This window comes from Pleurodeles waltl, chromosome 12 (assembly GCF_031143425.1).
Source record: "Pleurodeles waltl isolate 20211129_DDA chromosome 12, aPleWal1.hap1.20221129, whole genome shotgun sequence".
NCBI classification, from domain to species: domain Eukaryota; kingdom Metazoa; phylum Chordata; class Amphibia; order Caudata; family Salamandridae; genus Pleurodeles; species Pleurodeles waltl.
The window spans coordinates 45,443,135-45,515,223 of record NC_090451.1 but is presented as its reverse complement, the minus strand read 5'-3'; the positions used below and the strand labels follow the sequence as shown (position 1 = coordinate 45,515,223).

General features: G+C 45.0%; 1 protein-coding gene across 1 annotated transcript; it reads right to left on the bottom strand.

Moving 5' to 3' along the window:
- Positions 1-37,873: 37,873 nt before the first annotated feature.
- F2RL3 (F2R like thrombin or trypsin receptor 3) lies at positions 37,874-63,337 on the bottom strand. The gene is made up of 2 exons (XM_069217101.1): positions 63,144-63,337; positions 37,874-42,821 (listed from the first exon to the last, which is right to left on the bottom strand). The coding sequence occupies exons 1-2, from the start codon at positions 63,265-63,267 to the stop codon at positions 41,728-41,730; spliced, it is 1,218 nt and encodes a 405-aa protein (XP_069073202.1). The 5' UTR covers positions 63,268-63,337; the 3' UTR covers positions 37,874-41,727.
- Positions 63,338-72,089: the final 8,752 nt, after the last annotated feature.

Below are 72,089 nucleotides of genomic sequence, written 5' to 3'. Positions count from 1 at the left end.
TGGCTTCTGTCTGTAGAGCCGGTGCACGGTTTGTCCTTGAGCCCTGCGATGTTCACGGATGCTGCTGATGCCTCGGGGTTTTGAAGGGTCACGTTGTCCTTTAAAGACTGTGCCATCCGCTTAGCCTGATGGCAGACTCCACCAGAACTCTTTTGTGATGACTCCAGGATGTAAAGATAAGATACATATTAGGTGTTGCTATAGCAGCGATATCCTAGAGGTGAGAGAGCTTTGAGACACCAAGGATTGAATTCATCTGGCTCTAGAGTTTCTAAAAGCTCACCTGCAGTGTTCCGATGTGAGGGGCCTTTCTTTATAGGTGGACCTTCCTTAGACGCTGGGGACTTCCTCTTGCGGACCCTCTTTTGAGCGACCCCTACTACATTCTGGGTCGTTACCATGGGAGTAGCTTGTACCACAGGAAAAAAAAAAAAAAAAAAAGAAGAATAAAATGTCACATTTACAATATAATACTCAGACTATACACGCTCTCTGAGGGTACCTGCTATGCTGTTTTTATGGGGGCCTTTTAGATTTTCACAGCGCTTACACAAGGACTCATTTTATTTACCCGCAAATGCTGCATCCTGAGACAATGTACCTGGACGATCTTGAACCTGGAGGATTTGTTGTAGAGCACCAACCGCCTGCATCATAACCTGTAAAAGCACACAAACACAGAGGAAACCATTAATGGAAAGGAAAAAAAACAAAAAAACACAAGACATCTTTGTTTAGGATGGATGATGACAAGTCTCTGAACTATAAATCTCCAGATACATACACCTTGTTGCAAGGCATCCATTTCCGCTGTGGACAGCATTAGCTCTTGGGGATCCTACGTACAGAAGAGACCAAAAAAATGACTTTTAAACCTTAATGCTTTTTAAGCTATATACATAATTGCAAGTTAGCCATGCAGATAAATATTAGTTCAAACGTTACCACTCCTCACGGCTGTAAGCCTTACTAATTATCAGGGTATAAACACACTTCTAGAGGTATATACACAAATACATATGTCACATTTAAGATTTTTTTTTTTTACATATACAATTAAAAATAAAATCCATTTTAAACATTCTGATGACGCTAGCTGTTAAGTATCCTCGCAAGCCATACGTAGGTTCTGAAAGTACAATACAGAAAAAAAACATTGTTCACATTTCTCAAACACCCTAGCTGTTTGTATATAAAAATATATATATACACATATATATATATATATATATATATATATATATATACACACACATATATACACACACATATATACACACACATACATATTTAAAAAAACTATATATACATACACACATATATATATATATATATATATATATACACACACACACACACACACACACACACGTATATATAGTTACATGGTGGTGCTGATGCACAACATAAGATGTAGGGCTCTTTCAATATCAATAGGACAATATTTATGTGGCTCCAGAACCTTCAAACCCTTATTTACACACATTACCATATACATTATAGTCCTTGTAATACACCACCTCATAATTATAACACACTATAACATACCAAATAATTTGAGAAAAATAAAATAAAAAAAGGAACAGCTAATTTACATATACACACACACATGCATATACACACATACAAATATATATAAATATACATATTGGATTGTCTTCTAGATCCTGTTCCAGGTTTTTACCCTCACGCTCCAAGTTCTCAACCATGTGGGGGGGTGGGGCTACCTTGCTAGGTAGAAGGGTGGAGCCGAATGAGGCATAGCCATTCTTCCTCCCAAGCACATGGAGTTCCTGCTGGTCTCCTCAAGACCATGGATACCAATAGGGCTCCCACGTCTGGGGACCCCATTTGCCCCTCAAAAAGGTATGTAAAGGGGCCCCATTGCGGGACCCCCACTGTTGTGTAGTATTTAACCCACATTCCATAGGGTACAATTAAAAAAAACTATGCATGCCCCTACTGGGGTTTAAGTTATACATTTAGATCCCTATGGGGTAAGCTGAGCCAGGGACCCAACCGATCGCTGTTGAGGTCCCCTGTCCACCATTACAAATGATCTGTTAGGGCCAGTCAGAGTCTCTGACCGGCTCTAACAATTTGTATATGATGGAGGGCGGGGACCCGGCCAACTCTGCTGGAGTCCTCACCCTGGCCCTGACAGACCTCTATGAATGGGAGGCCGCGGGCCCAGGCCACCCTTCTATACATGCCTGTTAGGGCCAAGTCTCCTGCCCTGGCCCTAACAACACTTTTGTAATGGAGGCCGGGGACCCGGGCTGCACGCAGTCCGGGTCCCCGACCCGAACACTTTTGTAATGGAGGCCGGAGACCCAGACGTGTGTGGCTCGGGTCCCTGGCCTTCTTTACAGATAGTTGGGGACCCGGCCCTAACACCACTTTTGTAATGGGCGGCTGAGGACACATGCCATGTGCGGCCCGGGTCCTCTGGGCTCCACTCCATTACAGGTGCACAGTTGCGGCAGCCACCCGGGGACCCTGGACCGCCCACGGGACATACAGCGTTGGATAAACCTTTTTTTAAAACAGCATAGTATTAATATTGTACAGGCCTAACTATATATCTAGGGCTTTCAATATTAAAACATTTAATCATCATGTATATTTTACAATAAATTTAGACCCTTCTATTTTTACCATAACCCCTGTTTTTTGTTTTTACACCTTTAAACCTACTGTACACCTCTACGAATTAAACAACTGTTGCAACACCTTATAAACATCTCTGATAACTCAGAGTAAAAACATTGGCGTTATGCTCTCACTGGGCATAGCTGGAAAAGCGGTGGGGGTAACGTCTAGGTTAAACTACAAAAGAACATGCACATACAACACAGCATTACAGACCTTAAGTAGACAAGGGGTAGCATCAACAGTCTGTGCTCTGCCGTTCATGTTTTCAACCTTGAGGTACTGATGGTAGCTGCTCTCCGTAAGCTTAAAATATGTAGTTCAGAAAAAGGAGAAAAAAAAAAAGTCTGTGAATGTGTTTATTTTTTTTATACCAGCCTCATTGTGTTAATTATGCCTAGGCTTTGTGTTGGGTGGGGTTCAGAAAAAGACATCTGTTTTAGGTTTTCACTGCTTGTCTTCTGGCCATTTCAAAACTTTAATTGCCTGGTCACTTTATACTTTGACGTCTGCTCAACACCACCCTTAAGTCCTTATCCTGGGAATTCTGGAGCAAGCATGTGTTTTAGGTTTACATTTCTAAATCGATTGGCTGGCTCTAACAAAAATCAACATTTGCCCTGCAGCTCTTTTTGGATTAGTCAACAGAGTGTACGTTTGGTCATACATTCCCAATGCTCCATCCCGTGAGGAGGTACCCAAGCAGCCACATGGTCCTAAATGTCTGACATGTCCAGACTTGTACTCTTGGGTGTAAAAACAGGGTGCACATCAGCATGGCCCCCATTTTACACAGCCCATAGACCTAGACAAAAGGGGCCAGGACTCTGGCACATGACTAACACGTGACCCCATGATGTCACTACCCAAGTGACAACTTCTCAAAGTTGTACATGTACATGCCAAGCTAGGGGTGAATGTGCTCTCCCTAAATTCCCATGTATGTGGTGGAACAATTGGTTCTCAAATTGAAAAACAAATATTTTAAAGCTGTGGTGGCACATGCCATCAGAAATTGTACTGGAGGGAGGGAATCTCAGTCTTCAATCTGTAAAATCTCCTCAATAAACTTCAAGGTGGAATCCTAAGGGATATTAGTGTAAAAGGCCTCCACATCCAAATTTATCAGGTCGGTTGTCCCATCCAAATTGATCTGATCAATAAGGTTCAAAATATCTTTGGTGTCTTTTAGGAATCTGGGTGTCCTTTGTACTAAGGGTTTCAGAAAAGGGTAACAATACCTGGACAGAGGCTCTAGTAATGATCCTATCCCCAAGACAACAGGACGTTCTGGGGAGGGGGGGGGGGGGGGCGGTGTAGTCTGTTCTTATGTACATTCAGTAGACAAAGAAAAATCTTGCATTCCATATTTCTACTATCACAAACATCTGCCTCCTTTCGAGTGATCCAACAGAGGCCTCCACCTCCTCTATTCTTTGTAGGGGTGGGCGAAGAATTCTAATCTGCCGGCAGAGTTTGTGGAGTTTTTCCCCCACTCAGCACAGTGTGAAGTTCCGAAAAGCTCCTCAAAGTGATACTGAGCAGAATTTTTTCTCTTGCTCGCCAATGTTAAGTTAGTGAGCGCGAGTGAAAGAAATTGCTAAGTTGACTAGCGCAAGCTAGTTTTCTGAACGCTGGCGGTCACGTTAGGCCGTGATCGCTCCCAATGAGAGAGCTGCTGCTCAGGTAGAAAATCTACTGGAGCAGCAAAAAGACATTAGCACCCTCTAGTGCTCAGCGTGACAATTTGTGCTAATTTTACAGCCCAGGAGAAACTCCAAACATCAGTGCAAACAGCGTGCCTTACCCAAACTCTGCCACTAGCAGAACTCAGAGTATCACAGAGGAGTTTTTTCTGCACTTCACAGAGTTCCACGTAGCAGGACTCCACAAACTCCACACAGGCCTAATTCTTGGTACATGTAGGCGAGGAGTAGGACCATTCTGGATAGGCATGTAGCATGCAGAGTCCTCCAAAAGTCTTAAGCATTCCAGTCTGTATGCACTGTATCCATAATCACTATGGCACCTCCATCTGCTGGTTTTATAGTGATAATAATAATAATGTCATCGGACAAGGGCTTCAAGGCATCCCTCTATCTGGATAGGTTGTTTTGGTTGCATTGTTCTATCATTGAGAACCGCCTGGAGGTGGAAGGATTCCTTAATCCAGCCTCCTCAGTTGGTAAGGGTAATGATTTATCCACAAAGTAGGAGCGTAGTCATATCTTTCTGAAAACATGTGCTAATTTAGTCTATCCTCTTTAGGTCTTGGTACAAAACCCAATCCTTTATTTAGGACTTGGCTCTCTCTCTCAGAAAGGTATCTCAGCCATTTTGATCACTAAGTCGCCTTTGCTGTGGTCTTGCCATGACTCCTCGTTATCATCTGTGGTTGCTCCTTCTCCCATTGTACTTGTTTCCCTCTTCTTGTTTCTTCTTCTTTCCCCTGCCCTCTTCCTAAAAAAAAGGTGGTTATTTTGTAGGGGGCCGCTATTGATAAAAAGGGAAATGTGGTTGCCATATAGGTGGTTGGAGATATGAATAGGGAGCCATAGGATATTGTAGGTTTGGAGGTTGATTCAGTCTTCATCACTGCTCCAGTCATCCGATTCCTAGCTGCTGCTGTAATTCCTGGGTTTTCTCCTTGGTCCACTTGAATCTTCCAAGGATCTGGAGCCAGTTTCATCTGGATAATCTTCATTTTTGTAGAGAAAAACCTTTTCCCTGCTGAACTTCTTGATGTTTTTCTGCAGCTTCGAAATTATCTGTCAAGTGAGTTACTTCTTGTTTTCACTGATTTCTGTGAATATTTCCTCCAAGTGTGTTTAAAAAGCGGTCTTAGGGTATTTTCTGCCACTGTGATCTGGATTGTAATGGTATCTGCTAATCTCTTGGATGTATTTATTATAAGTACAATCCAGTCTCTGGTGCACTTCTAGGCTATTTGTGCCCAACCTCTTCTAAATGCCAGATCATTCAAAAAGATCAGTGGAACATTCATCACCAAAAATCCATACTGGGCCATGTTGGCACCTAGGTATTCAGTGATTTTTTTTAACGACGGAAAATGGTCTTAACTAGTTCTTTTTTTCAGGGAAGATATTTTGTCCCAATCTTTTTTCGGGCTGCCCGGCTGGCTTCTCCAATCTTTTCCAAGAATAGATGGAGTCTACAAGATGGCATTAACGGCATCATCATCAAAAGCTTAGACCTTGAAGGTCCGCCATTCTGTTACCAGGTAAGTATAAAACAGTGCAGTTAATCCAAACAAGAATGGAGGCAGAGAGAATTGTGGCAGTTCAGTGTACAGTCTCCCAAAGCATACATATATAAACTAATCAAGTACACTGTCCAAAGTGTGAGCGGTCTCAAAAAATATTCGAGACTATACAAGTCACCTAAAGCATTTGCTTAGTAGGAGCATGTGCCCTCACTCACCAATTTGGTGGCATGCTTTAACATGGAGCACTGCGTCTCGTTGGGCTGGGGCTTAAATGCCCAACAGGCCCCTCGGGGGCTATTTGCTAGAGATCTTTTGTGAAAAGCTGTGAGCCAACTCCCCCCCACCCCCCCAAAATTGATATTTGATAAATACCTTCAGGTAGGAGTTATAACTAACAGCTACATTTCTATGGTTTTGTACGTTTGAAATGTGAGCCTAACTATAACGTCCCTGTAACCTTCAGTTTAAGTTAATTTAAATATATATATATATATATTTTTTTTTAATTCTACTTCCTAACTAGAATGTCCATGTAGGAAAATGTTACTTACCCAGTAAGCTTCTGTTTGTGGCATGTAATGCTGTAGATTCACATGCTCTGCATGCTCCTGCCATCTAGTGCTGGGTTCGTAGTATTGCAAGAGGTTTATCCTCAAAGAAGCCTTTTCGAGTCACAGGATCGGGTGACTCCTTGAGGATACCGCGCATGGGCATCGACTCCATTGTTAGACTGTTTTCCAACAAGTTGGTGAGAAAGGGAGTGTAGAGGAAGTACAGAGAAAAATGCCCATGCACATGTACCTACATATGTAGAACTAATATAAATATAAAGCAACTGAAATGGCCACAGGCGTCCGGGGAGGAGGGACGGCACATGTGAATCTACAGCACTACAAGCCACAAACAGATGCTTAGTGGGTAACAATTTCTGTTCAATGGCATATGCGGCTGTAAATACACATCCTCTGCCTAGAGTGTAAATCAGTCCCTCCATGAAAGTGGTGGCTAGCCTGTGGGAATTGCAGTTGATTGGAAAAGTGTTCTCAGTACTGCTTGGCCTACATTGGCTTGCTGACGTGCAAATGCATCTACACAATAATGCTTTGTAAATGTATGTCGTGTAGACCATGTAGCTGCTTTACACGTCAGTTATGGGTATGTTTCCAAGGAAAGCAATAGTGGTTCCCTTTTTCCTAGTACGGTGTGCTCTCGAAGTGACACTAAGTTGTTGTTTTGCTTTAGCATAACAAGTCTGAAAACATTTCACTAACCATCTAACTATGCTGCTTTTCGACATTGGATTGCCTTTATGAGAAAGCTATAAAAAGCTGTTTAGTCTTTCTGAACGAGTATGGCGGTGTAACACTAGATCTTCCCACCAACCCTGGGACTGAGCCCACTGACGAGACAGACATTGCTGTAGAGGACGCATGTGGAGTCTGCCATGGGGAACAATGGCAATGCAGGTCATCATCCCTAACAGGCACATTAGGATCCTGACCGTGTATAAACAATTCTCTTGAAACTGGGAGAGGAGAGACTGAAAGTTGTCAACAGGTTCCTGATTAGAGTACACAATCCCTAATTCTAAATTGAGTATAGCTCCTAGATTTGACTGTATCTGGAGAGGTTGAAAGTGGGATTTGAAAAAGTTGGGTGTGAAACCTAGGTTGTGCAGAATGTCCACTGTCATCTGAGTGTGTTGGCATTGTGACAAAGTGCTGGCTTGGATGAGCCAGTCATCTAGATAAGAGAATACGTTTATATTTTATCTTCTGAGGGGTCCTGCGACTACTGCTAATCACTTTGCGAAGACCCTGGGAGCTTTGATGACTGAAAAGAAAGAACCTTGAATTGATAGTGTTTTCCTGCAATCACGAATCTGAGGTATCTGCACTTTACAGGATGAATGGGGATATGGAAGTAGGCATCCTTGAGGTTATGGAAGTAAGCATCCTTGAGAACTACGGCGGTCATAAAGTCGCCCTTTTGTAGAAGTGGGATAATGCCTTGAAGAGTGACCATGTGAAAGTGTTCGGATAGAATACAATGGTTGAAGGGTCTTAGATCCAGGTGAGCCGTCTTTTTTGGGAATGAGGAAGTACAGAGAGCATACGTCTGTTCCTTGATATTGTAATGGAACTGGTTTGGTGGCTCCTTTGAGAAGGGAATGTACCTCTTGTCTGAGAAGGTGCTTCTGTGAGAGCTTGTGAGACCAGGGGGGAATGTTTGGAGGAGTAGTAATGAGCTCCAGTAGCCATGTTGGATAATGGATAGGACCAACTGGTCCACAGCCCATTGTGTACAGAAATCTTGAAGTTGTCCCCCGACGGGTGTGGAGTGAGAGGTGGGTAGGTGTAGATAGTCACTGTTTAGCTGTTGCGGTAGAGGAGCGGGTGTTGGTGATCTTACCTCTACAGAATCCTGGTGAGTGGGAGCTGGAAGGCTGACTGGCCTGAGATGTGGAGGCCTCAGGTTGTTGGTTTGTTACCACCTCGAAATGTGAGACCTATTTGTGAGGGAGATAATAAAGCACCCATGGCCTTTGCAGTATCTGTATTTCTTCAGCTTCTCAAGGATGGAGTCCACTTGAAGGCCAAAAAGATGCCGCTTGTCGAAGGGCATATTTAATACTGCTTGTTGTACCTCAGGTTTAAAACCCGAGCACCTAAGCCAAGCATGCCTCCTTGATAAAAAGAATGTTGATACCACATGCAGCAGTGTCTGCGCCATGTAGGGCACATCTAATGGCATTATTACGAATTGTCTTCCCTTCAGTGACAATATGTTGTCCCCTTTTACAGTGCTCATCTGGGAGATATTGGAGCTCCTCCATTTCACCCTAGTAAGCCCAATCATATCTCGCAAGTAAAGCTTGCAAGTTGGCAATACACCAGTGATTAGCTGCTTGCGCAGCCATTCTTCTACCTGTTGCCTCAATATTTTTACTCTCCTTATCTGGGGGAAGCGTGCCCTGACTATTGGCCCATTTACCTGTGGTAGTAGCCACAACAGAGGCAGTGGGAACCGAGATCTTATACATAGGATCAGAGTATGCAGCCTTGTATTTTTTTTTTTTTTTTTTTAAATCAACTCTAGGGGTGATAATTCTAGAGGAAACTGGTTCCTTGAGTATGTCGTCAGCCTGACGAAGCTCACCAGGGAGCACGGGGAGGAATTCAAGATCCCTATGTGTTGATGTTAGGGTGTCAAAATGAAAGTCTTGTTTAATGTGGTCCCTGTGAAAGCCGACATTGTGGAAAGCAGCTTCTCTAGCAATCACCTATAGTATCCTCTAGTGGTGAAAGCTGTGCGGGGAATAGATCTGGACCCTGAGTGATCATGGAATCAGGGTCATATGTATCCCAAGGACCTAGGTCCTGGTTATGTCACCTAAGTCTCCCTTAGGGTCTAACGGGGAACCTTGAGGTGTTACGTCTGCTGCAGTATGAGAGGTGGGTGAGTGAGGAGGGGGAATGAGGGTGGGGGAGAGGTAGGTGGTGGAGAGTGGAGGAGGAAGAGGAAAAGGCTTGTGAATGGAAGTAGTGGTTTCCTTGATCTTCTTTAGGAGGTGGTAAAGTGTCCAGATCCTCCTGAAATTATATATTTTTTTCTTGAAGGTAACTGGGCATGGGTAAGGGGGGGTGGGAGTGCTAAGCGGAGGGGGGGGGCTGGTAATGCAATGATGACCTCTTGGATGTGGAGGAGGATCAGACAAATGCCCATAATCTCCAAAATGGGTTCAACTGGTGTTGGAGTGGCCAAAGATTGACTAGTGTCTTTGAATTTCAAAGAAGCTGAATTCCTTGTTTTTGGCAGCAAAGTTTTCGATCGGTGCCCTTTTGTCGGTAATGAAGCTGAGGTGGTGGTTGTTCAGTGCCGAAGTGGTTGGTGCAGAGGCTCAAGGTGGAGCGGGATGCTGTCTTGGACCGAAGATGTCAAGGTCAATACCAAAGACGTTGACTTAGTCTTGGCATCTTTTGGTGAAAACAATTTGTAAATCTGAGGTTGCAACGACGTGGTGAAGATTAAGAGCTCGTTCACGGCAAATGCAGAGCTCTAATTGGCTTCAACCAGGAAGTGTGTACAGCCAACTTGGTGGGTGGAACAAGTCCCAGGGGCATTGCTGATTTAATGCTCGGACCCCCTGCAGCCAAGAGAGGCTTTATAGAAGTGCTTTATAGAAGTGTGTGTGCATTGGGGGGGAAAGGGGGTGTGCCCCCCCCCTCCAGCCCCAGGGACCACCACCTCTCCAAGGCTTCACACAAACATGGTGTGGGGGCTGCACAGTACTTGGGCCATAATAAAAAGACTAAAGGGGGTCTGTTTTGGACCCCCCCTCCAAAGCCCTGGGGACCACCACCTATCTGGGGCTCTAACGGAGGGGGCTGTGCCACCCCCTTTGAGGAGCCAATGATGGCCAAAGGGCCGTGGGCAGAGTAGGTATGGCCACACGGTCTGGCTGCAGGCAGCCTTGCGAGAAACCCCTGCTGAGCTCAGGTGAATCCTGCAAGTCAGCTCCGACTAGCAAGTTTAAAGGTGTGCAAAAAAACTTGTTCAACAGCTATGGGCAGGCAATCACAAAGGAGGCAGACCACAGGGCAGTGGGGAGGAGGATCTAGACATGAGGAAAATCAAAAGCAGTTGTGAGAAAGTGCCATTTTACTGTGTAACATGCAGGTCAAATCTGACTTCAGAACCTGCCAGCAACCATTTTAGGCATTAGATTTGACCGCCATTTCGGATTAAATAATAAATTGCTTCCAAAGCAGTTTTCAGGCACAGTTAAAAAAAAAAAAAAAAAAAAAAAAAAAAAAGCACAAACAAAGCCAAATGCTAAAATAAATGTTTGACTTAGCTTGGAAGGCAGGCGGAGTTAGGGGCCCAACCACTGCTGCGCACAGCATGGAAAACAGATTTTTAACTTTTTCTTTTTACTGAATATATAAAAAAAAATTACATTTGGTTAAAAAAAATAAAATCTGGTGGATATTCTTACCTACATGCAGATTCTTCACCTTCTGAATATCCTCAGCATCAGACTGGATCTGGAATATTTCAAAATACCTCAGCTCTGACTGTGGGTGCTAGGTTTATCTTGGCGCTGGAGAACACGCATCGGAGTCAAAGCATCTCCATCTACTCCCAGACATCAGATTCCTATATATATATATATATATATATATATATATATATATATATATTTTTTTTTAAGCAAACAGGGTGAGAATAAGATCTTATCAGCAAGGTGCAGTCCAAAATCTAAACCTGAAACCTTATTAAAAATGACTGCAATAGCAAACCAGCCTTCAAAGGGAGCTGGGTTGGTGAGGAATCTGCAGGGAGAGTATCCACCAGGAAAAATGTTATTGAAGCTAAGTAATTTTTTCTTCCGATAGCTGTGTATCTGCAGGTTCCTTACAGTAGGAAATGACCATCTATTGTGTGATTTCCCTCTAATTTGTGCCCTGTTTTTATGGACTTAAAACTATGTGCATGTTGCATCTGCTAAACAGGTGTAGAGGGCCTGTGCCTCCTGACCATATATAATATGGTTAAACTGGCTTAACCCACACTGCCTTATTTAACTTGCCTACCAGTCCCTAGTATTTGGTGTAGCATATGCACCCAGGGTCTGGCAGCTAAACATCTGAACTGCAACACCAATTGTGGCATCCGAGGAGTGGGTCTGAAAAACATAGCTTCAGGACTATGTTTAGACTGAGTGCAGCAGCATAAAATCTGCTGTCAAAACTTGTTAAAATAATTTTTGAAAAGACAGGAAATCCTGCTTTTAAATATTAGTAAGGCACCCCAAAGTACACCTCACTGTCTGCAAGTTAGGGTGTCTCATATTTAAAAGTACAAAAACAAAAAGGTGAAGGATGTAATGCTTGAATTAACCTCTGCCACTGCAACTGGTCGGGCCGTGTCACAATCCATCTTTTTTTGCCCACCATGCCCCCTCAGTTTGGGCCCAACCATATCAGGGGTGTGGAATTTATTAAAATATCTACTTGTCCAGGGGACAGGTTGCTTCTCAAATCTACTTGTCCTGTAAAAAGATCTACTTGTCCCTTTGGTGCCATGTAGTGTGGCGACAAATTATGGCAGCAATCTCATTATGTAAGAGCTCTGATAAAAGCCTCTCTGATTATGCCAGGGTTACTACCATAGTAGGGCTTGAATACTTGCAGTTTCAATCCCTAATGTAGCAATTTCCTTATTTTGCCACCTTTCTGCAGATCTGCATACTGGGGCTGGAGGAAGCAGTAAGCAATAGTTCCAGGGCTGGAATGCCTTTGAGTCTGCAAACCTACTAACCTGCATGTTTTAAAGATTTTCATCAGCTTCTCTCTAATATTTTCCCATAATAAGAAACGTTGGACATTTACTCCTGACAATGGCAGAATTAGAACAACTTCCAGGGTTGGGAAGAAAGTGGCCGGAAATGAACTTGCAAATGCTCAATAGATTTTCACATTAGCAAATCTACACATGCGTATTTACCCATGCTAAAATACAGTTCACAAATATTTTATAGGGGTGCGACATATACCATGGGTGCACTTTTGGGACTTTCTTTAAGAATTTGGGGCCACATGTAGGTAGGTTCAGAATTGCGACCCGCAAATTGCGAGTCGCAAATCCGAATGTAGGATGGTGTCCCTGACACCATCTGTGATTCGCAAGGGTTTCGCAAATGCCCACCTAGTGAATAATCATGAGGTGGGTCGCAATTTGCGACCCCCTTGCAAATAGCGGCCCTCACAGGGATGGTGGCCTGCTGGAGACAGCAGACCACCATGTCTGTGACTGCTTCCTTAAAGGAAAACGAGATGCATTACAAAAACGAAAAATGAAACGTTTGTTTAATTTTTTCAGAGCAGGCAGTGGTCCACAGGACCACTGCCTGCTCTGAAAAAATGTTTACAGTGACATTCACAGTGGGGAAGGGGTCCCATGGGGACCCCTTCCCTTTTGCTAAAGTGTTAGCACCCATTTCAAATGGGTGCAAACTGCGATTGGTTTGCACCCGCGTTCGCGGTCACAAAACAATCCTACATTGCACTGCGAGTCGCAATTAAGAAGGGAGCACCCCTTCCTAATTGCGAGTCGCAAACCCGTTTTGCAATTCGGTAACCAGGTTACTGAATCGCAAAACTGAGTTTGTGCATCGCAATGTGCTTTTTGCACGTCGCAAACAACGAAAGTCGCTGTTTGCGACATGCAAAAAGCTACCTACATGTGGGTCTTGGTCCCTAATTAGGTCTGGTGTTAACAAAGACATTGTTTTTATTAAACATCTATTTCTCTCTCTTTCGGCTGGCTTTACTGTGATTGATCGCATTCTCCTCTTCCACAAGGAGCATATTGGCACACAAAGTAGTTTTGTTCGGTGTCAGGAACTACAGTAGCAATCAGTGACGTAACGAAACTGGAGGGTGCCCCTTTGCAAAGAACATGGAGGAGCCCCCTCTCCAGACTCACTCAGGGCAGGTGCTGTGCTGAAGGGGCCCCCTGGAGGGCGGCTGCAGGGCCTTTGTTATGCCACTGGTGGCAACGTGTACTTTTAGAGTTCAAAAACGTTTTGGTTTTTTTTTGCCAGTGTTTGTTACAATGTTGAGTGCCTGGTAGCTCCCACAACAATAAAGTGTTACAAAAGCCATGTCAAAACAAGACACGCATTGATGAAACTAAAAGACTTATAAAAATATGTCAGACCAGTTGGCTTTGTCAGTGTTTGTTTATTTTCATGCTTCCCATATTCGTGTTGAAAATGGTTACACTGATTTTCCATTAGAAATATTTTTGGGAAATACTAGCATGCATCAACACATTTTACTAAATGACACTTCATTTGCATCTAATCAGAGAGCATTCTGGGAGCATTATACTTAGTCTCATAGCCTAAACTTTTCAAACATGTGTATACACTTTTTTTTTTTACTGGAACCAACGTCAGTAGTGAAGTGTGACCTTAAAACATTTATTTACAGCACTCACCCTAATAATGAAGGCTTTCAAATAATGAACCATAAATACAAGTTCGAACAGCATTATCTTTTGGAAACACATTACCTCAACTGCAGAGAGTTCCACTCTCTGTAAACAGGCAGCCAAAGGGTTTGTGCTGCAGAGGGTTGGGCCTACTTGTCCCAAGGACAAAGTAAACATAAAAACTTGTTGCCCTTGACCCCATGATAGGAATTCCACATCCCTGCATATGCTGATCTGTCTCGACTCTACTCCTCATAGGAACAGCCCCCCTCCCCCACCCTGTCCCCGTCAAACCTGTCATTCCCTCCCTGAACCAGAGCACAAGCAACCTAGGACCATTTTCACCCTAGTTTGGGCTCTTCAGCCAGGTATAGCTTGGTTCCAGTGGCACAGCACTACCAGGGCCCATGTTTGGGAATACCAGTCACATTTAAAGCATCAAATACAAACACAACAAGGGAAAGGATGGAACGTTTGAATTAATCTCAGTCACTGGCAATAGCTTGGGCCGCATCCCAAGCCCAACATTTTTCACGTACCATGCCTTATCAGTGGGGACCCAGCCATATGGAAATCAGTCTTGACACTGCTCTTCATGGTAACAGTCCAGCCCAAACTGCCAGGCCAGGTCCTCCCTTAACTAGAACACAAGCAGTCTGACTGGTTTCAGCCTAGTTTTTGTATACTTTGATATTTAAAAGTGGCACATGTGTAAAATTAAAATTGGCATGGTCCTTCAGGCTCCACAAGCTATTTTCACTGGAAGAGCTGCAGCTGAGTCCTAGAAAATATCACTGTATAGATAATAAACTTTCTACATTTTGACAACAAACTGATACTCAGTTACTCATATTCTAATATTTACTCAAGGTACAATTTAATGGTAAAGTTTGATTTTATTAACTACCTAGAAAAAGTAATTTTATATTGTTAACTTTACCTGCCTGAACCTCCAGTAGGCTAATTGGCATTAGCCTATTGACCCAGCTGGTTTGCCAGTGCCTGACAGTAATGAAGAGTGAAAACTCTTCATAGAGCAGAGACAATAGCGGAGGTGGGGTAAGGAGGGCAAGGTGAGGCATTCCCTTTGAAAAGTAAATGTAAAATGAGATCCAGTGAAAGGCAAGTCCTCGTCTCCAAGGCCCACAACTGCCAGGCTGCTTTAAATCCTTGAGAAGGAAGTTGCCCCCAAAACCAGTTTAGAGTGGACACGAGGGAGGGGACTGCTCATTTCCCTGGCCACAGGTGGACACAAACTCTGCACAAGGTAGAACTGGTTCCTCTATCTTGAATTTTAGGAGTAAGGTGCACTGTGGGATCGTTTGTGGTAGGGCAAACAGGAACTACTGAAAAAGGGGGTTAGGTAACCCCAGGAACCTTTACACTATTGGTTAGGGAGAAAAACAGAAGTCCCTCCCACTCACAGGCTAGGGCAAGCCATAAATGTGACACCCCAAGGAACCCTCCTCAGAACGCTTTCTGGACCGGCAGAAGAACAGAAGGAGACTAACTCGTGCTTGCTCTACCATGAGAGGAGCTCCAAAGGGCTGGCCATGCCCCTCCTGTACCCAAGATAAAAGAAATGGACTCCAAGGGTCTAACTCAGGTGTTGCTACAGGCACACAACAAGCTGAACAACCAATTTGTCCTGGAAAACCTCTTACCCAGTCACAACTAGACCTGCACTGAACTCTTACAAAGCCTTAGTTGAACCAAACCCTGAAGCCCTAAGAGCCCCTGTGAAGCATGGTAGCCTTAAGTGAAGAGCCTAGTAGAATAGGGCTTACCACTGATTAGCTTTGGGGCTTGGAAAAATTGTAAATTCCAGCCCCCGGAAGACTGGGATAAGTCTGCAAAGGAGATCTGGGTGAGATGAGACAGCACTTGGCTGAAGAAACAAGTTTGTCCTGCATGGAACTTCTCAGTAACAGCAAATCAGTTTCAGCAGGCCCTTGATAAGGTGGTTTCTGACCCGGTGGTACCTCTTTGAACATAGCCTGCCTCCTTGCCCTGCTGCAAAAATGTCAGCCCCATTTTAGACTGGGGCCCTCATTATGAACCTGGCGGTAATCACTGTCGACCACCGTGGTGACGGTGAACAAAAGACAGCCAGTGAAAGCGGACTGCACACCACAGAATAAAGATGCCAAATACCACTAAAATAAAATTGACAACCTCCACTCACCGCCAGGGCAAACAGCGGAAAAGCAGGACACAGCACTCCACCACCACCATTCCTACAAACACCCCCATCCACCAAATGATGCACAAATCAACGCTGCGGTCAGTGGATGCTGACCGACTATTGGCGGTAACGACTGCTGCAGACAGAAATGGGAACCGCCAACAACAGAAGCACACAGTAGCAAATTTGAAAAGCACACACCTGACACATCCATACCACCATAAAACACACATACACAATCCTTTGCAACACCAACAGCACCACAGAAATCAACTACAACATGCATACACAAAAACAATCACACAAGTCACACACAACACACCACCCACAACTCACACCATGGCACCCTCTAAGCACACCTGCATCGCCAACAGGGAGCTGAGAACCATGGTGTATGAAATACTCAGGGTCGAACTGCAGCTATATGGGGCACAGGTGCAGTAGACACTCTTGGTCAAGAAGATGGAGCTATGGCAGAGGATTGTCAACAAGGGATGACATCAAGAAGAGATAGAACGACCTGCGGGGAAGGTGCGTTCCATGGCATCACAACACAACATATAGACGTACAGAAGACGGGCGGTGGTCCCCCACCTCCTTCTCCTGAATACACCGACTGGGAGGGGAGGGTCTTGTCTATCCTGCACCTGGAGGGCCTCACTGGAGTTCCTGGAGGACTGGACTCAGGTAAGTCAACTACACATGGAATGCATGTATCACCCCATCCCTCTGACTACAACCATGCCCCCATTCCCTACCCAGCCCACAACACCTAGACACTCCTGCCCATGTTCCCTGCATGCCCACAACTCTCCCACAGATCACCATCCAGCCCTCTGTGCAGACACCAACCCATGCATGAAATGGCAGGAGCACTACAACACCCAGAATGCAACCCCCCCCACTAAATGCTTCCAAATGAACACCAAGTGACCCTGCATGCTACCACATGGGAATGGAACCACCAATAACCCGTAAGCAGTGCTGCAAGGGATAATTAAGTGCAGGACACCCACATATCTATTCTCTCACACACAGGCACCACCACCCATGCCACCCGGATGGAGACGTCAAGGAGTGCCAGTCCTCCACCCGAAGGCAAAGATCCCAGTCAGTAGAGTGCAGAGGGATGTCTGGATACAGATTAAATCCCTGGCCACAGCCCTGGACAGTCACCTTCCAGAAGCCCCACCTAGGACACCACTGACACCCCTACCACTCATCCACCACCATCAGCTCTGGCCCAACGTCCCCACATTAGTGTCTCCAGGCCACAGACTAGCTGCCCACAAGTACAGAGGCCAGTGTCTCCACCCTCCACCATGTAGTACAATGAAGGGCCCAGTGCAAGTGGGACTGCCAGACGTGTGCAGGGTATACAGGTACGGGGGTGGCCAAAGGAGGGATACTGCTCCCCAGGAGGCCATTGCTGACGTCCTAGAAGGATACCACCATTCCCAGTACAGGATGGGCCAGATCCTGGCCACACTAGAGGAGAATAAGAGAGGCTGCAGGTAGCACACCACAGGCGGCCATGGAGCAATGGAAACAGCTCCATGCTACCATGGCCACCATTGCAGGGGTGCAGCAGTGTCAGTACCACAGCCAGCCTGAGTCCTCCACCCACCTGCCACTAGCCAGGACAATACCCTGCCATCCACATCTGCAACTGCTAGTGGACTGGTGGCACTGACAGAGGAGAGGCAGGACACCAGCACCACTTCCCCTGCAGCCCAGCTTCCCCCTCGCAAACGATCTCAGACGCAGACATCCCTGTGAAACACCAGCCAGGACCAAGACCACCACCAGGAAGCGACTGGCCTGAACTGCCTCCCTTGTGTGCCACTGATCTACCTTGTCGACATGCCACTGCCATTTCACCATCTTCCAATGGGCCCGTGGACTATGCCCCTGTGCTACCAAGAGCTGTGGAAGTGTACCCGAGTATATTGTTCACCATGTGCCCACTTCTTTCCACTGTCTCATCACTCATGGATGTTTTGACTTAATAAATACACTAGTGAACTCAAAAGATCTGTCCTCCATCAATATGAGCAATCAAATGTAAACTTGGATAAATTAGTCTGTTTCCATCATAATGGCGTTTTTATTGCATGAGGGGGGTCTAAGACTGCATTGTTTGAACTATTTTACACTGTACATTCCATTGCTGTAACACACCTTCAATCATGAAGGTTACATATCACTGGTAAGGGACACCACTGCACTTTTCACGTAAGTCGCCCTGAAACAATGCAGAAAACCCATTGGCATCGTACAACAGTACCCGAGAGTCACTGGAAGTATAGCCGGATTAGCTGGGTCCTGGAGTTGATGTCTTCCACCTCCTCTTCCCCATCCTCTGAGGTGGCAGGGGTGGTTGGACATAATCCTCCTCATCCAGTAGTGGGATAGCTTTCCTCAAAGCCAAGTTGTGCAGCATGCAGCAGGCCACCACTAACTGACACCTTGTAAGGGACATAGCACAGGGATCCTCCAGAGAGAAGTCAACAAAATCTTGCCTTCAGGAGTCCTATGGTTCTTTCTATCACCCTACTAGTGCGACCATGTGCCTCATTACAATGGATCTCTGCATCTGTCCTGGGGTTCTTCACAGGTGTCAGGAGCCATTGCATGTGTGGGTAGCCAGAATCCAATGGAAAAGTGGGCGAAAGAGGGTTGAAACACTATCTACTTGCATACAGCGTGCCTGTCAGACATGTAACTGATCCAGTGTCATACACACTCACCTATGAGCCAAGCTCTGCCCCCCTATAGATGTCCCATTATGTGTGGCGCACTGCTGTTTCTCAGGACGAAGGAGTCACGGACTGATCCTGGAAACCTTGCACTGACATGAGAAATTGACTGATCAGCAGTACACACCAATTGGACATTCATGGAGTAAAAGCTTTTACGATTTCTGAACATTTGTTCATTTACTCTGGGGGTATGAGGGTTATGTAGATACCAGCAATGGCACCTATCACATGGGGAATATTAGCAAAAGCACAGGATCCAGATTTGATGGAGGTGAGATCAGCCCTTTGGGGAAACTGGACATAACTTTGTAGGTGCTGCACAAAGGAATTGAGAAAATTAGACTGGATGTAGCTTAACATTGGCCGAGATACACGGGCTGCCATGCCCACTGTCACTTGGAATGAGCCTGTGGACAGAAAATGTAGCACAGATAGTACCTGCACAGTTGTAGGGATGGCATGGAGATTCCTATTAGCTGGCATCAGAACAGGCTCCAGTTGTGCACAGAGTTCCTGGATTGTGGCTCGATTCAGGCGGTAAGTGATGAGGATGTGATGGTCCAAAATGATGGCCAGATCAACCAGGGGGACTGTAAACAGAAGGGGCCCTCCCTCGCCACATGGGTCTGTACCTATGGAGGTGGAAGAGAGACACATTGAGTTGCGACAAGCACTTCAATTACAATACTCCACCATTCATCTTGTACATGCAACACTATTGTCCCTCACACAGATGCAATCTTGGTAATCCTGTCAGGCTAATGTCTGGTGAGGTGTGTATTTCAGAGCACCACAGTGTAGCCACACTTCCCACTACGATTCCATGAGGAGCATCACTGATCATACCCATACTCAACAAAGGGGAGAGGGAAATGGAGCCATGAATTAGGACCCCGGACAGACTATGAAGGTGTGGTCCAGGTCCACTCCTTCTCTTCCCAAGGGCAAGCCCAAACACCCTCTGCCTCCAGAGCCTTCGCCCCCAGACAACCTCTTCCAAACCCGAGTGCCCACCACCCCCTGCTCCTGAACCCAGAGGTGCCTGGCTGTCCCTTCTCAGTGGAGTGCTCCTTTCCATCGTGGGAGTCAAGTGTGGGCTATTTTTGCCATTGCAGGACATGTAAATGGACTGGCCAATGGCCTTTTTTGGACAGTTATGGATCACTTTAGAAATAAATTGTGTTGCCCAGCAGACGTGTTGTTGCTATGTTGTGCAGCGTTTCACTGTGGGGGCTGTGATGTGCACAGGTGTGTGCATTGGTGCAGGTAATTGTAGGCTTGTGTCTGGTAAGTACATTTTGTTAGGGTCTGTATGGCTTGGGGTGATGGGAGGGGTTGGGTGTGCTTTGCGGTGTGGGTGGGTAATTGTGCCCTTTCCTCTTGTGTGCTAGGCTGCGGTACTTACCGTCTTCTTTGTTCACGCTCCTGGAGGAGTGTGGCAAGGAGGACTGGCATTATTTCCAACTCTCACTCCATGTCGACGTGTTCTGTGTGCCTCCGGTGAGTGTTTCCCTTTATAGGTCTTGTTTCCGCCACGCTTTGAGTGGCAGTGGTTCCAGCCCTGGAACTGATGACGGTGTGTGGTGTTCATAATATGGTGGTCGGGTTGGGCCTTTTCCCCTGGGCCGCTGCCTGTTTCTCCTATACTTCATTATCTGGCGGTCTACACCACAGGCCTGTTGGCGGTAGTTACCACCACCGTCAATGGTGCAGTGATTACCACCAGGTTCATAATGTCCACCTAAGTCACAAGGTGGAAATCTTGACCAGGTGAAGGTGCTAAAAGTATCTGACCTACACAATGACAGCCCTGGGCATGAAATCAATCAGGATTTATATAGTGCTGCTAGTCACCTGACAGGGTATCTAGGTGCTCGCAGGTCTCGGAAGGTTGAATCAAACAGCCAGGTTTTGATGGCCCTTCAGCATTCAGAAGTGAGGTGACTGTCCGGAGCTGTGTGGCTTAAATGAAAGGGTATAACCACCTTTGGCAATAAAGCAGCCCTGTTTTTGCGAAACAACCCCTCTGGAAATAAAGTAGTGAAGGGAGGGCTAGACACAGCCCCTGCAACTCAATGTGTTGTACCAAAGTGATGTCTACAAGAACAACTGCCTTGAGAGTAAGCAGTTACAATTGGCAACTCTGCAAGGATTGGATAACTGTGCCCACCGCAAACCCCTCTTGTGGCAACGACAGATCCAAACGCAGGATATCAGAAAAGTGGGCCTGAAGGGGCCCTATTGAGTGGTCTGTACACCACTTAAACCTACTCCATCTACCAGAATACACCGTTTTGGTGGGCAGTCTGGATACATAAAATAATATTCACCACTTCAGGAAGTAGGGGGAAAAAAAGAAGAAAAAAAAAAAAACATTCATGTTACCCCACTCAATCTCTGAGGCTGTGGAGGTTGGTATATGGAACCTGCTAGTGCGACTGAGGTCTACCCAGTGAGGGAGATAGAATGGAGGCACAGGGAGGTGTGGATTCCACACCTTTCTAGGCCAATCCGAGGCTATTGAGATGACTTGGGCCATTTGAGGTGAATCTTCCTCAGAACCCAGGGAGATAAGAGTATGGGAGGGGACCCGTACTGAAATGGAACCGCAAAGTGTCCCCAAATGATCCCTTCAACTGATACTTGAGAGCATAAATCTTCAGGTAGTTAACTTTGTCACAAGTGGAAAAAAGATCCACCAGAGGAGCTCCCCAAAGGCTTAAGATGTACTGGACTACCTCTGGATGAAGCCTTCACTCGTGGTCAACAAGATGAACCTGACAGACTGCCCATGCGAACATTCAGTACTACAGCTAGGTGACTGGCTACCAAAGATCTTGCGCACAAGTCCAGAGCCTCTCAAAAGAGAAGCTGTGATCCCACGCCGCCTACCTGTTGATGTACCACATTGCAGTCTTGTCTGTCATGATTTGGACACTTTGGTCTCAAAGAGACAACGGAAGGCTTTGAGCACCAGCTGAACCACCCTGAGCACCAACCGACTGGTAAGCAACATCTTCTCCTATGAAGAACAAAGCCTCTGATTTCCAGTGCCTCCAGACGGGCTACGCACACTAAAGTGGAAGCATCGGTGATCACTGCAGCCACTGCCGGAAGGGGTTTGAAGGGCTCTCCTATCAGATTGTCTTCCATGCTCCACCACATCACGTCTGGAGCCGTGTCCCTGGAGACAGTGATGTTACATTGAAGATCTCTGCCATGCGTGGACCACTCCTTGCAGAGGTACCACTGGAGGGCCCTCATGTGCCAGTCTGCATGAGTGATTAGCAGAATGCAGGAAGCTACAGACCTAGCAGGCATAAGACCATCACAACACCGACCTATGTTCCATTCTGAAACATTAGAATCACAGCCTGAATGCCCTAACCCCTCTATGGGGAGGGAAAGGCTTGACTTGATGTGGTATCCAGTACTGGCCATATGAACATGATGCGTTAAGAGGGCACCAGGTAAGATTTGAACTTTTTAATGGAAAACCCCAAGTCAAACAGCAGAACCGCTGTGAACACCCCTGTCCTCATTCTTACACTAGCACAAATCCCATTGTCCCTTTGGAGTAAGAGCTCTACCTCCTGCTGAAGGATGTGTAGGTGGTCTGCTGAAAGGAGGGACGACAAGGGGGAACTGGCGGTGGGGCCTGTGGGAAAGGTAGAGCATACCCTTTTTCCACAATCTGCAAGATGCATTGGTCCGAAGTTATGGCCTTCCAAGCTTGTGGAAAGCAGGATACCCGTCCTCCAACAGATGCCTTGTGCTCCAAAAAGTGGGTACTAGGTCTGCTTTCGTGCCCTGGAAGTAGAGGAGGGAGGAAGGGAGAGATAAGGCACAGTCTACACTTGCTGCTGCCCTGTATTGTTTAAACAAGGGGTATTGCTGCTGCCATTGCTGACCTTGCTGTCTGGGACGAATGAAAAAGCCTCATTCCACAAAACGTATGGATTGGCCTGTGTCCTAAAGTAATGAATTTGGTTTTCAGTGTGAAAGGGAATAAGTGAATGTACCCAAAGTAAAAATATACAATTATGGTGGATCACAAAGAGGTAACCCTCCAACAGATGTTACACATAGCAAGTATCATCTGCTATAACTGTATATAAGCCTCTGGTGAATCCACAAAACGTATGGATTGGCCTGTGCCCTAAACTACTGAGTTAGGTATTCATCGTGAGGGGAAAAAGTGAGTATCCAGAAGTAAAAATATACAATTATGGCAGATGATACTTGCCATGTCAACAACTTTATTGAAGGGTTACCTCTCCGTGTGATTGTGACCTCCAAAGAAAACATCAATTCAACAACAGTAGAGGTTTTACACAACATAGCAAGCATAATCCGCCAAACATGTATATTTTTACTTAGGGGTACACTCACTTAGTCCATCTCACACTGAATAATTCAGCAGATTAGGGAACAAAACAAAGGGAATGTGGGCTATGCACGCCAGGTATACAAGGCCACTGAGATAAGCACACTCTACATACAAAAGTGGACTTCACTGAATAGAAAATGCAAAATAAGCAGATGTTTCCCCAAAGGCAGACTGCAAGGCTTGCTCAACCAGGGACTGTGGAACAATAGCAGGTGTGAGTGTAGAGCAGTGGAGTCTTTAGACCTTTACTGCGGGTTTCCTCACCAGTACCATTGTCAATAATACCTTGCTGCTTTTGCCAACAACTTACTCACGATGATTCCATGCTCCACTCTTCTTCAACAGCAAAGCGCCTGGAAACAGCAGGTCACGCATGACAAAGCCGGAGCAGTGTGTCACTGGGTTGGCTCCATATGTCCAGCTTTATGATAGCCCCCCTGTAGAGGCAAAGTTTCCTTGAGATGTTACCATGGACACAATTAACAAAATGACATGCCTATTCTATTGCATGTACAAGCAGCAACTGTCATAGGATAAGCAAAGTGGCAACAGCGAAAAAGACTCTGGTATTCCAGAGTACTCAACAAATGTTCAATATTTAATGGCAAGGTCACAGGTGTCCAACAGTGGACTACAAAGGGTGAGGCTGTGCAGGATTTCCAGGAAATCCCACAAAGGATAAATATGAATCTTTTGCATGGCCTGCGGTTATCCTGAATATCTGGCATGAGTTTTCCTTGTGAAACGATGTTGGGATCCTCTGGCAAAGCTCATCTTATCAATCAGGGAGTTTTAGTGTATTAAGCTGCTGTGTGTCCCAGCAGAAATATCTAACACCATTGATTAGTAAGCCACATACTATTTGATAAAGTACCATATTGTTAAACGAGTCACGTCCATTCCGTTTGCCTTAACTGATGAAATCATCCAGCAATCAGAACGGTTGACATGTAACAGTGGACATAATACCAGAGAATTGTGCAAGCAATGTAAATTGATAAATCCAGCAACACTGAACATTTTTTTTTAAAACCTTGACTGGGTCTGACTAGTATATTATGACCTGAATGAGTTGAATCCAATTCAAACCCCTTCTGAGGTTAAAGGATAAGCAGGATTTAGACAGCAGTTTCAGTGAATAACATTTTTCCATCGAGGCACATAAAGGATTCTCTGGCAAATCTGAATGTCCGTTATGCTACCAAACCACAGGATAGAAAAATTATGGTTCAGATCCTATACTACTTTGGTCCGTTCAAAAACCAACTTTCCCCAGGTGGAAAATGTGGGCTTTGAAAGCCGTAGGTATTGAGGCCACTGAGATAAGCACACCCTACATACAAATGTGGGGTTCACCAGACAGAAAATGTTAAGTAAGCAGAACTTTTAACCAAAAACAGAAGCTGAAACTTAGCCTGCGAAGGCAAAACAGATATGTCTCAACACCAGACTATTATAATGAGATTAGCATGTATAAGAGGGAAGGAAAGGTAGAGCAACTGGTACTAGTGGGGTACTTAGTTCAAAACTCAATTAGCTAATAACGAAATTCTCCAAGTCAGAGGAATAGTTCACAGTATTTGAACTCTAAAGAAGGAGCTCTTCGGCACAGTTGTTTTACAAAAATGGGGGGGGGGGGCGGCGGCGAGAACTAAAAGATAACTGACAAAGAAACAGTATACTCAAATTCAAGAGGTCACGAAGAACTACCATTTCAGGGTCAAGCCAGAACTTGGATCATAGCAGCATATTGAGATAAAGAAGAAGGAAAAAGCTAACCAGTCAAGGTAGGACCATTGATCTTTTTAACACAGTCTATATCACAAAACATAAGCAGGTGCAGAAATCAATCCTAAGAGCTGCAAGAGGAAACACAACTCGAATAGTACAGGAGAATAAAAAACAAACACACCTTTCATGGCTTTTATTTCAGTGGCAGTGTGCACGATCTCTCCACCCTTATGCTATTTGCAAGCAGTGGGACAGGATACCCAAATATAGCAACTTGCACCCGTACCACACAATCACCACTGCATTGTGCAGGTTACCCATGAGAGGGGAGAAAAAAAAAGTGTAGTAAGCACTAAAGTAGGTCCAGCTACTCGTGCAATTGAGCATGAGAACCTGACGATTTTCATTTAAGATTTTAAGTAAATAAATGCAGTGCTACGCTTATCAGTTTTGACTAATGGAAGATCGAGCACATCCTGCGAGATGTGGCATCTTAGATTTACATGTTTCAACAAGTGTAAAATAAACAAAGCACTCTGACCAGCTTGACTGGTGGTAGAGCTGTGGGCATTTAGTTTTTCTAAAGTGGCGGCCACATAATGAAATATGCCTTTAAAATCACTTGAGCTGACTACATCACAGGTAAAACATGAATGCAAGAGATATAGAAAGAAGCAGAGCAAGGTAGCCTCTAATCTTTACAGGAGAAAACTACAGACTTTCTAAAAAAAAAAAGACCAGGTATAAGGCCTATTAAGAGCAAATTAGCGAGAGACTCGAAGAGATACAACAGTAGACAACCCTCGTGAAAAGAATCTTGCACAGGTATGGTTCTGCTAGATAATAGGATAAGTTGGTGCACACATGAAGTACTTGTGTACCGGTTTAAAGGTAAGTTACATTTTAAAGATATTATAATGGGAGTGGGGCTAAGAGGCTAAAAGGATAAAGGGATGTTTTTGGTCACAGATGTTCTGCAAAAAGGGTGGGTAAATGGGAGTGTATGTGATCCAGTACATGGTCAGTCAACCGCGATATTTAACAACACTGTTGATAATGAAGTTTAGATGTTATACCAATAATGCTTGTTTAAAAAAAATAAAAAATACTGCAACTTAAAATCACTGTTGCTCTCCTTTAATGTTCACAGACACTAAGAGTACTGTGACAACTGTATGAGGCATTAGGTGTTCCGTCACAGCTTTTGCACAGGATACATAAAAATATTGCTTTCCAAGTTTCTTCTCTTGCATTTCCCCATCCTTCCGACATGTATATCCCCATTCTATTTAAAGATACAATGAAAAAGTCGTTTAGCAAAGCCAAGTGGCTGACAATTCTCAGGTTTCTTCCTGTCTCAAGTATGCTGAATTCCTGATGCATTAATCTGCAACAGTGTAGTACGAGGACCTCGAAACCGCTGTCTGATACTTTGTAAATAGGGGTTGCTTTAATCTAAGCAGGTGCGGGCCTGGTGAACATCTATGGGCTGGGTATGGGGATGCACTTAGCCCCCAGCTGTGCAGCTACAAGCGTTTGTAGGTACTGATATTCAAAGCATTAACTCACCAATAGTGCCCCAGACGATGAATCTGGTGAGACTGTCTGCAGGTAGCAGCTCACTACAGGAGGGTGTGGTCAATGAACGGTATCAGGATCCTGCTTTACTCTAACCACTATGGTAGGACTAGGGCAGGTAATGCAGTGATCTTCACTTAATCGGAGCATGGACAGTGAAACTGTCGTCAAGCCTGAACCTCGCGATCAAGTCAGCTGAAAAAAACACAAAGAAAGAAGGTATAGAGTTTGTGGTCCTCTGCATTGTCCTGACGAACGTGTCTATAATAGATTCATACAACACCCGTGGCTTCATGAGTTTAAGAATATTCTACAACAAAGTCAACGTGATGAAGTCTGTCTGTTTTAGTTTCAAAGATATTAAAAATGCCCCCACCAGTGCACAGCTATTTCAAGTACAGCAACACTTTAAACTAGCAAAGCATCTGAAATACTCAAGGGTCATGGAGTGTGGGCCAATCTATTAGAGGCACACCTCTGGACAGTCACATTTGACATTCATCTTTCTCCAACCATGGTTGTGCTCGTGAATTTAACACGGTCATTGAGTGACCTATTATCCGTAATCATGATTTGAAAACGTGGGTATCCTGCTGTGAGAATAAAGTTCTCATAAAACTATTCACTCTGTAGTGACCTCAATATCCAGTAGGTGTAGTCACTCTAGGCGAGATGCCTTATATGTAACCACTATTTATGCCATCAATATATGTAAACATATTTGGGTACCTTTTACCTAGTAAGAACGCAACTGAACAATGAACAAGTGATAGCCAAGGCAAAAGATTCAAGGATGAGAGGCGGGCAACATGATAGTGTTTGTTACGTTCTAGGGGTGGTGCTGTCATACGAAAAGGTGAATCTTCAGCATCTTTCTAAACTGCAAGTGGGTTGGAGCATGGGGGTGCAGATCTATGCCCTTAAAGACTAGATAGAAAAACATCTGTTGTGGTATTTCTCCATCTTACAGACTTTGGTCTTCATTATAGCAATTTAATAGATCCTGCTTTGGCACTGTCGGTCTTCGGCAATTAGTTTCTTAGACAAGAGTACAGATTCTGATGGATTTGAGAGTGATGCAGCTGGTCTTGAAGACTCAGCCCGGGGGAGGGCGCAAGTGTAACCTTTTCAGGTTGGGGGTGATCTAATCAGATTTCTTAACATCCTTGATGAGATGTGCCACTGTGTTTAGGATGCATTTGAAGGGTGCCCGGGTGGTGTCAGGTAGGATATTGTGCACAGTGATGCCTCCATCCTGGCGTGAGAATACTGGTGCTTGAACCTGTGCTCTGATATTGGTTTCTGGAAGTCATGGTTTCATATTTCAGGAGGAAGAGATGGTACTCACTTAGCACTTGCATACTTCAAATTTGAGTTCACTGTCCAAACTCACAATACTATCAGTCGCTATCCATCAACCAGTACCTCATCACATGAGGTCTCACTTCGGGAATGTTCTCTGTAGTGCCACTAAAGCATTATATGATCTCACTCTTCCTGGATGTTCTCTGCAGTGCTTCCAAAACCCCTTTGTCTTAATTAAAGAACTCATAGTGCTGTTACTCTGTGCTCAATTAGGGTCACTATCCTAGTTTAGTAAAGACAGTCCCAATTTTTGTCATATTATTTTTATTTGTTCTAGTAGGATAGTGCGGGTAAAATCCTACTATACTCTTATCTGCTGCATGATCATTGATGTATTTCGCTGATGTTGCCTGAAACCCAAGACCACACAACAAATTAAAACAGCAAAACCGCAACTGGAGCACTTCTATAAGTGACTAGAAGAGGAGCTTGTCCTTCTCTATGTCGCTCACTGCCAAGACTCCTTCTTGCCTCAGAAATAGTTTTGCTAAGTTTCAATTTGGGGAATTTCTCATTAACCACCTTTTTTATTTCCATGGCTGTCTCGCTATCTGCGGTTTAGTGGGGTCACTCATGGTGATGCTGGCAACTTAAGGGCGCTCTCCAGAATTTCTCACTTTACCAGTTTGCATTTTTTTTTAAACACACATTTGGTTATATCTAAATTCTAAGGCACTATTGGCCTTATTCCTCGTTAAAGCAATCAGTGTATGAACGTGCCTTTCATACGTACGTGCTCAATACATGCCAACTTTCTCAATCTAGGAAGAGAGATTTGATTTTTTTTAAATCAAACTCGTCGGGGAACGTATTTTTTCCACTGACAGATTGCAGCAGAGGCAATTTTAGGGTAGGAGACGCCTAAAATCAAGACATTTTTACTTTCAAATTAAAAATAAAATAAAAATCAGAAGCATTCCACCTGAATCAGGTCTACTCGCGTCTATGGTACTCGTGTCTCCATCTTCTGTCTCCTGGTTTGAGACTGCAGCAGGTCACAGGAACATATACTTTCCCGAAACAATGGAGGAATGCTTCACAAAATCTTAAAACTAGTAGTGTGTCCGCCTGTTTTTATTTCAATAAAAAAAGGACTGAAACCCTGAGCAGAAGCGCGTAATAAACCCACGTTTGCAGGTTATTCGGTGACATTCGGAGTAAGAAAACCGATTATTGCTTTCTCCTAATAAAACCAGTAATACAGTTGGATCCTTCTTTCCAAATGAGCGGTGGGCTATTACGAGGTCAAACCATTCATGCCGACTGACTCGATTTGGGCAAGCGACTCCTCATTTTTGGAGTCAAAAAGGTCTTAGTTGTGGCTGTGTCAGGCCTGAAAAAGACTGCTTCAACAGAAGTCGACGTTGGCATACACATTCTCCCGTTTATGTTTTGAAAATATCCCACTTTCCCTCTCTAAAATGGTTGGCGCGTATCCCGACCGTCCCCACAAAAAATACCTGAGAAAATAATTTTTTTAAAAAGAGCAGCACACCTGCCGACGCTGTGAGGGAAGGAACTGGCACCTGAGGCAGCCCGCGCGCCAGCAACGGACGCAGAGACAAACAGGACCTCTATTGACTCCCAAACAATTAGCGCACGGCCGCGCGCGCTACGTTTCGGGCCGCGTGCAGCACGCACGGGCTCTTACGCCCTGCTCCTCCATTGGTGATCAGACGCACGATTCTGACTGACAGGGCGGTCTCGCCCCGCCCCCGAGGCTGTTTGAGCCAGTAGCAGGCGCCCTCGCTCTTCTGGGCGGGATCTGGTTTTCCCGCGCTCGCAATGCGCAACGCTTTCGCGCACTTGTAACGGCTGGTCGCAGTCAGGGTTGGTGGTGAGTAAATAGGGTGACTAGGCCTGGATAGTCCAGGGTTTTCACCAGCTGTCCTGGCAGGTTTCGGGAAATTTAACGCATGTCCCGGTTTTTAGAAGGGCGACTGAGAATGGTGGGAGGTGCTTTTTTATGTTTTCCAAAGCCAGAATAGTTAGCAGCTGCTATAAAAAATAAATTTAATTAATGGGCATGATACTCATTTTAAAAATTGCATTTTATTTATGTTCTTGGTGCTGCTGCTCCAATTCTATGCTAAGGATCGCTATCATCCTGCGCGCCCAGTTGATGTAAAATTGTAGTCCTTTTTCTTTTTTTCTGAAATGTACTAGTTTTTTACTTTAACATTTTTGTCACCCTAGTTGTGAGGCAACTTTTTTTGGGTAGTCTGTCAGTCACAGGCAGCCTATCAGCAGAGCAAAACTCTTGCATTTAGTTCCAGTCTGTGGATGGGTGGGTAGAAGGGGTTTCTATTGAAAAGCTGTGAGCGTGGTTCTGGCCAGGTACTAGATTGCTTAGTCAGAAGGGGTGAATTTAGGCATGAAATGACGTAAAGCAGAAGGCCAGAAAGAGGTCTTGTTAAAGGGGACTTTCAGTTAGGAGACCAAAAATAACAGTTCTTGTTATTTCCCCACCACTCACACCATAAAATCAGCAGTAATGAGTTTAGGGTAAAGTAGCTGCTTTTCACAAAATTAGCATTTCAACAAAATGTGTTTTGACCTCTTGGAAGTACCACAAGAGGTACTAGTAAAAGATTTCATGTAAATCCCTTAATATTTTGTACATTTTGTTATTGATTTTATTTACAATATAATAACAAATATGACAGTTCATTCAACTGCTGCATGAATAGTTATGCTTGGAAAACCTTTATGTAGTGCTGTTGCACCAAACATAATATTAGGGTGCATTCAGTTGAGCAAAACAGCTGCAAAGGTAAGGTTGCCACATGGTGGGATTCATACCTATATGGTCCCTGCTAGTACAAAAACTGAAGAAAATCAGCTGGCATTTATTTCCTTATAAATACATTAACAGTAAAGTAAAAAGAAAACACTTCTAAATGTGCTCTGAAGCTGCCTTATTGACCATTCACTGATAAAGTAAACAGAGACAGGAATGGCTAGGTTAAAAGTGCACAGAAACAATTTCATATAAAGTTGTACTTATCCGGTCTGGCTTTTGGAGAATGTTAACATGTGAACAAATGAACAGTATTTCTTTCTTAGAAAAATGGGATCCACATGCATGGGTATGTGTGATGCAATCCTGCAAGTTTAGATAGATTTTTTAAAATTAATCTCTGGGAATTGTTTAGATAACTAACCAATTTGACTTGATATTTTAGTGTAGTTGGTGTTTCAAATGTAAATTTTAATAGTTACCTGTCTTAAGTAAAGCCAATTGTGTCTGTAAAACAATGGCAGGTGATCGCCCCTTAACAAACAAGCCCGGTGGGGCAGCAAAGTGAAAGGTTCCAATAAGCTACATTTGTGAGCTAGAGTGCAGAATTTGTAGGGCCCGGTCAGTCTCTCCATTTACCTCTGTCAAGTCTTGGAGCATCCTCATTCTGAGTCACAAAGGAAAACAAGGTACCAGGAGGAGGCAGAGAGAGGAGTAGGTTTGCTTTTGGTTATTACCCCACAGACAGTAACACAGTTTCTTGATGGAGTTAGATGTATTTTGTTCTGTATATGTACTTCTATAGGAACTATTTATAAAGTAAGCAGGGCTTTTCTAGCATATCTATGATAATGTGCTGTCATTGGGCTCTGTTTCCCAGCTTTTCTTTCTGTGCAAGTTATCTAAGCGTGAGAAGGGTTGAAGAGAGCAGGCGTTCAAATTCAAAGCACCTTTACCCTTAAAAATCATGTCCAGAAATTTGTCAATCAGTGGAAGAGAATGCCAAATGTCCTATAACGTGAGAAGTACTATAGCGCTGGAAAGGTTTCTGCATTTCTGGAGTAATAGACTACTGAATACAAGCCACTCTAGCTATCCGATTACTGCATTCCCTTGAAGCAGCTTCCCAGCAGCTACAACCCTGAGTATACATTGTTCTACCTCACCATCAGTGCTAATGCCTTCTCTTCATATCTTCACTGCTGGCCAAAACTTATTCTGTTATTCCCTGACCATCATTGTAGCCCCATCTCCACTCTGGTACTCAGTACCTTTCTCTATCATGTCACTATCGTGTTATTGTAGACCTCTTCTCATACCTCACCACCACACAATTCAATCACACTCTTCTACAACTCTACACCACACAGTTCAATCACCAACATGATTTATTCTCAGACTGTTCAAATACACTTTTCTGTAAAACCATTTACAAACAAACAGTGGTGTAATAAAACTTGACCCCCCCCCCCCTGCAAAATACATTGAGGGGGCCCTCTCAGGGCCCCCCTAACTAACACCTCCCAGACCCAGTCTGGGTACTGTGCTGAGGGGGCCCTACCCGCATCGCGGGAACTAATGTTACATTACTGCAAACAAAATGTACTGAAACAACATTCTGACATACTGGTCATAGATACCCCATTCTTACAGACTTGAGTCAGACTAAAGCTATCCATATACACATAATAATTGTGCTAGATGTGCTTAATTCGCACTGCACAGTTGCTTTTAAAAATATCCTTCCAGACTGGGCCTCACCACCCTTGTTTCTTTGCTGTTATTTCTTATAACTTTGTAAATTTTTAATTAAAAAAAATAACTGGCAATGTTGTATGCTAAAAATAATCATTTGTGCTGATTGATTCATTGCCTGTTTCTTTGTAAGATGCAATAACAGAGAACACACCAAACTGCCCAACCTCTTTTAGCAAAGGTCATATTACAGATAATGAGTTTTCAACAAAAACATTGATAGGCAAGAAAGGAAGCGGTATTTCTGAACAGTACCCATTTTACATCCTGTTGTGAAACTTTGTGTGAGATAGCATTTTCCATTTACAAATATTTTTTATTAAACTGTCTTGATTAACAGCAAAAAATAACTTAAAGTATTTTCCCTCAGCCTTAACTTTATCAGCAAACATGAAACTGTGTTCTTCCCCAAATCGAGCTTACCCTCCTATTCATTTCCAGGGGCTGTCCCCATAATGCACCTGCCTCAGGTCAGCCTTAAAGTGGATTATGTAAAAACGCTACCTGGCAGAATACTACATGAACTGCATTCTGAATATTCATAACACATCTGGAATACTGATAGCTACATTAAAAAGAAAGATCCCTCCATTTTCACTGTCTTCAAAACACTAATATTGGCTACCTACTCTGCCAAGATTAGGTTCAACTCTTTCTGCCTTGTTTACAAAGGCCTGGCCAATATTTTACAGATGTTCTGTGCAGAAAATTACCTTATGCATACTGCACTCCGCCCAACATCTCCTCTATCTGTTCCTACAACAAGGTTTGTAAAACAAAGAAAGGTTGAACACTTTTCACTGGTTGCTCCAAATCTACGAATCTGGTTTGTATTCGCCTAAGAGTGCTTCTCTTCCTAGTGGTTATTGTAGGAGGCTGGCTCAGTGAAGGTGTACACCTATAGTGTGGCACCGTATAATGAGTCCGGTCAACCTTTAGTGATGGTGTTTTGGTGCCTAGATTACCAAAGCTCTTTAGGGGTAACTGCAGGGAGCAGCTCAGGCTTATCAAGGTGGAGTGTAAAGCACTTACAATACCACAATAGGCAGTTACACAAGAAAGGACCACACTAAGTGTTACAAAAATAGATTATTCTTTATTATAACACTAAAGATTCTATGTCAGGACTGGACACTTCCGATTATGCTTCTTCTTCTTCTGTTTATTAATACATAAACATACATCAGCTAATGAAAAACAAAGTAAAACTACATTTCCCAAACTTCATAATGACAACATATCTTCTGTACCTAAGACGCCCAATTGCTTGCTGTGTGTATATATATATATATATATATATATATAAACCCCTCAGTGCTATGATCGTCCACTTTCTTTGCTGCTCATCTCCACATTTTTATTCAGCAAGAAATAGATCAGCTGTTACTGAAGGGAGAAATCTGTCCCTGCATTCCGACCACTCTGGTTTCTGAAGCAATATCTTTGTAGTAAACAAGAAGGGATGTGGTTCCCGTTTGGTCATCAGCCTGAAGAACTTCAACAACTGGATTCTTTACTTTCGGTTGAAGATGGAAGGGATCCATTTCCTCAAGGATATTCTTCAGGAGGATGACTGGATGGTCCACCTTGATCTGAAAGATGCCTTTCAATCCCGATTTGGCACCCACATCAAAAAGTTTTCCAATTCAGAAGGAAGGACAAATGGTTTAATTTCAAGGTTCTTCCTTTTGGGCTCTCTGCTCCGTGGTATCTTAGCAAGGTCTAGCACCCGGTAATGGAGAACATACAGTCCAAAGGTGTTCGTCTGATTGTTTATCTAGACGACATCCTTATTATGGCCTAGAACCAACAGACTCTACTCTGTCACCTGGACTGGACCATCCAACTCCTGCAGAGTCTAAGCTTCATCATCAACCGAAGGAGTCGGCTCCTTATCCATCCTGTTGCATGGAGTTTCTGGTTTCCAGATCAACTCATCAAACTCCCAATTGTTACTTCCCCCTCAAAAGTTGAAGACAGTCCAAAAGGAGATCAGATCCATCCTTCACAAGACCCAGTTCTCTGTCAGAGCTTTGGACAAGATAGTGAGACTCCTGGCCTCCTTCATCCAGGTGTTCTTTCTGGCCCCTTTCCACTATCAAGCACTCCAGTGATTGAAGAATCAACACCTCCAAAGAGGCCTGAGTTACTCAGACCTCATTTCTCTTACTCCCGAAACCAGGTCTGAATTGCAATGGTGGCTAGACCACATATCTGCCTGGAATGGCAGAGTCATTTTTGGTACCCAACTTGACATTGTGCTTGAATCAGACACCAGTTGATGGGGCTGGGGTGCCAGATCTGCCAACTTTTCCACAGGGTGACAATGGTTGCAAGAGGATGTCCTGTTTTCACATAAACTACCTGGAACTCTTAGCCAGTTCCTTCCCCATTCAGGCTTTGGCTCCACACTCCAAATGCTGCGTCCTGCTGAGTATGGACAACATCTCAGCAGTCTGCTATATAAATAAACTGGGCAAACAAAATCCCAAATTCTAGTGGAAATTGCAAAGACTTTTCTGCAATATTGCCTTCAACACCACATTTCGGTAACGCCAAAATACCTCCCGGGTCAATGCAATGAGAGGTTCCTCAAAGATGCCAACGAGTAGAAACTCCACCACTCAGTCTTCCAAGCCCTTCAGAACCGGTGGGGTAATTGCCACATAGATCTATTTGCCTCACGTATGTCCCACCAGTTACCCCGGTTTTTCTCTTGGAGACCGGATCCATTGGCCACAGATGCATTCCTGCAACATTGGAACGGCCCTCCTCTTTATATATTTCTGCCTTTCCTGATGATCCAGAGGGTCAGAGCTCAAGCCTTTTGACAGAAAGCGGAGCTGATTCTTGTCCTGCCCCAGTGGAGGGCTCAACCTTGGTTTCCCGTCCTATTGGAGATGTCTTACGACACCCAAGTCCAGGTTCCGTCATTTCCAGATCTGCTGACAGACCCAGTGGGGGAGGCTCATCCCCTTCTTCTTCAAGACATTCTTCAGCTTGTGGCGTGGTGCATTTCCAGAAACATTTGTTTGTGGCAGACCTTTCGGACCAAGCTGTTAAATTTATCTCTGCATGCTGGTCAGAAGCTACAGAGTTGCAGTGGGAGCCCTTCCAACTGGATACAGACTTGTTTCAGTTCCAAAAGTAGACCAGCAGCTGTTCCGGAGGCCAGGAGTAGAAGATGTCTTGCATGACGAATCTGAGGAACCATCCTCGGGGAGCCCTTAAGTAACCCTAAAAGGGGGTTGGTCACTATATGCAGTGACCCACCTATAAGAGGGGGTCAGGGATGTCATTTTAACTGGCCTAACCAGTCAGATGCTCCCAGGGGCCTCTGCTTACCTTGTTTCCAAGATGGCAGAATCCACCAACCACCTGGCAGAGCTCTGTGAACCTCCCTAGGGGAGGAGCTGGACAGGGGTGTGGTCACTCCTCTGTCCTTGTGTGGTTTCACAGCAGAGGGGGAACCGGGGGTTTCTGCACTGGTGCAAACCGTTTTATGCAAGGAGGACACTAAATGTGCAGGATGGTGGCGATCAGAGGCCCAGCGACACCCATTGCAAAGGGAGAGGTGTCATATCTTTCTCTTACAGGAAATCCTTTGTTCTTCCTTCCCCTGGTCGAGTTAAGTTCACCAGCAGGAGGGTAGAACAGAGTCTAAGTTCGGCAGCAGCGCAGGCTGGCATGCAGACCCTGCAAGGCTGTACAGGCAGAACTGTGGGATTGTCTTAGGAACCCCCAGAGTACATGGTATCATGCGACTAATTCTGAAATCAGAGTAGTTGCATGATTCCAACATGTTTGATACCAAACATTCCTAGGTTCGGAGAAGCCATTATGTAGTTGGACCCCTTGTGTTGACCATTGTCCACTACATACCTTAAGATGGCTTCCCCGCACTTACAAAGCCCAGGGAATGAAGTCTGTTTGTGGGGGTACCTCTGCTCATGTAGGGGTACCCTCACACTCAATAACATGCACCGTGCCCTTGGGCTGAAGGGTCTACCAGAGGGGTGACTTACAGGGTCCAAGTGCAGTGACCTCGATATAAGGCAAGTCTTCTATTCAAGGTGAAAGGTGCATGCACTATTTCAAGCAGGCTGCAATGGCAGACCTGCAGACACAGTTTGCATGGGCTCCCATGGGTGGTATAATGCCCTGGGTACCTAATTACCATATATTAGGCACTTAAATGGGTGCATCAGTACGCCAGTGGTGGGGTGTAAAAGTTTACCGGCTACCAAATTTAGAGGAGAGAGCACAGACACTGGGGTCCTGATTAGCAGAATCCCAGTGTACTACAGTTTAAACACACTGACACCAGGCAAAAAGTGGGGGTAACTATGCCAAAACGATGCTACTTTCCTACAGCTATCAAAAACCTTGTGAAAGTGTTAAGTTTTTGCAATCTTTAACGCACTGTTTTCAGACTGCCTGCTTGGCCTGTCCCTCTTGGTGTATTGGCTGGTAAGGAACCAAAGTAAGATCCTGGTATTCTCCATATCAAGGGAACACTGATTTTAAAAAGGAGGGCTTAAATTTAAACATTCTAAAGGCACCCGAATAACATGGGCTACAATGGGGAATCCATAGTTGGAAAAAACAGGAATGATATCATTTGAGGACCTAAACTGAACCCAGGATAGTCTTTATTATTTATCCATTCTATGATGTGAACTCATCCAGAAAGACAGAGGACTCTAATGTTTCCCTTGCGGTGCTGTCTGTGTGCTGCTGAAGAAAGCAGTGCCAATACAGCCATCCACTCTCAAGAAAAGGAATCTGTGTGGTGTGAAAAAACCAAGGCCTTAAGAAGCTGTTACACACTGGTTGAATCACACTCTGGTAAGATGCTGTAAATGGAAAACGGTCTGATAACCACTGCAAGACAGAATGTTTCAGCAGGCTACACCGATGTCTAATTGGTATCAACTCAGTTTTCAAAAGATGTAACTTCAACCAACAAGTACTTACCCACTTGTAGGCACCCTGAAGATAGTTCTTGTGGCTAGATTTTGAAACTATGGATCCCATCCACCCTCAGTAAGATATAGGTATCTCTAGGTGTTTATTGTATGAAAAACTAAATTCCTGTAATGTCTTTTGCGAGATGTGTAGTTGTATGAAAAAACAAATATCCCTATGACTGTGTAGACACGTTATTACAAGATTCCATGAGAATCATTAACAATATTCACCTTTAGGAGCATCTCAAATAATTGATATTTTACTTAGAAATAAAATACAGTAAATTCTGTGCTGTTTTTCACTCAGTAAAAATAATGTATCCAATCCAAGATATTGGATGTCCGCCAAAATAGTTGGATGACCCACCCCCCCTATTTAGATGGAACATCCAAATATTAACTCTAAATATGGTAGATGGGACTTATGCTTATTTTAAGCGGAAACCCTGCCAAGTTCTAAATAAGCCCATTAAGTCACTCTAGCAACTAAAACCAGTGAAACTGTGTACTAAAATGAATAGGTTAACAGTTCAGCCTTTATTCAAATAAAATTTTGATTTGAACATCTCACAACATTCTCATGAAGTGAGTATCTCATTCTGAGAACTAGACATTCTGAGGATGCGTGGTACAGTCAGTGGAATGGATTTCTAAACATTCATAGCGAATATGACATATCATCACAGAGAAATATTCTACATGGAATTTCACGATTATCAATGTGTTTTTTTAATGGTAAGCAACTCTGTTTAAATCCCTTCCTACAATTATATTTGCAGACATCCCTTTGCAGAATTAACTTAAACCTGTTACATGTAGTGGAGAGATGACAGGTAAAAGTTTCCTATTTTCTGTGCAGCACAAAATATTGACAAACTGATTAAATATTTCTTGACTCAGTATGGTCCCAGACTCCTTCTGTAGCACTGGAGTATAAACAAACGGCTGTGGTGTTGTTAAACAATACTGCAAATCAACGCTTTGTGGACCGAATTCAAATGATGGATGAGTTTTATGCTGCTTTATTTCATTAGGGTTGTAACAACAGGATGAAGCTAAATTCTTTCCATGTTTGTTGGTATTAACAAGCCAGTAGGGCAAAATTAATAAGCACATATGGACAAATACGATGACAATAAATTTGTCAAGGTTTTGGCAAAGTGTGTGTTGATAAAAAAAATCCTAATTTTATTTGAAGTAGGCTCAGTAATGGCACTGGTTGTTCTTGAAGAGTGCTGATGGCCTTTAAATTTTGTTGTGTGTTTTCATAGCATTGGATCGCACTGAAGAAAATACTTCCTTTAGACAATAAGAACAAAATAAGCAGACAAATAGTATCATCTTCGCTTTTTCAAGACAGCATTTTGGAATCAAATCATGAATGCAAAATGAACACAATGTGAAACCATGTCACTGGACAAAACATGATTTAGCTCTTTCATTTGATGGTGGCTCTGCATCCAGTCGGAATAAAAGCCGGCAATGGTATTTCTTGAGACTGGAACACATGTGCAGGCTCTCAGAACCCTTGTCTATGAAAAGCCCTAGCCCAGTCATTGAGAATGTAACCATGTAACCTACTCTTCAAAACTTAACTGAAAACGGAACTTCTAAGACAAGTTTAGGACTCGGATCTTAATCCAAAAACAGAGCAACGAGGAACATCAGAATGCAGGTCACTTGTCTTTCCACTAGCTAAACCCCACAACTCCACCCAGGATCATTGATTTCCCTCCGCTCAATTTACAGTTTTTTTCTGGAGTTAAGCATCTAGCTGAATCTTAATTCTCATGCATAGCATTGCATTATCAATCCTTTATTTGATTCGCTGCTTGATGGTTTTAGGTAGTCAAAGACTCCATGATTGGCACAATATGAAAATGAAAATAAATAAAAGATGACCCATTATCCTGTTTATGATCACCTACGCTTCTTGGTTGGTGATCAGCCTGACAAAAGACTGGGAACAATTGTTCTTATATCAGTAAAGGGAAACAGAGCGCACCTGTTCATTATGCTGCTGAGTGTGCTGTAAAAAGTAACTAAGTTCCACACTATTCGGCTGCTTTTGTTGACATATCTACCTACAAAATGAAAAAAATATTTTTTGAGGAAGAAAATCAACCCTAGTTATTATGCTTCCTTCATTTTGTGAATGCTGATTTAAAGTCTCCACCTGGGTCTACCAGCAGTCTGTATTTCTGAGGACTAGAAAATAAACTTTTAGAGTCCTGGACTAGATGGATACCTTGTATTTTAAATGTCATCTCCTACCTCTGTTTTTCTGTCTGTGGGTGATAAAGGCTTTTGTGGGGTACTGCATTGATTTTCGCCATCAAAAGCTGCCTATTGCATTAGGAGATGGTTGGGCACCTGATCATAGTTAGCGTCGACTATGAGCACCTTTAATTGGAAATGGCTGCAGGCAAGTAAGCAATGCATTGTCTTTGTAAGGTCTCTGACACCTTGTGCTTCTATAAAATTTCGTAAGTTGTGTTCTGTGTGGCTCACTATCTTGGTTACTTTCTGCTCTAATACCTTTTGCTAGATAGGACTGGTCTACAGATGACTATTTGGACCATGGTCCTGAGAGAAGCCCCTAAGATGTAGTGATTGAAGCCAAACACCTCATTCTCCAATCCAAGCAAAATGATAAGTGACTGGCAGGGCATTGAAACAACTCAGCCAGGCTAGTACGTAGGAATGATAGTTATATTCATATTTAACACATACGCCAGGTGCAGTTCTCAAAGATAGGTTGCAATTTTCCTTCCATTTTAGACAAGTAACCTGTTCTGTATGTGAGCATTTTGAGTGCCATCAGTTTTACATATAAGCATTATAGAAGCAAGCAACTGACATGACAAAGATCATAAGAACCTTGCAGTATCCAAAAACGATTGCAGACACAAACATGCCTCGCAGATTTCTCGATAGATACTCACATGGTTCCAAGAGAACCTTGAATATCCCACGTAAATCTTAGAAACCCTCATAAAGCCCCCCAGGTGGTCACACAGCCCACAGCATGTTCTCCTGTATATCTCTTCCACATTGTGGCTACTGCCTCCTATACTGGTTTATCAAGTCAAACTTTGTGTTGGTTATCATGACGGTGGGCTCACGCCTCTATAGTTTACTCACCAAGGGGCTTCAATATCCCTTACCACCCTTCAGCCCCTTTGCAATCCCATCTCTGACGTTGTCCTTGCTTTTGTTTGTGTATTCCAGGATAATTAACTACTGATTCCCAGTCCACAGTGCTGGGCACCAAGAAGGTACTGTGATGCAAGGTGAGCATGGCACCTTTGGAAAGATTTGGAAGTTGGTTTATGAGGCTGCATGTCAGGGTTTTTGTGCAGTATATAAGTCTGTTGAGAAAAGCTTTTGCTTCCCTATGCTGCTATTCTGTAGGTCCAGGTCTTTGTAACTTTTTTGTGACCTCATTAGATAAATGTATTGGTCTGTGTAAGTGAAATCTTTGTGTACATGTGGGTTCCTATGTTCATAACAAATCAGTGTTGACCGCTTGGGTGGGGTTAGGGGATGCTGAAATGTGTATATGCATGTGTTTGTAAGTGTTATTGTTTTGCTCGGTACATAAGCATATTACTACACCTTTTTCATCTGTGCTGAAACCGGGCCTTTAAAATTGGCATAAATGCAGAATAACACAAAACTGTGATGTTTCCCGTTTGCTTTCTGGATATTATGTTTATAATAATGGCCTGTTATAATAATGATAGCATGATTTTAGCTGCTACTTTTAACTCACTCAGTGTAGTAACCCAAAGTTCAGAGTCCATATTTTTCATGTTTACATCTACTCCTTGTCTGTGATATTATCCCCCTCTCAGGTGTCCCCTCTCATCGGGTGCAAGAGGCACAATGCACACAAAGCGATAAATATATTTGTCTGAACACAGTGTGCAATGCATAGGCCGCCTGATTGACAGTGGTGAGAAGAGAACGCCTCATGTAACCTGGTGCCATGATTCCTGCACCAGGATTGTTTTGTATTTATTCTGTCCAAAGACCAACCTCCTCTGTTATGCAACTCACAAAAATGATAAACACTGGCATGTCTTTCATCTACTTTTCCCACTTAGCTTTATTTCTTCATTAGCCTGAACTCCGTTCTTTTGGTAAGGCCTGTTCTGTCCATGTATTCGAGAACTTGTCCAACGTTTATCTGTATTTGTATTGTAAGTCTTTTTGTGTCCCATTCAATGCCCCTATGAGTAGGGAGAGAGTTGTATTCAAAAGACGTGAGTATAATAATGATCGCATGATTCAGCAGCTTCAAAAAGATGGAGGGAAGGGACATCGACAATCAGAAATAAACCTTTCAGATTGTTATCCCTCTTAAATCTCACACCAGAGAGTGGGTGATGGTGGTGGTTGTTGAGCTGCAGACAGGAAGGTTTTTCTTTGATGTCTGAGTGGTTGTGATTGTCTTCTTGCTGCTTCTCAGGATCTTCTGCCTTACCTTCTGACGGAATTCCTCTGACACGTAATAATAAATGAACGGATCAATACAGCTGTTAACAGTGCTTAAAGCCAGGCAGACCATATAGATAAAGTATAAATCTCCAAAACGACTCAGGCAACGTTCGGAGTAGTGAATCAGGAGAACTATGTTACTAGGTGTGAATAAGATCACAGTGATTACCAGGCTCAAAACAGTGAGTTTGATGGCATATGAGTACTTTTCTCCATTACTGATCAGCACCTTGACCACAGATGCATAGCAGAAAAGTATGATAAGCAATGGCACCAGAAACCCCAGTGTGATCAAGCAAACAAAATGGTAAAAGAAGTACCCAGAGAGGTCGCTCCTAGGCAAAACATCATGGCACATAGTGAGGTCAGACTGGTCCAGGTCGTAAGACTGCTGGAAAACGGTCAATGGCAATGTAAAAGCCAAGGAAATTAGCCAAATGGCCACGCACATACAAGTGGCAAAGGTTCGACTGCGGAACGACCTGGAAAAGAATGGATGGACAACAGCAATGTACCTGTCAATGCTGATGCTCATTAGCAGTAGGACAGAGCAATACATATTCCCATAAAAGAACAGGGTGACAATTCGGCACATAGCTTCACCAAACAACCAGTGGTTACCCAGAAAGTAGTATGAGATTTTGAAGGGCAACATCACAATCAGAAGCAGGTCAGCTGCTGCCAGGTTCATTAGAAAGATGGTGGAGGGCATCTTCTTCACCTTCAAGGCTAGAATCCAGAACCCCAGCCCATTGGAAGGCAAGCCAACCATGAACACCAGGGTGTAGAGAGTAGGGACCACAGTAACAATGACTGAGCTGTTGAGGTGAGATCTGGTGGACTTGCTGATGGAGAGAAAAGTCTTATTTCCACGTATAACTTCCTGTCCTGGTATCGATCGAGGGATGCAAATGGTGACTTCAGGTCTACCTGTGTCATTTTCAAAGCTATCGCCTGAATAATCTGTAGGGAAACAGAAATGTGCAAGATATGAATTTTTCATGCTGTATATTTCTCACAAAATGAACGATCACAGCAGTTAAAAGACAATTGTCTGCTTCATTTGGTGCAACTAAGTAGTACAGCTGTTTTACATATCTGCGGCAATCCTTTACTGATTTTTGTTATCCATTTGAACCATCTTGACATACTTGGCAATTTCAGTTTGGTGACTCGTTTTTTAATGTCAAAGGCAGCCCACTCAAATTACATCTATACTTATTTTTCACTTAAAGACCTCTGTTATTTGAGAAGTACAGTTATTTACACAGAAAGTATCCACATTGAATTTCAGTGCCGTGTTGCATTCCTTCTAAACAAAGCCCATCTGTTGTATATGCTTTTAAAGAATTTTGATTGAGTAAATCTGCGAAACGATGTTAATATATATTTTAGAATCAAAGTTGATTTGAGAGGGATGATGAAAGTGAAAGGTTAAAGGACAGTTGGAAAAGAGATCTTCACATGGGCTGTACTGTGTGAACTTTGATCTGTGAATATAGTTGTTATCTTGAATTGTCTGAATAGAGTCACTTCAACTCCCAGCAAAAAGTTATAGTTCTACTCAATTTGAAATGAGGTATTTGTCAGTCTGTGGCACTCAGTTTCATTGCAATTGGTTGTCCAGTAGCTTTGTGGCAACTTTGGTGGGGGACTGTTGTGTGGTCTTGTATGGGTAGCTGAATAACAATATGGAGAGCCACTATATAATAATGAGGCTTTCATTGATACTGAATGCATATGTGTGGTCTCGGTGTGGCTTAGTGTATGAGACCTAGCTCTTTCATTGTACACACATGAAATACACCTGCTGAAGATCTCCTTCTTATGAATTAGGTACTCTAAGCATAGCTAGTTTGTTCACTACTGAATGTGTGCAAATGAGATGTTGGAGATTTTGCACGAGCAGCATTGGACAGGCTAGTTACGAAACATAGGTTTACGGGGTAAAGTGTTATAGGCAATGCTTAGATGCAAATATTAATATGTTAATGAAGTGTAGGCTTTATTAAGTTGATTAGGAATGTCTGCTCTTTTTGTATTTTGTTTTGCTTTGCCCAGTTCATGTTTCTTAAAGTTCTGTCCTCACCCCTGAGTCTGTATTATTAATTTTGCTGCCTTTCCTTTTTCTCAAAATATATTCTTACCTTTCCTGAACCCTATATCTGAATTCTGTTCCTCATGCTCCATTCCCTTTGTCCTCTATTGTGTTTCTGTCCAAAACTAAGGTATTTTTACTTTAGGGTGTTAATGAATTCTGAGGCTTTGTGCTTCATGCAGAGAGATTCATTTGGTGCTCCATAAGCTCTGATGGGTGTCCTCCAAGACTCTGACAATACCTGTTCCTTTATTCATTGTTGTCTCTTTTCAGTTACAGCCAGATCATTTTCCTGAGAACATACAAACTACCATGTATTTATCTATTGTTATTCTGCTTTGTACTTTGTACTTCCTTGTTAAAAATGGGGTCCCTAGTTGGTAGTGGTTTGCACGCTGTCTATGTAGGTACCCTCACTCTCGTTAGGGTAAGGGAGTCACACAGCTAGGACAGCCCCTGCTCACCCCCTTGGTAGCTTGCCTCAGGCAGTCAGGCTTATCTCAGAGGCAATGTGTAAAGTATTCTCACACACACACACACACACACAGTGAAAACACCACAATAGTACTTCACACCAGTTTAGGAAAATAGCCAATATTTATCTGAGTAAAACAAGACAAAAATGACCAAAATCCAACATACACAAGCAAAGATATCACATTTAAAGATGAAATGTAATTGTAGTCCTTGAAATCAACGAAGCACTTGACTGAGGCAAAGTACCTGTAGGGGTGTGGAATTTATTAAAATATCTACTTGTCCAGGGGACAGGTTGCTTCTCAAATCTACTTGTCCTGTAAAAAGATCTACTTGTCCCTTTGGTGCCATGTAGTGTGGCGCCAAATTATGGCAACAATCTCATTATGTAAGAGCTCTGATAATAGCCTCTCTGATTATGCCAGGGCTACTACCATAGTAGGGCTTGAATACTTGCAGTTTCAATCCCTACTGTAGCAATTTCCTTATTTTGCCACCTTTCTGCAGATCTGCATACTGGGGCTGGAGGAAGCAGTAAGCAATAGTTCCAGGGCTGGAATGCCTTTGAGTCTGCAAACCTACTAACCTGCATGTTTTAAAGATTTTCACCAGCTTCTCTCTAATATTTTCCCATAATAAGAAAGGTTGGACATTTACTCCTCACAATGGCAGAATTAGAACTTCTTCCAGGGTTGGGAAGAAAGTGGCTGGAGGGAAAATGAACTTGCAAATGGTCAATAGATTTTCACATGAGCAAATCTACACATGCGTATTTACCCATGCTAAAATACAGTTCACAAATATTTTATAGGGGTACGACATACCATGGGTGCACTTTTGTGACTTTCTTTAATAATTTGGGGCAACATGTAGGTAGGTTCGGATTTGCGACCCGCAAATTGCGAGTCAGGGCGACTTGCACTTTGCGAGTCGCAAATCCGAATGTAGGATGGTGTCCCCGACACCATCTGTGATTCGCAAGGGCTTAACAAATGCCCACCTCATGAATAATCATGGGGTGGGTCGCAATTTGCGACCCCCTTGCGAATGGCGGCAGCAGACCACCATGTCTGTGACTGCTTTTCAATAAAGCATTTTTATTTTTGTAATGCAGCCCGTTTTCCTTAAAGGAAAACGAGAGGCATTACAAAAACGAAAAATGAAACGTTTTTGTTTCATTTTTTCAGAGCTCTGAAAAAATGTTTACAGTGACATTCACAATGGGGAAGGGGTCCCATGGGGACCCCTTCCCTTTTGCGAAAGTGTTAGCACCCATTTGAAATAGGTGCAAACTGCGATTGGTTTGCGCCCGCGTTCGTGGTCACAAAACAATCCTACATTGCACTGCGAGTCGCAATTAGGAAGGGAACACCCCTTCCTAATTGCGAGTCGCAAACCCGTTTTGCGATTCGGTAACCAGGTTACCGAATCGCAAAACTCGGTTTGTGCATCGCGATGTGCTTTTTGCACATCGCAAACAGCGAAAGTCGCTGTTTGCGACATGCAAAAAGCTACCTACATGTGGGTCTTGGTCCCTAATTAGGTCTGGTGTTAACAAAGACATTTTGTTTTTATTAAACTTCTATTTCTCTCTCTTTCGGCTGGCTTTACTGTGAGTGATCGCATTCTGCTCTTCCACAAGGAGCATATTGGCACACAAAGTAGTTTTGTTCAGTGTCAGGAACTACAGTGGCAATCAGTGACGTAACGAAACTGGAGGGTACCCCTTTGCAAAGAACATGGAGGAGCCCCCTCTCCAGACTCACTCAGGGCAGGTGCTGTGCTGAAGGGGCCCCCCGGAGGGCAGCTGCGGGGCCTTTGTTATGCCACTGGTGGCAACGTGTGCTTTTAGAGTTCAAAAACGTTTTTTTTTTTTTTGCCAGTGTTTGTTACAATGTTGAGGGCCTGGTAGCTCCACAACAATAAAGTGTTACAAAAGCCATGTCAAAACAAGACACGCATTGATGAAACTAAAAGACTTATAAAAATATGTCCGCTCAGTTGGCTTTGTCAGTGTTTGTTTATTTTCATGCTTCCCATAATCGTGTTGAAATTGGTTACACTGATTTTCCATTAGAAATATTTTTGGGAAATACTAGCATGCATCAACACATTTTACTAAATGGCACTTCATTTGCATCTAATCAGAGAGCATTCTGGGAGCATTATACTTAGTCTCATAGCCTAAACTTTTCAAACATGTGTATACACGTTTTTTTTTTTTTTGTACTGGAACCAACGTCAGTAGTGAAGTGTGACCTTAAAACATTTATTTACAGCACTCACCCTAATAATGAAGGCTTTCAAATAATGAACCATAAATACAAGTTCGAACAGCAGTATCTTTTGGAAACACATTACCTCAACTGCTTCCACTCTCTGTAAACAGGCAGCCAAAGAGTTTGTGCTGCAGAGGCTTGGGCCTACTTGTCCCAAGGACAAAGTAAACATAAAAACTTGTTGCCCTTGACCCCAAACAAGATGTGTCGGGCGATAGGAATTCCACATCCCTGACCTGAGATACGTCCAAAACCAAAGATGATATATGCGTTGATTCAGTTCCTTACTGTTGCAGGAGAGATGATGTGTTGGTTCCTTACTGCCAGGCAGGGGAGGTGATGCATCGGCTCTTACTGCCAAAGGGAAGGTGATGCGTAGTTTGCAGGTCAAAGCATTGCTTCCTTACTGCAGTACAGTGTCGATGAAGAAAATGGTACACAGGGGTGATGCATGGGTGATGTGTCACAAATCAAGTTGTGATGTGTGGATTTCACAGCAATGAAACAGGCGCTGTGTCGGAGTCTGGGGGGTGCGTCACAGACTGCAGTGATTCAGTACTCAAAACTCACGAAGCGGTGGTTCTTCTGATGTGCTGCAATGAAAAGCTGGGGCCTGCACTGAAAACCATGGTCGATGCGTCAAGCGAGACAGCGCTCCGGTGGCGGCAGCTGCGATGCGTCAAATCCATGCAGCCATTTTGTATGTTTTATAACTTTCCGTTTTTAATGGTGGTTCTGAAATTAAGGTACTAAAATGTTTAAAAGGGATACCCAACCAAAACTAAGTTTTATAACTTTTCAGGCAAGATAGGAAAGGAAGAAAGAGATGAAGGCAATAAAGATCAAACAATTTTTAAAGACGATGAATATGCTGCAAGTATCAAATATGTGACTAGTTGATGAGTTAAACATTGGGTAAGTCTCTCGGCAGAGAGAGGGGGGGAGGTCAGTCCACAGTTTGAATGCAATCTCAGTTGTACCTAAAGAGTGCGTGGTGGGGATTAGTATGTGGGTGGGGGTTAATGCCTCCCCAAGATGCACAGAAACACAAAGATGATAGCAGTACAATGGGGAAAAAACATCTGTACTCATCATTGGAGCATACCCAATATTAAAATATCAGGACTGTGAAGTTGCCAATGTTCAAATGTGATAAAGCTCACAATAGTGGAGAAAGAACCATTCAAAAGCACAATGTGTTTTACTGAAATATTTTATGATTTAAAGATACAAATACAACATTGAGGAATTCAGTTTGCAGTGGTGCAATGAAACAATCATTAATACAATCTAGCAAGTTCAGAAACTAAAGGTCTCTGCCCATCCTGAACTTAGGCAAACAATCTCTTATTATGCATTATTTGATCGGCTGTTGCTCAACAACACTTGATTTCTGACCTGTTTGAACAACCAAATGTTGAAATGCTCTCCATGACGGAAATCTGGCTATCCGGTCACTGCAACCATTTTAAGGATGGGTGAGTCTATAATGATTGCAGACATTTTAGGTTAGATTAACAATATAAGGAAGGAGGCGCTGGTACCATTATCACTGAATCCCATCTCTCCATTTTGGTTAATCATTTCACTCTGAATCTGACTTTGATCGATTACTATTTTCGTGCAAAGTCAGTAATGTACAGCATTTTATTTTGATTTACCTATCCCCTAGTACACCTGCCTCTAAGTTGGCCAAATTTGCAGAAGAAATGTGTAATTAAGTAAAATAATATAATTGACTTGTGCAGCCTGAATTTCTGGCTTGAGGGGTCCATTAGGCAGCACTGTGAGTTAAACTTTGTCTGGAGACTTTTAACCTACACACTATGAATCCTCATCGTTTGCACACAGCAGGACATCTTTTAGATCCTGTTTTCACCACATCAGAACCCATCGATCCTGAAAATCCTATTGTGCTCTCATGGAACCGTCACATAGCAATTCCTTTCACTATTCCTGAATCTGTAGCTTCAAAGATAACTTCATAGTTAGAAATGCTTTGAGAAAAGAAATCTTTTCTCTAACGAAATGCCTGCCTCGAGGAGGCAATAAATTGTTGGCGCAAAGCTCTTTCCACAGTAAATGGAGCTTTCCTCAAACCCATGGGTAGTTGCATGAGAATACTCCTGTACCACCCTTGACACACACACACACACACACACACTATGCAAAGTAGTGTAAAAAGTTTTTTTGCGTCACTTTGGGGCTACTTTCCAGCACAAAACATGTTGAGTGCTGGAGAGTAAGTCCCAAAAATCATCACTTTGCACTAGTTTGTGTCACTTTTGTGATGCAAACACGGGGGCATATTTACAAGGAGCTTGCTCCGCCTTTGTGTCATATTGTTTTAAGCACTGGTGGCCCTATAGTAGCTATGCATTTGGCCAGATGCATCACTTTTTCTAGGCTTGCATCAGAAAAAAACTGCATAGAAACCGGCGGCAACATGCATATTTTAATGTATGCAGAGTGGGCGTTCTGTCGTAAAAACTCACAACTGACGCAGTGATATCTACAACTTTTTCCTTGAGTGAGGCTTCTTCAAGATGCATCTTGCAAAGCCTGAGATGCATCAGAATTCCTACACCTCCATAAACCAGGCGTAGGAACTAACACAGTGGCTTTGTAGCAGAGATCTGACCATCTGAAGTCACTTTACGCACTGAAATATGTATTTCACATCTCCACTAGTTGTGCTAGGTCTACACATGTGACAATCACGTTGTAGGACCCCTTGACCAAGCTGAGACAATGGCTCCTATGATTTCATCATGCACTGCAGCACGGCAATGTGATATTGTGTACTACTTGTAAGGGACCGGCCAGGATTGTCACTTCTCCATGGAGGAAGGGGACCCCAAATCCAGGCCACCGTACTCCAAAGGACAACAGGTAATTACACACATAAGTTAGGTAATACATGTATTGCCACTTTACATTACACCATATACTCGTATTCAGTCACATAACACTGTCACTCACTGTAGGAAGTTGGCTCTGTATATACTATCTCAAAGTGAGAGATAGTGTGCACAGAGTCCAAGGGTTCCCCTTAGAGGTTGATAGTGGCAAAAATAGATAATACTAATGCAGTAGTGTGGTCGAGCAGTAGGCTTATCAGAGGGTAGTGCTAAGTATTTATTGTACACACACAGGCAATAAATGGAAACACACTCAAAGACTTTATTCCAGGCCAATAGGTTTTTATGTAGAAAAATATTATTTTCTTAATTTATTTTAGAACCACAAGATTCAGAATTCAAGTAAGAACATAGAGTGTAAGGTACTTGGCATAGGTAAATATGGAACTTTGAATTAAAACAGTAATGTAAACAGTTTTGTCAAAAATGGCAATAAGCTGTTTTAAAAGTGGATACAGTGCAAAAATCAACAGTTCCTGGGGGGGGGTTAAGTACAAGTTAGTTTAGCAGGTAAGTAAAGCACTTACAAGTTCAGTCTCTGGGGCATAGGCAGCCCCAAACACCCAAGCACCAGCAACACAGGGCCGGTCAGGTGCAGAGGTCAAAGTAGGGCCCAAATAACATAGGCGCCTATCAGGGTAACCATGCCAACAGTGGTATTTTCCTACACTCACTATGTCACACATACGGAGGTCTGCACATACACATAAGTAGACTGTGCCCATTGCAATGTGACACATATCCATAGCCATGCTTAGAGTACATCCAGGACTAATGTGAGATTGCAGAAGGTACTATTCCACCATTTTATAGTCTTTAACATTGGTTCCAACACATTAGGCTACTTGCTTCATTCAGAACTGACACATCATCTATTGTAGGACGTTGGCTCTGTATGTACTATTTCAAAGTAAGAAAGAGTGTGCACAGAGTCCAAGGGTTCCCCTAAGAGGTAAGATAGTGGCAAAATTAGATAATTCTAATGCTCTATTTTGTGGTAGTGTGATTGAGCAGTAGGCTTATCAGAGGGTAGAGTTAAGTATTTGTTGTACACACACAGGCAATAAATGAGGAGCACACACTCAAAGACTTTACTCCAGGCCAATAGTTTTTTATATAGAAAAATATATTTTCTTAATTTATTTTTAGAACCACAAGTTCAAGATTTGAAGTAAATACATAAAATGCAAGGTACTCCACACAGGTAAGTTAGGAACTTTGAATTAGAGCAATAACATATACAGTCTTTGTTAAAATGGCAATAAGCTATTTTAAAAGTAGACAGTGCAAAAATCAACAGTTCCTGGGAGAGGTAAGTATTGGTTAGATTGTGAGGTAAGTAAGACACTTACAAGTCCCAGTTCCTGGGCATAGGCAGCCCACCGTTGGGGGTTCAAGGCAACCCCAAAGTTACAATACCAGCAGCTCATGGCCGGTCAGGTGCAGAGGTCAAAGAGGTGCCCAAAACACATAGGAGCCTATGGAGAACAGGGGTGCTCCAGTTCCAGTCTGCCAGCTTGTACGTACCCGCGTCCTTGGGGGCAGACCAGGGGGGTTTTGTAGAGCATTGGGGGGGACACAAGTAGGCACACAAAACACACCCTCAGCGGCACAGAGGCGGCCGGGTGCAGTGTGCAAAGTAGGTGTTGGGTTTTGTATTGGTTTCAATGGAGGGACCCGGGGGTCACTCTAGCGGTGCAGGCAGGGCACAGGGGGGCTTCTCGGGCCAGCCACCAACTGGGCTAGGCAGAGGGTCACCTAGGGGTCACTCCTGCACTGAAGTTTGGTTCCTTCTGCTCCTGGGGGCTGCGGGTGCAGTGCTTGGTCCAGGCGTCGGGTCCCTTGTTACAGGCAGTCGTGGTTAGGGGGAGCCTCTGGATTCTCTCTGCAGGCTTCGCTGTAGGGGTCCAAGGGGGTCGTCTCGGGCTACTCACGGGGTCACAGTCCCCGGGGAGTCCTCCCTGTGGTGTTAGTTCTCTGGATCTTGAGCCGGGGGCGTTGGGTGCAGAGTGTGAAGTTTCACGCTTCCGCCGTGAGATCTTTAAAGTTGTAGAAAAGTTGCAAGTTTGTTGCAGGTTGTTGAGCAGAACCGCTGCTCACTGGGGTTTCTTGGTCCTGGGGGTCTGGGCAGTCCTCTGAGGCTTCCTGTTGGATGCGTTGCTGGTTGCAGGTTTTCGAGTCAGGAGACAGGCCGGTAGGGCTGGGGCCAAAGCAGTTGTCGTCTTCCGTTGTCTCTGCAGGCTTGTAGGTCAGCAGTCCTTCTTTAGTTCAGGTTGCAGGAATCTGATTTCCTGGGTTCTTGGGTGCCCCTAAATACTAAATTTAGGGGTGTGTTTAGGTCTGGGAGGGCATTAGCCAATGGCTACTGTCCTGGAGGGTGGCTACACCCTCTTTGTGCCTCCTCCCTGAGGGGAGGGGGGCACATACCTAATCCTATTGGGGGAATCCTCCAGAACTTAAGATGGAGGATTTCTAAAGGTAGGGGGCACCTCAGCTCAGAGCACCTTAGGGGCTGTCCTGACCGGTGGATGACTCCTCCTTGTTTTCCTAATTATCTCCTCCAAAGTGGGGGCAGTGGCCGGAGGGGCGGGCTTCTCCACTAGCTGGAATGCCCTGTGGCGCTGTTACAAAGGAGGTGAGCCTTTGAGGCTCACCGCCAGGTGTTACAGTTCCTACAGGGGGAGGTGAGAAGCACCTCCACCCAGAACAGGCTTTGTTCCTGGCCACAGAGTGACAAAGGCACTCTCCCCATGTGGCCAGCAACTCGTCTGGTTGTGGCTCAACACTAGAAGTCAGATTGGTATTCAGGGGGCATCTCTAAGATGCCCTCTGGGCGCATTTTACAATAAACTCCACACTGGCATCAGTGTGCTTTTATTGTGCTGGGAAGTTTGATACCAAACTTCCCAGATTTCAGTGTAGCCATTATGGAACTGTGGAGTTCGTGTTTGACAAACTCCCAGACCATATACTCTTATGGCTACCCTGCACTTACAATATCTAAGGTTTTGCTTAAACACTGTAGGGGCATAGTGCTCATGCACATATGCCCTCACCTGTGGTATAGTGCACCCTGCCTTAGGGCTGTAAGGCCTGCTAAAGGGGTGACTTACCTATGCCACAGACAGTGTGAGGTTGCAATGGCACTCTGAGGGGAGTGCCATATCAACATAGTCATTTTCTCCCCACCAGCACACACAAGCTGTGAGGCAGTATGGGTGTGCTGATTGAGGGGGTCCCCAGGGTGGCATAAGACATGCTGCAGCCCCTAGAGACCTTCCCTGGCATCAGGGCCCTTGCCAGGGCTGTGCCAATTGTGGAAGTAAGGGTACAGTTTAGGGAAAGAACACTGGTGCTGGGGCCTGGTTAGCAGGGTCCCAGCACACTTTCAATCAAAACTTAGCATCAGCAAAGGCAAAAAGTCAGGGGGTACCCATGCCAAAGAGGCATTTCCTTACAACCCCCCCACCCCCACCCCCCCCCCACCCCCAAACGAAAGAGGATGAGACTAACATTTCCCAAGAGAGTCTTCATTTTCTAAGTGGAAGAACCTGGAAAGGTCATCAGCATTGTCATGGGCAGTCCCAGGTCTGTGTTCCACTATAAAGTCCATTCCCTGTAGGGATATGGACCACCTCAACAGTTTAGGGTTTTCTCCTTTAATTTGCATTAGCCATCTGCGAGGTTTGTGGTCAGTTTGAACTATGAAGTGAGTACCAAAAAGGTATGGCCTCAACTTCTTCAGGGACCAGACCACAGCAAAGGCCTCCCTCTCAATGGCACTCCAACGCTGCTCCATGGGGAGTAACCTCCTGCTAATAAAAGCAACAGGTTGGTCAAGGCCATCATCATTTGTTTGGGACAGGACTGCTCCTATCCCATGTTCAGAGGCATCTGTCTGCACAATGAACTGCTTAGAGTAATCTGGAGCTTTCAAAACTGGTGCTGTACACATTGCTTGCTTCAGGGTGTCAAAGGCCTTTTGACAGTCCACGGTCCAGTTCACTTTCTTGGGCATTTTCTTGGAGGTAAGTTCTGTGAGGGGTGTCACTATTGATCTATAACCCTTCACAAACCTACTATAGTACCCAGTCAAGCCAAGGAATGCCCTGACTTGAGTCTGGGTTTTTGGAGCTACCCAGTCCAGAATAGTCTGGATCTTGGGTTGGAGTGGCTGAACTTGGTCTCCACCTACAAGGTGTCCCAAGTAAACCACAGTACCCTGTCCTATCTGACATTTAGATGCCTTGATAGAGGGGCCTGCTGCTTACAGGGCCTGCAAAACCTTCTTCAGGTGGACCAGGTGATCCTGCCAGTTGGAGCCAAAGACCGCAATATCATCTAGATATGCTGCACTAAAGGACTCCAAGCCAGCAAGGACTTGATTCACCAACCTTTGGAAGGTGGCAGGGACATTCTTTAAGCCAAAGGGCATCACAGTAAACTGGTAGTGCCCATCAGGTCTAGAGAATGCTGTTTTCTCTTTTGCTCCTGGTGCCATTCTTATTTGCCAGTACCCTGCTGTTAAGTCAAAGGTACTTAAGTATTTGGCAGCACCCAATGTGTCTGTTAGTTCATCTGTTCTTGGAATGGGGTGAGCATCTGTATTGGTGACAGCGTTAAGCCCTCTGTAGTCCACACAAAACCTCATCTCTCTCTTGCCATCTTTTGTGTGAGGTTTGGGGACCAGGACCACTGGGCTAGCCCAGGGACTGTCAGAGTGCTCAATCACTCCCAACTCCAGCATCTTGTGGACTTCCACTTTGATGCTTTCCTTAACTTGGTCAGAGTGTCTAAATATTTTGTTTTTGACAGGCTTGCTGTCTCCTGTGTCCACATCATGGGTACACAGGTGTCTAACCAGGGGTTAGAGAAAGGAGCTCAGCAAACTGCTGGAGGACTTGCCTGCAGTCAGCCTGCTGTTGGCTAGAGAGGGTGTCTGAATAGATCATTCCATCTACTGAGCCATCTTTAGGGTCAGTGGAGAGGAGATCAGGGAGAGGTTCACTCTCTGCTTCCTGGTCCTCATCTGTAACCATCAACATGTTTACATCTGCCCTATCATGGAAGAGCTTGAGGCGGTTCACATGGATCACCCTCTTGGGGGTCCTGCTAGTGCCTAGGTCCACCAGGTAGGTGACCTGACTCTTCTTTTCTAGCACTGGGTAAGGGCCACTCCATTTGTCCTGAAGTGCCCTTGGAGCCACAGGCTGCAGAACCCAGACTTTCTGCCCTGGCTGAAACTCAACCATAGCGGCCTTTTGGTCATACCACATCTTCTGGAGTTGTTGACTGGCCTCAAGGTTTTTGTTTGCCTTTTCCATGTACTCTGCTATCCTTGAACGTAGGCCTAGTACATAGTCCACCACATCTTGTTTAGGCTCATGGAGAGGTCTCTCCCAGCCTTCTTTTACAAGAGCTTAGTGGTCCCCTAACAGGATGGTCAAACAGAAGTTCAAAGGGGGAAAACCCTACTCCCTTATGAGGCACCTCTCTGTAGGTGAAAAGCAGGCATGGCAAGAGGACATCCCATCTCCTTTTGAGTTTTTCAGGGAGCCCCATGATCATGCCCTTCAATGTCTTGTTAAATCTCTCAACACGACCATTGGTTTGTGGATGGTATTGTGTGGTGAATTTGTAAGTCACCCCACACTCATTCCACATAATGGTTTAGGTAGCTGACATGACGTTGGTACTTCTGTCAGAAACCACCTCCTTAGGAAATCCTACTCTGGGAAAAATACCAGTGAGTGCTTTGACTACTGCAGGGACAGTAGTGGACCTAAGGGGAATTGCTTCAGGGTACCTAGTAGCATGATCCATTACCACTAGGATATACTGATTCCCCTCATGCTGTGGGAGGTTCAAGTGGACCCACTGTATCTACTCCCACTCTTTCAAAGGGGACCCCCACCACTCGAAGTGGAATGAGGGGGGCCTTTGGATGGCCACCTGTCTTACCACTGGCTTGACAGGTGACACAGGAGGTGCAAAACTCCTTCACCTTCTGGGACATATTGGGCCAATAGAAATGGTTGACTAACCTCTCCCGTGTCTTGGTTTGTCCCAAATGCCCAGCAAGGGGAATGTCATGGGCTAAGGTCAGAATGAACTCCCTAAACTCCTGAGGCACTACCACTCTCCTAGTGGCACCAGGTTTGGGATCTCTTGCCTTAGTGTAAAGGAGTCCATCTTCCCAATAGACCCTGTGTGTTCCACTGACATTTCCTTTTTCTTGCTCAGCTGCTTGCTGTTTAGGCCTTCAAGAGAGGGACAAGTTTCTTGCCCCTTGCACAGCTGTTCCCTTGAGGGTTCACCTGGGCCTAAGAGCTCAACCTGGTAAGGTCCCAGCTCCATGGACTCAGTTCCCTCAGGGGATAGAACATCTTCCTGGGAAGAGAGGTTCTGCTTCTTGTGCTGTGCTGAAGCTGGTTCCCCTGTCTTCTTTCCTTTTCTCTTGGAAGGTTGGGCCATTATTCCAGACTCCAGCACTTCTTTTTCATCCTGAGCCCTGCACTGTGCCCTAGTCTAGACACACACCAGTTCAGAGATACCCAGCATGGCTGTATGGGTTTTGAGTTCTACATCAGCCCATGCCGAGGACTTCAGATAATTTCCAAGCAGACATTCTACTGGTATAGCAGAGGAGACTACCACCTGTTTCAGACCAGTGACCCCTGCCCATTCTAAAGTTACCGTAGCCATTGGATGTACTTTAGTCTGATTGTCAGCATTGGTGACTGGATAAGTTTGTCCAGTCAGGTATTGTCCTGGGAAAACCAGTTTGTCTGTCACCATAGTGACACTGGCACCTGTATCCCTCAGGGCCTCTACTCTAGTCCCATTAATAAAGAGCTGCTGCCTGTATTTTTGCATGCTAAGCGGCCAGGCAGCTAGTGTGGCTAAGTCCACCCCACCCTCGGAGACTAATGTAGCTTCAGTGTGGACCCTGATTTGCTCTGGGCACACTGTTGATCCCACCTGGAGACTGGCTATTCCAGTGCTAACTGGAGTAGTAGTTGAAGTGGAACCTTTCTTGGGACAGGCCTTGTCTCCAGTTTGGTGTCCATGCTGGCTACAGCTGCAACACCAGGCCTTTTGGGGATCAAAGTTTTTACCCTTGTACCCAAATGAGGATTGTGAAGAGGCTTTGGACCCACCCTCCTGTGCAGGTTTTTAGGGCCCTGTAGAAGACTCTTTACTTTTTCCCTTGGATGTCTCAACACTCTTCCCCTGGAGAGGCTTTGTGACCCCTTTCTTTTGGTCACCCCCCTGTGGAAGCCCTGGTCACCCTTGTCTTGACCTAGTGGTCTTCCTTCTTTCCCAATTCTTGGGGAGAAATTGGACCTAGGTCTACCAGATGCTGATGCAGTTTATCATTGAAACAATTACTTAAAAGGTGTTCCTTCATAAACAAATTATACAGCCCTTCATAATCATTTACACCACTGCCATTAATCCAACCATCTAGTTTTTTGACTGAGAAGTCAACAAAATCAACCCAGGTCTGGCTCGAGGATTTTTGAGCCCCCCTGAACCTAATCCTGTGCTCCTCAGTTGAGAATCCAAAGCCCTCAATCAGGGTAGCCTTCATGAGGTCATAGGATTCTGCATCTTTACCAGAGAGTGTGAGGAGTCTATCCCTACACTTTCCAGTGAACATTTCCCAAAGGAGAGCACCCCAGTGAGATCTGTTTACTTTTATGGTTGCACAAGCCCTCTCAAAAGCTGTGAACCATTTGGTGATGTCATCACCATCTTCATATTTTGTTACAATCCCTTTGGGGATTTTTAGCATGTCAGTATTCTCTCTGACCCTATTTAAGTTCCTGCCACCATTGATGGGAGCTAAACCCATCTCTTGTCTTTCCCTCTCTGTGGCTAGGAGCTGTCTCTCCAAAGCCAATCTTTTGGCCATCCTGGCTAACAGGATATCATCTTCATTGAGGCTGCCCTCAATGCTTCCAGAGTTACTGGACTCCCCTGTGGGAGAACCAGCATCTCTGACTATCACTTGTGGAGTCAGGGTTTGAGGGACCCTGTTCGCCCTAACTAGGACAGGAGGAAGGGAATCATTCTCCTGGTCACTAGCTTCCTCCTCTGTAGGATTATCCTTGGAGGGGTGGTCATTTGCAAACTCTGCCAAAAGCTCCTGGAGGTTTACTTTGGTAGGGTTGGACCCAGTCTTTATATTTTTTAGTTTACAGAGAGTCCTTAGCTCTGACATCCCAAGATGCAGGTAAGGGGTGAGGTTGAGTTCCACCACCATCTCGTCTGTGCTAGACATTATTTCTCTGAAAGTTGGGATAACTTTTTAAGAATCTAAAAACTACTTCTAGAACTTAAATCCAAACTTTTACAAACGTTTAAACTCTAAAAGAAATGCTAACAGGGACTTACACAAGGCCCTAGCAGGACTTTTTATAAATTTAGAAAAATAGCTCAAATTTCAAACATCAGTTTCTAATGACAATTTTGGGAATTTAGTTGTGTGATCAGGTATTGGCTGAGTAGTCCAGCAAATGCAAAGTCTTAGACCCCACCGCTGATCCATCAATGTAGGAAGTTGGTTCTTTATATACTATTTCAAAGTAAGAAATAGTGTGCACAGAGTCCAAGGGTTCTCCTTAGAGGTAAGATAGTGGCAAAATTAGATAATTCTAATGCTCTGTTTTGTGGTAGTGTGGTCGAGCAGTAGGCTTATCAGAGGGTAGTGTTAAGCATTTGTTGTACACACACAGGCAATAAATGAGGAACACGCACTCAAAGACATTACTCAAGGCCAATAGTTCTTTATATAGAAAAATATAGTTTCTTAATTTATTTTTAGAACCACAAGTTCAAGATTTGAAGTAAATACATAAAATGCAAGGTACTCCACACAGGTAAGTTAGGAACTTTGAATTAGAGCAATAACCTATATAGTTTTTGTTAAAATGGCAATAAGCTATTTTAAAGGTAGACACAGTGCACAAATCAACAGTTTCTGGGGGAGGTAAGTATTGGTTAGATTGTGAGTTAAGTAAGACACTTACAAGTCTCAGTTCGTGGGCATAGGCAGCCCACCGTTGGGGGTTCAAGGCAACCCCAAAGCTGTCACACCAGCAGCTCAGGGCCGGTCAGGTGCAGAGGTCAAAGAGGTGCCCAAAACACTTAGGCGCCTATGGAGAACAGCAGTGCTCCGGTTCCAGTCTGCCAGCAGGCAAGTACCCGCGTCCTCGAGGGGCAGACCATGGTGGTTTTGTAGAGCACTGGGGGGGGCGGCACAAGTAGGCACACAAAACACACCATCAGCGGCACAGGGGCGGCCGGGTGCAGTGTGCAAAGCAGGCGTCTGGTTTGTATTGGTTTCAATAGAGGGACCCAGGGGTCACTCTAGCGGTGCAGGCAAGGCACAGGGGGGCTTCTCGGGCCAGCCACCACCTGGGCTAGGCAGAGGGTCGCCTGGGGGGTCACTCCTGCACTGAAGTTTGGTTCCTTCTGGTCCCTTGTTACAGGCAGTCGTGGTCAGGGGGAGCCTCTGGATTCTCTCTGCAGGCGTCGCTGTGGGGATCCAGGGGGGTCGTCTCGGGCTACTCACGGGGTCGCAGTCGCCGGGGAGTCCTCCCTGTGGTGTTAGTTCTCTGGATCTCGAGCCAGGGGCGTCGGGTGCAGAGTGTGAAGTCTCACGCTTCCAGCGGGAAGAGTGAGGTCTTTAAAGTTGTAGAAAAGTTGCAAGTTTGTTGCAGGTTGTTGAGCAGAGCCGCTGCTCACAGGATTTTCTTGGTTCTGGGGGTCAGGGCAGTCCTCTAAGGCTTCAGAGGTTGCTTGTCCCTGTTGGATGTATCGCTGGTTGCAGGTTTTCGAGTCAGGAGACAGGCCGGTAGGGCTGGGGCCAAAGGAGTTGTCATCTTCTGTCGCCTCTGCAGGCTTGTAGGTCAGCAGTCCTTCTTCTTTAGTTCAGGTTGCAGGAATCTGATTTCCTTGGTTCTTGGGTTCCCTTAAATACTAAATTTAGGGGTGTGTTTAGGTCTGGAAAGGGCAGTAGCCAATGTCTACTGTCCTGGAGGGTGGCTACACCCTCTTTGTGCCTCCTCCCTGAGGGGAGGGGGGGCACATACCTAATCCTATTGGGGGAATCCTCCAAAACTTAAGATGGAGGATTTCTAAAGGCAGGGGGCGCCTCAGCTCTGGGCACATTAGGGGCTGTCCTGACTGGTGGGTTACTCCTCCTTGTTTTCCTAATTATCTCCTCAAGCCTTGCCGCTAAAAGTGGGGGCAGTGGCCGGAGGGCAAGGCATCTCCACTAGCTGGGTTGCCCTGTGGCACTGTAACAAAGGGGGTGAGCCTTTGAGGCTCACCGCCAGGTGTTACAGTTCCTGCAGGGGAAGATGAGAAGCACCTCCTCCCAGTACAGGCTTTGTTCCTGGCCACAGAGTGACAAAGGCCAGCAACTCGTCTGGTTGTGGCAGGCTGGCAGAAACTAGTCAGCCTAACACTAGAAGTCGGATTGGTATTCAGGGGGCATCTCTAAGATGCCCTCTGGGTGCATTTTACAATAAATTCCACACTGGCATCAGAGTGCATTTATTGTGCTGAGAAGTTTGATACCAAACTTCCCAGATTTCAGTGTAGCCATTATGGAACTATGGAGTTAGTGTTCGACAAACTCCCAGACCATATATTCTTACGGCTACCCTGCCCTTACAATGTCTAAGGTTTTGCTTAGACACTGTAGGGGCATAGTGCTCATGCACATATGCCCTCACCTGTGGTATAGTGCACCCTGCCTTAGGGCTGTAAGGCCTGCTAGAGGGGTGACTTACCTATGCCACAGGCAGTGTGAGTTTGGCATGGCACTCTGAGGGGAGTGCCATGTTGATTTAGTAATTTTCTCCCCACCAGCACACACAAGCTGTGAGGCAGTGTGCATGCGCTGAGTGAGGGGTCCCCGGGGTGGCATAAGACATGCTGCAGCCCTTAGAGGCCTTCCCCAGCATCGGGCCCTTGGTACCAGGGGTACCAGTTACAAGGGACTTATCTGAGTTCCAGGGCTGTGCCAATTGTGGAAGCAAAGGTACAGTTTAGGGAAAGAACACTGGTGCTGGGGCCTGGTTAGCAGGGTCCCAGCACACTTTCAATCAAAACTTTGCATCAGCAGAGGCAAAAAGTCAGGGGGTAACCATGCCAAGGAGGCATTTCCTTACATCTCTGATTTGTGACGCATTGCTGAAGTCAGTGGTGAGGCCAACCTCAGCAATGCGCCACCTTTGAGGCTGATGCGTTGCGGCAGAGTTCCCACTGATGCATAGAATTTCTGACACATCCTGTGGTCCTTGTGCCATGGTCCCTCTTATTGTTAATACGACGCATCCATGGTGTTGTAACCTGTTTTGATGCAGCACGACTATATTTTGAGGCATCGCTGCCTCAACGCAGCGATGCGTCAAACCTTGTAAATGAGGCCCACGGTTTAAAGTGCTGCTAAATTTGTCTCCATGTCTTTCTGAATATTCCCTAGCACTTTCTTGTTTACAGATCTACGAACCGATTTTTGTGGTTCTTGGGAGAGTTGCCTTAGTGTGCTCAGAGGAGATGGCACAGGCCCTTTATTTAATTGGGTCTGTCTTTAAACAGGCATGGTGTAGTCTGTACAGCAATGACCAGATATGCTTCTCGTGTTAGTCTGCGCTTTTTGAGGATTGTTAAGGATTTGTTTTAATAATCTTATGGCACTGAGCAGTGCAGTAATCAGGGCCTGGCCCCCAGTCCCCAAATGATGTAGGACTGGCCTAGAGGGAAATCAGGAGATATTCTGGTGGTGCTCCTTAGAGACCACTTGCCTATAGTGAATGATACGGAAAGGGTCCGAAGGTGTAAATGTTTTTTTTTTTTGCATACCCGTAGACAGTGCATGGTCAACCACATGCCAGTCTGGCCTATGGGGTCACGGGGATGTTGGTTGGTCCTTGTGGGTAACAAAGTGGCATGGCAGGGTCCGTTAACTGGCAATCTTTAGGGATACTGTAAAAGATGGGCTTGTACCTGCAGGATGCTGGGAGCTAGGACCAAGTCCCAGTCCCAGAGGGCTGTCAGGAGGTAGGCTGGTGGCTCTTGGAGACTGGTGGCTAGGACCGAGTCAGTGGCAAGCCAGTCTGTCTTGTAGGTCTATCGGGAGGTAGGCTTGTAATAGTGAGAGACACGTATCTAGGACAGAGCCAGTGACGAGTCAGCCTGTCCTTTAGGTATTTTTGGAGGGGGGTGGGGTAAGTTGGCACATCTGTGATGGGCCGTGGCTAGGACAGAGTCGGTGACAAGGTAGTCTGTCCTATAGTGGTATCAGGAGGTAGGCTGGTGGCTCTCGGAGGCCGGTAGCTAGAACAGAGGCATTGACAAGCTAGTCTGCCCTTTAGGTCTGTCAGGAAGTAGGCTTCTCTACTAGTGAGAGGGCAGTAGTTCGGGCAGTCAGTGACGACCCAATCTGTCCTGTAGGCTAGTGGCTAAGACTGGACCAGTGACTAGCCTGCCTTTCCTCTAGGGATGTTGGGGGAGGGTTAAGCTGGCGCATCTGTGATGGCGGTGGCTGGGACAGAGTCAATGACAAGACTAGTCCATCCTTTATGGCTGTCAGGGTGTGAGCTGGTACCTCTGGGAGGCCGGTTGCTTGGAAGGACAGTCACAGAGACACTAACAAATCACTCTGCCCTTTGGGGAGAGGTAGGCTGGCACCCAATAGCTAGGACAGGTTTAGTCACCTACCAGACTGGCGCACATGGGTACTAAGGCGAGGCCTAGCCTCCGGGTAGGAGGCCGGCAATTTAAAGGCAGCTGCACTGACGGGACTGTCACTGTCCTGAAACGTGGAGTTTTCTTGAGTGTCCGTGCAGCCTAGAGGTTGGCGGGGGCAGGAAAGAGTCAGTCGTATGCCGCCCCGGCCAGTAGAAAGAGCTACAGATTTCGTTGCAGGCAGGAGACAGGCGGTCCCCCCTTCTGCGCTCCTTAAAAAGGCACCCGCTTGGCTGTAATACGCGTCCCATAAAGCCCCGAGCGCCTCTGTAATAAAAGCGGGGAAGCGATAAAGGGGACATCTGAAAGCCATCCACCCCGAACCGTCTCACAGCAGGCAAGCCCATGTATGTGCATCTATTTGTGAGCTCTCGCATCTCCTCCCTGTCTGCCTGCGCCCTCCCCCAGCCTCATAAAAAAAAACTCCACTTTTGTGGGTGGAAGTCGCGGTTCTGTTCTCACTTTCAGAGGCGCCGACAGCAATCAGTTTACAATAAGTGGTACAATTGCATAGTTTTGGTATCGTCGAGGTAACCGTTTCAGAAGGATGAGAGGGCGAGCATCCCCTGAAACATCTGGAGTTGAGATCTCATCAGGCGCACACAGATCTGTGCAGATGATGCACTGACCCAGCAGGCTATCTCATCTGGAATAAAGCACCGAAGCATCTTCTGGCGCAGTGTAACTTGACCACACACCCACCCCTCCACAGCCCAGTAACACAGAAACCATGCGACATACATACCATCATAGTACTGGTCCCCCTGGCAGGGCCCCACAAGGCAGAGCAGCAGGAAGGCTGCTTGGCAGGCCAGCACCGCCCAGAGCCTCTCCATCCCTGCAGCCCGGCCCCGGCCAGGCCACTGCATGGGACTGATTACGGCTTTCCTGCTCCTCCGTGCTCTTAACTATCCAAACAGGCAGCAGAAGAGGGAGCCTTTCCTGTCTGACGTCAGCGTCCGTGTCACTTTTTAGGGTGGGGGCAGGGGTATCATGAAGGGGCGGCCTGGTAAACGGCGCAGAGCTGGCATGCAAGAAATAGAAACTTTTGCGGACATGTCGCTGACTCTGCTCCATCCCCGCCGAATTTTCAAAGTCACAAATCTGTCAACATAGTGGGGTGGAATAAAGTTCCCAGGAATGGATGTGACGCAGTATTCAAAGTCATCCAACAAAACTCGAGGACTCCATGGGGTAGATTTACAAGAAAGTGCCCCTGCCCCACCTAACAACACCATGGCTGCTCTGTTGTACAGTACGGCGCACCATGACGTAGTTAGGACAATAGCGTGAAAAATTATCACGCTTTTATGGTGTTTTCTGCACTAGCGTCAAAATTGTTGATGCTAGTACAGCAAAGCACAGGGATGCCCATTGATTGAAATGGGTGTGTCATTTTAATGCCTGCTCTCAGCAGGTGTTAAAAATGACAGAAAAAATGGCGCAGTGAAATGTTGTAAATTTCACCTCCCCATTTTTTTGGGTCCCCTCTGCATCAGAACGCCCCCTTACATACATTATGCCTGGTGCAGACATAATGTGGTGCAAGGGTTTCCTCTTTGGAAATATGGCGCAGGAGAAAGGCTTCATTAACGCCCCCTTAGCGTAAAAAAAATGACGCTACAGCGGCTCAAAGTAGCGCTTGTAAATATGCCGCCATGGTTTTATTTTCAAGACTCTTAACAAAGTGACTATAACCAGTCAGCGGGGAATGGGCCTGCCGCTGAGATCTGCATTCAGCCTGCTACTTATAAGTGTGAGTCACCGTGGGCTTGACTAACCCTCTCATCATAGTTCTGAGGTCTGTACAATGAGTCCTTTTAAAACTCTTGTAGTTCTCTGGCACACCTGTGCGTGTAGTTGCCCCTGAAGTACATATGATATTACATTGAAGCACATTGGACAGTCTATCTCACATACATCAAGCACAGTTCACATGTCCCATGGATGCCACATCTATGGGGTAGTGGGGCAGGCAGGAGCTACTTGGTCGCAAATGTGGGGGTTGAGGTCATTTGGGCCCGTCTTATTATGGCTTTGCAAACTGGACCGAGTACAACGCTGTGCGCACTTGACTCCCCAGATGTTGGGGGGGGAGCAGTCAGAGGCCTCTCAGGGAGGTAAAATAAACAGATGCTACAGCTCTGGAGCCCACTCCAGTGCTTATTTTTTTTAGAAAAGAAAGTTCATCAAATCACACAGTTGCACTACATACTACACAGTCTTAATTGATATACACGTTTGTGTGCCCTAGTGTGATTCTTCCAGGCGCTACACCCATCCTGGTCCCTTTGATAATCCCTCCTGGGTGACCGTCTAGTCACTGGACCCCCTTCTATGAAACCAGGGTAGAGTATGACTCAAGCTCCGATGCAGCTTTTTGTTTCTCCTACCCAAATGTGCACTCACATTCCAGCCCTACTCCCATGGAGTGACGGGTAGGCCCCATTGAGTCCGTGTTTGTCTTTTTATGGCTCAGGCAATCCGTCTTGTGCGGGTCCCCCAGGCCTCAATCAGTTAAGTCCCCAGCACAGCACAGGTGCCGGCCTGCATGCAGTAGTCTCGAGACTGAGTGTGAGAGAAGGGAGTTCCACGTGACACACAGATCCCCCCTAGCTCGATCTCTGGCAGCCAGCTCTCTCTGTATGTCTCTCTGCCACTTCTCTCCTCCTGCAGTGCCAGGCCTACTCCTTCCCTTTGTCTTCAGACAGTCAGGATTGTAGGTGCTTCAGACAGATTCACACTTCTGCAGAAAGAGCAGACTTTGGGTGAAGTCCTTTCACCTCTGGAACACTGGCCATGAGGCAGACAACAACCCTAGTTGCACAAAAGTCCTTTGTGTACTTTGTGGAGCACTCCTGCCCTTGCTCCACAGGACATGGAACTGAAACAAAGTATTGTGGTTCTGGTCTCTCTTTTATGTATAACTGTCTCAAACTGCAAAACCGGTTTGGGCTAGTTCTTCTTTCAAGTGCCTTACTCATGTTGCGTCTCCAGATACATCCTTTATATAGAATGAGGCGTCTTTCAGCAGGTAGCAGGAAGGCTGTATCCAACTTCGAGCAACAAAACAGAGGCACAATGAGGTATGAGGTTTCTCACCTGGTTGTCTTCTGCCCATCTGAAGGAGCAATTAGTGACAGAGAAAAGGGCAGACCTCACCTAGTAAGTTCCTTACCTCCATACAGGAGAAACAGCAGTCCCACCCCCACTCCTATCATCCACCAAATGGCAGTGCTCAGGAAGATTAATCAGCAGCTCCTTGATAACAAAAGCCCTTATGGATTTTCAAAGGTAGTCCTGACTATCCTCCACACTTCTGTGTAGGATTCTGTTCCCACCGGTTACAGAAACGGAGGCAATATGTTTTCACTTTCTCAGAGAAGACCTCACCTCAGCCCCCTTCTTGTACAGTGCTGGAGATTAGTCAGACTCAGTCACACATGCAGTTGATAACCACACTTGCTACACCCACTACACATGCAAGTTGCAGAAGTCCTCACTGTATACTCAGGATGCCTGCACAAGGTTCTGGGCATACACATAATCATGTAACTTTACTCGAACAGGCCAGTTGACTTCTCTTGTTGTGACATACATTTAAAGGTCTGGTCACACTAACTAATCCCTCTTAAGAACCTAGTATCTCCCATCACCACTTTATATGCTGTATTTAAGAAATGGACAATAGTCCACTGCCCAAAACGAGGACTTGCCTTGTGCCCCCCTTCAGGTCGCAGGACAGGTCCTGACCTCAAACAGTCGGGAACAGAACTAGGCCGCTCTGCACATGCTTAGTGACATTCCAGAATCAAAATAAAAGTCAAGATACCAGCTACACATGCAGTTGGTCATTTGCGGCAGGGTAACATATAATATGCGGCGGAAATTCTCATTCCAACAGGTCAGCCATATATTCAGTAATCACCAAACTCCCAACAGCACTTGCATCTAAAGATGCATCAGATTAATTTATGTCCCAGCATACTTATAAGACTCTCCACCCATACATACCACATTTAACAGACCTTCTGACACACTAATGTGCACAGCATGGCACCAAAGCCACATAATTGTTTAAGCTTTGCCTCTTCAAAAATATATATGTAGTCTCTCACCAGCATACCTATTAAAAACCTTTTTTGAACAAGCTTCCTAAAAGCTTCCAACACGAACAAAAACATTCATTCAGGCAATGAAGATTCTTATGAGAACATTCTCCATAGACTGAACAGTAGATAATGGGTCACCTCAATGGTGCTTGAGTAACGGCAAAGTCCTTCATCACACACGCCCATATAGATCATACATTTATGACATGATACTCAGGTACACATTTTGTGCCCATTTTCAGTGCAAATTATTAATAAACATTACATTGGCTAAACTGATTGTCAACAAAAACAGTGACAACAGACTGCCTTGAGTCTGGCCAGTCAGAGATCCCGAGAATAAGACTGCAAAAGCACTAAGGGACTGTAAAAATGGTCTAATTGCTCTATACTAGTGCTGGATATGTAACATTACATATTGCTGGTACAAGAGTCCTGTGAGTCTGTGACTGGGAGATTTCCTTCCCTCGGAGGGCGGTTGTATGACAGAACCACACATGGCCTAACAACGCGGTCGGACCCGCGACCGCATCTTTACCACTCATGCCTTTACCGCACATACCTTTACAACAAATTTTGTTGTAAAAGCATGCTTAGTAAAAGTATATGTGGTAACACCATGTGTGGTTGTGTGAAAAAGTCCCCCCCGACCCTCCTGCCCTAAACCATAAACCTACCCTGTCCTAAAAACTACCCCGTCCCCCACGATAAACCCTAAAACCTACCCTGTCCTAAAAACTACCCCAAACCTCCACCCTAAAATATACCCTGTCCTAAAAACTACCCTGAGCCCACACCCTAAACCCTACCCTGTCCTTAAAATGACCCGACCCCCTGCCCCTGCCCTGAACCCTAAAAACTACCCTGACCCCAGCCCTGAACCCTAAGACTTACCCCACCCTATACCAAAAACTGCCCCTACCCCGTCCGACCCAGCCCCACTTACCCGGCCACCGCTTTGCTCTCCTGGCTGCTCCTGCTTTGTGCCTGAACCACACATACGTATGGTACCTTAACTTCGCATTTGCGTGGTCCAGGCAAGCGTGGTAACCCTTGAGTGGCTACGTTACGCGTTGCTCCGGCTGCATAGAAAAGGCTGTTTCCCCTGAGGACGAGTGGCCTTCAAAGCACTTTAAAATCTTCTAAGATAAATTAAGCTGAAGAGCAGCAGCTTCTTAAGGTCCCCAAGCTGGACTCTTCTCTGGCAGCTGGGCTGTGTAAAAGGCTTCTCTTTAGAAGAGTGGCGAGCAGGTGTAGTACAGTTACATACAATTACCAATAAAACAATGATGAGCCCTAGGAGTACATTTCAGGAAGTATTGTGCTGCATGCATCCAAGAGTCCTAAGAAAAAGGAAAGTAAGACCTGGTTTTGGGGCAAGTCAGAGGTGAATGAAAGGTGGAAAGTGAATAGTTCCCCTCTAATGGCTCCTCCCGATTTAGAGGGCATTATCACTAAATCAGATGAAATGATCTTATATACCACTTTCACCACCAAAGTTTTATTCACTCTACAATTTGTTTGCGAGAGGGTGAAAATCTAGGCATTGTACGCTCCAAATCTCTGCCATTGCATCTGACAAGGTGTAGAGATAATTCTGCCAGAAATGTTGGTGAATTGCTGCCTGATTTAAATGGGCAAAGTGCCAAGTTCTCTCTGTGGGAGACAACCACAACAAGTATAGTGGACTTTCCATTTAAGATAGGTTTATGGCTAAATGTAGGGATGAAATCGAATACGTTAAGGAGTGAGTCAGGCTGTATGGGCACTGACTGACTTTGGGATAAGATTTCCATTGTGGTGGTTTATGCTATTTGTATTTCTGAGCACAAGTATGTAGGGCTTTTTGGCGCTTAAAGAACAAATAAGAAGTTAGAGGTGGAAATTGCAATATTTGACACTAGTGTTGGCAGAATATCTACTGGCGGTCTCATCATCAGTGTGTACAGTCACTTTAACTGAGACACCTCTGCTGCCTAGAGGGGGAAATTGCAATATTTGACACTAGCATTGGCAGAATATCTACTGGCGGTCTCATCATCTGTGTGTACAGTGACTTTAACTGAGACACCTATGCTGCCTAGCAGAACATTTCTTTAAACTTGGCAAATTTGCCTCGGTCACTGTGGCATGGGAGAGAAATCCATTACAATGTCAGATGGGCAAATCTGCCTCCCACATTCAAAACCAGATCAATATTTGTAAGTGGTGATGTTCCATAGCTGAGTCTTTAGTCATGAAAGCCTGGAAAAAAGCTTGTTGGAAAGTTTCATGGTAAGAAACTCATTTCAGAAGATCCTGATTAAAGGAATGAGCTGGAAGAATTACTCCAAAACCAGAGTTATTGGGCTGTGTGATAAGAACAACATTTGGAAGTCTGGTAACAATATATTAGCTTGAAAAATACCCCAAAAAGCATTTTCAATTACTGTGCGGATCGAACCACCCAGTAAAAGCAGCAGAAAACGTTTCTTGTGAAAATACTGCAAGAAATATGGTACTTGAAGGTTCGGTCATAGATAGCTCACCAATAGAGAGACGATCGTGGCGTGGTACTTGAAGTGAGACTGTAGAAAAGACAGCAGTATCAGACCTATTCAGTCAAATAGCACCAGAAAGAAGGGCAGCATTTTCTTCTTTTTTTGGAAAACCTAGTGCAATGAAATTGTAAACTTCCCTAAGTACATCAAGGAGTTATTCCATAAAAAAATAATACAAATTGAAGTTAGTAATTACAAGTTCAATTAAAACTTGAGAAACACATTTTGTAACCTGCAGGGAAGATCTTTAATTGGGCGAGAACACATGAGCCCTCATTCCAAGTGATGCTTTTGCTTCCAGATTAATAGAAACAGCTTTTAAAAAAATCTTCTTTATCTTCCACAGGATTCATCCAAGAAGGCAGAGCACCAGAATTCCATTCCATTGGAAAGTAAAAATCCCAACGCCTCAAAAACAAACCAGATTGCTTTCCATTTCCAACGAGCTCTCTGTTGCAAGACTTTTTGTTAGCTTACAGTGGGCTTAGAGCCCACCCGATATGCCTTCCATTCATGGGCCTCATTGTCGCTCTAATTTGCTTGCTTCTTATTCATCATCTTCCGTAGGCTTTTCTTCCACGTTTGTTTGTCTCTTTCCTAGAGCATGGACACATTACTTGTGTTCACCACTGCTCACTTTTCAGGTGCTACTTTTAAGGTCGAGCACGCAAGTGATCTGGCCTGTTGGAATCTGTCTGTGGGCTTTTAACCACGTCCACCTCACGCCCATCACTATCACTCGTTCCTGGGCTTGCCTTACAAAATCCTTTGTTATCGTTGGTAAATGCTTTACGTTTGTCCCTACTTGGGGAGGTTTTGTTACCCCTTGCAGACTGACCCTATTACATGGATAATTGCATGATTGCCAATACGTTTGACTGTGAGCAAACGTCTTTTTCTTTTTGTGACTCTTTCGTGCTCTCGGAGGCCATGGCGCTTAGAATCGACTCACTTATGTCAACTGTTTTACTTTTCATTTTCAATTTATGTGGCAAGAAAAAGGCAGTTAGGAATTTACAACGCTGATAGCTCTAACTCGAGCAAACGCGAGACCCATTGCATTGCAAATGCTTGTTTTTCTTTTTGTTTAAACAGTCTCGGAAAGTGCATGTGGTTTCCAGATGTCTCCCTCGCCCCCACACCGTCCTAGCGCTGCTACCCCTAGTCCCTTAGGGTGTGTGCAATTGGCGTTTACCACAATATCATGCATGCAATATAATAAATGCTAGGACAACGTTTGTGGGTATAATATGTCGCAAGTTTATTATTTACACAGGTTGGGTTAGCTTACGGGCGATCCCGGTGTCGGAGATGAGTTTATTAAACATTGGCCGACACCCATCCTGAGAAAGCTAGAGCTGTTCCATCTGGTGTTCTCTGCACCAACGTGCTTAGCATCTTACAGCTCATTCCTTTATTGTGGTTTACCACTTTATCAATTTTGTCATGCTCCTGACAAGTCAGAGCGAGACCCCGGCCAGTCTCCACAGTTGCTCAGGATTCCAACTGTCCCTTGCGGGATTAAGGAGCGCCGTCGCGTCATCCCAGGCCCCGCCGTAAAGGCTCCAAGTAGCCTGAGGAATAGCTTTTGGCTCCAGAAATCACCATCTGGAGGCCTTTTAATCAATTTGAAGCTTTAGGATTGCCCTGTAACTCCGCCAAGCCTCGGGGATGGCATCTCGCGATAACCGAGGCCCCCCCACCTGTGCTCCTCCCTTACTTGCTAATTACAGGCTGCTATCCCGAGAGCGTCTCTAGTATTTTAGGAATTATACGTGCCCGCATCAGACCGGTGTACTGCGTCTGCTGAAAACAAATCCCTGCTGATTCGCAATAATTGTCCTGACTGTTTGATTCTCTGCCTGGACATTTCACTCGTGGCCGGAGACCTGGCTCCCTGCCACACTTCACCTGGGATCATCTCAGTCAAGTTATTTCCCCGCCTTCTACCATGGCTCCAATTTTCGCCAGACCCTGCGTCAAGGCCTGCCACAGTGGACCTCTCCCGCCACTAGCTAGGTCGTTTACCCAGGTGGCTTACAACCTTTTCTTCCCCACCAGCTGGCCAACTCTAGTTTCCCACATGGCCCATCTCATTCCTGGGGTTCCCTTCCAGACGAGTTTGATGTTGCTGAAACCTGTTTCTCAGCCCCCCTCTTTAGCCCGACGTTCTGCTCTGGCCCCCGGGGTGGCCCCTCACCATACGAGTTTGATGTTACTGAAACCTGGGTTCCAGCCACCCTCTTTGGCCCGGCGTTCTGATCTGGCCCAAGGAGTGGCCCATCACCATAGTGTCGCAGTCCCTAGATGGATGAGAAGGAAAGCATTACCACACAATTTCTTGAAATCTGTTACAGCACGTTAGGGCTCAACCATGCCACAATATCTTCAACCCATTTAACACCATCGCCATGCCCTTATCTCGCCTCGGATGTGCCCGCCATTTCCGCCCTTAGTACCCCATTTTTTTATATTGCCCACTTCAAGACCCTCCTATATAGGAACTGCGTTAAGGCCGGCCGTCTAGGTGAGGCAACAGTTATCCCGGTTGTGCAGGGCGGCCTGCAATGTGCCTCCTGAGTAGTTCTATCGGGCAGCCTTGGGGGGTGCGGGGGGGGTGTTGGGGTGGGGGGGGGGAGTCCCCATTCCTCTCAAACGACCCCACCCAGCCTTTTCCTTTGTGGTCAACTTTTGAGCGCAGTACTTTCCATTCCGCCATGTCCTGCCCTCTCTTAAGATTACCCCACTTAGTGCCCTAACGGAAGCGCCACCCCTCGCCTTAGCCATTAACTCTAAGGTGCAGAACGCTCCAAGGAAAGCTATGGAAAATTTGACCGAACAACCTCTCCTCTTGCTGTGTGTTACAGCTGGCCGGGATTGCCCCCCCACCCACACCCCACCCACCCCCACCAAAGCCCTGCGCATGTCTAGGTCGGTGGGAGCCCTTGATCAGGTGTCTTTCCTTCCTGTCCAGCCCATCCTTTTAGTGCTGCCCATCAATGAAGCGCGCCGTCGAATCTCACTCTCCCTTCACTTTTG

Coding starts and splice junctions, on each gene's coding strand:
- F2RL3 (XM_069217101.1), bottom strand. CDS start 63,267: ATGCAGTGGCCTGGCCGGGGCCGGGCTGCAGGGATGGAGAGGCTCTGG. Junction 42,822..63,143: donor GGGGGACCAGTACTATGATG/GTATGTATGTCG, acceptor GTTTCCCTACAG/ATTATTCAGGCGATAGCTTT.